The sequence below is a fragment of the Arachis hypogaea genome, chromosome 13 (genome assembly GCF_003086295.3).
Source record: "Arachis hypogaea cultivar Tifrunner chromosome 13, arahy.Tifrunner.gnm2.J5K5, whole genome shotgun sequence".
Lineage (NCBI taxonomy): Eukaryota > Viridiplantae > Streptophyta > Magnoliopsida > Fabales > Fabaceae > Arachis > Arachis hypogaea.
In genome coordinates, this window is record NC_092048.1 from 30,703,965 (window position 1) to 30,775,616 (window position 71,652).

General features: G+C 37.3%; 4 protein-coding genes and 1 long non-coding RNA gene across 7 annotated transcripts; 2 read left to right on the forward strand and 3 right to left on the reverse strand.

Moving 5' to 3' along the window:
* Nucleotides 1–5,811: 5,811 nt before the first annotated feature.
* LOC140177910 (uncharacterized) lies at nucleotides 5,812–9,591 on the forward strand. Its single transcript, XR_011869541.1, has 4 exons — nucleotides 5,812–6,553; nucleotides 6,627–6,738; nucleotides 6,830–6,976; nucleotides 9,391–9,591. It is a non-coding gene; the product is annotated as an uncharacterized lncRNA (long non-coding RNA).
* Nucleotides 9,592–12,674: 3,083 nt separating this feature from the next.
* LOC140177911 (uncharacterized) lies at nucleotides 12,675–13,841 on the forward strand. The gene is made up of 2 exons (XM_072211572.1): nucleotides 12,675–13,060; nucleotides 13,135–13,841. Exons 1-2 carry the CDS (start codon nucleotides 13,010–13,012, stop codon nucleotides 13,603–13,605), a joined length of 522 nt encoding a protein of 173 aa, XP_072067673.1. The 5' UTR covers nucleotides 12,675–13,009; the 3' UTR covers nucleotides 13,606–13,841.
* A 3,068-nt stretch (nucleotides 13,842–16,909) lies between these two features.
* On the reverse strand, nucleotides 16,910–18,733 carry LOC112733304 (uncharacterized). Its single transcript, XM_025782222.1, has 2 exons — nucleotides 18,108–18,733; nucleotides 16,910–18,002 (listed from the first exon to the last, which is right to left on the reverse strand). Exons 1-2 carry the CDS (start codon nucleotides 18,731–18,733, stop codon nucleotides 16,910–16,912), a joined length of 1,719 nt encoding a protein of 572 aa, XP_025638007.1.
* Nucleotides 18,734–20,918: 2,185 nt separating this feature from the next.
* On the reverse strand, nucleotides 20,919–26,127 carry LOC112737923 (uncharacterized). 3 transcript variants are annotated; one of them, XM_025788080.3, is made up of 5 exons: nucleotides 24,988–26,127; nucleotides 24,665–24,796; nucleotides 24,429–24,530; nucleotides 21,822–22,427; nucleotides 20,919–21,250 (listed from the first exon to the last, which is right to left on the reverse strand). In XM_025788080.3, exons 1-4 carry the CDS (start codon nucleotides 25,876–25,878, stop codon nucleotides 21,822–21,824), a joined length of 1,731 nt encoding a protein of 576 aa, XP_025643865.1. In that variant the 5' UTR covers nucleotides 25,879–26,127; the 3' UTR covers nucleotides 20,919–21,250. The 3 variants fall into 3 exon arrangements, with proteins under 3 accessions (XP_025643865.1, XP_025643864.1, XP_029147360.1); XM_025788079.3 differs by having other exon boundaries at nucleotides 20,919–21,383; XM_029291527.2 differs by lacking the exons at nucleotides 20,919–21,250; nucleotides 21,822–22,427 and adding an exon at nucleotides 22,693–23,336.
* Nucleotides 26,128–62,208: 36,081 nt separating this feature from the next.
* On the reverse strand, nucleotides 62,209–65,695 carry LOC112737924 (isoleucine N-monooxygenase 2). The gene is made up of 2 exons (XM_025788081.3): nucleotides 64,492–65,695; nucleotides 62,209–63,132 (listed from the first exon to the last, which is right to left on the reverse strand). The coding sequence occupies exons 1-2, from the start codon at nucleotides 65,419–65,421 to the stop codon at nucleotides 62,482–62,484; spliced, it is 1,581 nt and encodes a 526-aa protein (XP_025643866.1). The 5' UTR covers nucleotides 65,422–65,695; the 3' UTR covers nucleotides 62,209–62,481.
* Nucleotides 65,696–71,652: the final 5,957 nt, after the last annotated feature.

A 71,652-nucleotide genomic window follows, 5' to 3' on the forward strand; every position in this document is an offset into this window, starting at 1 on the left:
GTGACACATAAATCCTATTCTTACATGGAATATGCTTTCTGTTTTCAAATATTCTCTCCTTTAGGGTAGTTGACTTGGTAGTTTGTTCACTGTGTCTAAGCTGCATTGCCATGCCCTTAAGACATGCCCATGTGGCCATGTGGGGCACAAAGGTTCAGGTGAAGTGTAACTCCTAATCTCTCAAACCTCAAATAAATGAATAATTATCTATCCATTTCTAAAAAGATTTCTCTCAGGATCGTTAATAAACATGATAAGATAGGATTTTTTTATTTAAAAAATAAAATAAATACAAAATTACATAATTCATGGGAAGCAAATTACGGATTTGGTACAGAAAATTTGAATAAAATTGTGGATAAGAACTACGATTTTACTGAATTTTTAATTTTAGTGTTCTGATTTCAGCAGTATTTTTGGGGCAAAATACATATATAAATTAACTCGAGATAAATATTATACAAATTTACCAAAAAGAAAAATATTACAAGAATTTATCAAAAAAATATTTTTATATAAATTAATAGAGTTTCATTCGAATTAAACAATCTAAAAATAATTCAAATCAGTCAAATTTAAATTACATGTGATCCACATAAATTGAATTTGACCAACTCAAATTATGCATGCATGTAGTTTTAGGATAAATCAAATCACGTTGATTCGAATTACACATTCACATGACTAACACTAATTCGACCCAACCAAATTCGAATTAGCCCACGGTTTACTACACATGGTAATTCGAAACAGGATGTTTCGACTTACACACGGTTTAGGCAGCTCAAGGTAATTCGAATTGCACTTATTCGAATTAACAAAACTTTCCCTATAAATAAAGTTCGAATGGAGCTCATTCAAACTACAATTTCAAACCCCTGCCCCACCAAATCTCAGAAAAAACTCTTTCCTTATGACTCCAACAAAGTGTTCAACATCATATTTCGTTGATGGGATAACCCAGACCGACTATATCATTTGGATGGAGTCGCCTATATAGCTGGTGTCATTAATGAAGAGGTTAGTGCGCACTTTTTCTTTTAAAAATAGGATTTAATGTGTTACTTTTGTATTTTTACTTTTTGTTTCTTATAATGGTAGTCATTATTTACCGTTGTTAAGTTTGATAGAGTGGTTATATTAGTGGTTTATTAGTTTGTAGACGTTTGACGAATGAATTTCTAATTTGGATAGTGATTACAAATAAGTAGAAGAGTATGAGTAGTAAAGATAACGAGGGATGAAACTTATTTAGAGTAAATTTTTTTATTAACATGAATAGTAATAATTGAAGTAAATTCTTGTGTTAATGTTATACTATTTTTAAGAAAATATTTTTTTATTAGGCCCAGTTTGATGTATATATGATGTTATTTTCCATTTTAATGTGTAACATTATTTGGTAGCGTACAAGTTGTATTACTTGGATTAAGATATGCAATAGTTGATGATGCTGTATAAATATGTTCCGAGTTGAGAGACAATCTGATACGTTCTTTATGCACCTCCACCGATGTAACACGAGCATGCGACGGCAGCAGGGTATGCGCCTGGACGAGAGGATTGTTCCGTACTTGCAGATGGCTACTTTATACCATCTTGCGAGGTTGAACAAGAGTTGGTTTAGGTTGGATGAGCCGCTGGTTAGTGCATTCATGGAGCGATGGAGTCCGGAGATGCATACTTTCATATGCCATTCAGGGAGTGCACAATTACACTGCAGGACGTGACGTACCAGTTAGGGCTGCCGATCGATGGACATTATGTCAGTGGTTGCCTGACAAATTTTCAGATGTACATCGAGGGTGGTCGCCCAGCTTGGTCAACCAAACCCTCCTAAAAGTCAGTCTAAACCCGAAATGCGCCTCTGTCGCATTTAGCAGTACCTTGATACATACGGTTGCATCCGCTCTAACCATCAGCAGTATAAAGGCCGAGATCACATGATAATCAAGACTCCTGTGATCGTTTGAGATCGACGTGGCCAAACAAGTGTGAGGTCCATTGTACGGTTTTACCTCCCAAATATCTCTACGCTGGCAGAGACTGATCCTAATAAACCATGTGCACCCGTTGCCAAATTCCTTACACTTTCCAAAGTACTTGTGATAATCGGACTCCACCACTTTGTATTGTACCCTGCGTCGGATGCTATAGGTCTTCACGCTTAACAAGGCCTCTTCTTTGTCCTGAAACTGCTGACCAACTTGAAACTCTGACAGACCTCCAGTGCCCTGTGTGTCTCTGGCACCAAATCCAACAGGATCGCCAGGAATCCCTCCTGTCTCATGGCATCCAAGTCTAACGATGAAAAGTGCGGGGGGTACTGCTGAATTTCTGAGATGGACGCTCCGCTAGCCCCAGCTGGAATACTCGCTGCTATGTCATCACCGCTATCATCGGCAATGATGTCCGGCTCCACATCATTAGCGTCATCATCATCCAGCAATACATCATCGATACCATCCGGTGTCCCACCATGTAATGAAACTAGCGCCGTATCAATAATACCAACTTCTCCGTCACCACTGCGGTTGAGATCAGCTGCGAAGGACGGGGAGGCAACCACCATTGCTTGAGGTGCAATCACAGGCACGGATGAAGAGCCACCAACAGGCCTCGAACTAGAACAGGCTGCCGTTGCTGGAGTTTGGAAATTCCAATTCGAACCACCTGAAATCGGAATGTGATAGAATAACTTCTCAACCCGTTTCATGCCTTACAACCCTAGTTTATGTATTAAAGAATTCAGGAATTCAGCGAAACTCGTTGTAGGTTTCAGAAAAATATTGAGGGGATCCTTATCAGTAAACTTAATACCAGAGCGTATTTTTTTCTTAATCAACCATCTATAGTGCACCAACACTAAAAAACTCTCCTCACTAGCCATTGTGTTTCACTCTAATAGGAGGAATTCACGTTTACATCATATTTATATACGTCGGAGGATTGATAATTCGAATCAGTCAAATTCGAATTATATATATGTAAATCGAAATAGGCTCATTCGAATTACTAGGGACGTCCTTGCATGCATAATTCGAATTGGCCAAATTCGATTTATATGCATCACTACTAATTCGAATTGGCCAGATTTGAATTAGTGTTGGTTTGTCTAATTCGAATGGGGCTCATTCGAATTACATAAGAATGTGCTTTTGGGAGATCCAGGTAACGTTTTTTGTTTTTGGTTGATTTATGTAATTTTGGCATCTATTTGGTTTAATTGTGTATTTTGCCCTATTTTTTAGTAATGTAAAAATTTAATATATTATTTTTTTATGGATACCACAAATCTAAGAGTTAGATTTGTAGTTTTTAATTTTTTTAAACATAAAAATATGAGGGGTTAGATTTGATTTTTTTTATTTAAAAATTTTTAAATATATAAATCTGACTCTCAAATTTGTGTTTTAGCATTGAAAAATTTTTTAAACATGCAAATCAAACTCTCCAATTTACTTTACAATTAAAAAAATTTATTTTCGTCCACAAATTTGAGGCTCCATTTTCTTCTTGATCATAAATTGGACCCTAGGTTTTGTATTTCAAACAAATCTGAACTCCTAATTTGCAAATTTTAATTTAAAAAAAATTTATCTTCATATTCATAAAAAACACATTATTGTTTCATAATTGGATATAACACATCCTGGATATCCATAATTAAAAAATTAGCCAGATTTTATCATCTTCTAAGTTTGATACGAAACAGAAAATAAACAAAGAGACAAGGATTGAAATTGAAATAGGAAATAAAAAGATAAGTTAAAATTGAACGCAAAGAGAATTATTCTATTTTTTGATACAACAAAAAAGAGATTTATTCAACCTAACTTGTCAATACCATAATTTAAAAATTGAATCGAAGAGACTCATTCGATCTTCTATCCAATTTCATAATACAACAAAAACAGAATTTACTTAACCTCATTTGTCTATATTATGATTTCATCACGAAACTAAAAAAAAAAGGGTTTTACACCTCTAATTATTTTTAACGGCTACAATAGTTTATAAAATATTTATAATTTTTTATTATAAAAACTCCTAAATTTATAAATATAAAGTTTAATCTAATGATTAAATAAATAAAACTAAAATATATAAAATTAAATTAAACATTATAATATTAAAAAATATAAACTAATAACTACTACAAAAAGGAAAAGGTAAAAAGGGAAGAAGAATGAAAATCTAATTGAAGAACGAAAATTTGGTTAGAATGTCTATTGAAAAAAGTTAGTATTGTTTTGATTGGTATTACTCACAAAGCCATCTTGAATGCTTCTCCAGTGCTTCATCTCTCAATCGTGAGTGGTGCTTCTTCTTCTCCTCTATCTATTCCCCACCGCATACAATTGCCGAGGTTCAATGCTCATTTTTCACATTCAGGTAGGTTGTTCTTGAATAAGAAGCTCCAATTGCAGATCTGAAATTGTTGTTGTGATTTGAATTAGTCGTGGTTTTGCTGCTGAACTTGAAATTTGGAATTTGTATAATCATTGTTGATTCTGGATCAGGAATTATTGATTGTAATTTTGTTGATGACTTTTTTAATATGAATATGTTGTTGCCGACGAGTTGCTCCCCTCCCATTCATTATTAGCGTCTGTTGCTCGCCGTTTTAGATTCGGGTTCCGTTCTACTTCGTTTTGCTTTTGTTTCTGCTTCAGTCTATTTTTGCTTCATTTTGCTTCTACTTTATTCTGCTTCTACTTTTACTTTTGAATTGGTTTTACTTATGTTCTCTGGTTATGTCAAAAAAAAAATTTATTTGTGCTAAAAAATTATGATTATAAGTTTTGATTGTGTTTTACTTGTAATTAACTGATTATGTTATGACAAAAATTCTGCTTTGGTCATGCTAGTTCTAAATTTGTGTTGATTATGGCAAAAATTCTGTTATGGTAGAAAGAGAGCTTGTTGGCAGAAGGAGGTTGGTTACAAAGGAGGAGGGTAAAGAGATGGTGGACGAGGTGGGGAGAGTGGTGGAGAGTGGTGAGGGTAAAAATTATAAGTGTAGGGTATTGGTAAATAAGTAAATTCACTAATATTTTTTAGATGTTTAATGTCCATAGGGACTTAATTAAAAAAAATTAAATGGTATAGGGACCCAATTGAAAAGAAAAAAGTATAAAGACCTAAGTGAAAATTTAGTCAAACTATAAAAACATGCATGTAGAGTAATTAAACCTAAAATATTATTAGTTAGATTCAACGTATGTAAGAATTAGGCAAGTTTGTTATAATATTAAGACCCGTTTGATAAATATCCATATCTATCAAAGACATAGACATGAGTATATGTAAGACCCAGAATCTTTGAAAAGTCTTTTATGATCAAGTCTCAAATCATATAGTTATTTATAGCCTTAATTTCAGAGATTATTTTATTAAGGACAATTAAGGCAAGTTTGATTTATTGAACTTGAGATAAGTTATGATTATTATCCAATTTTATAACTATTAGATTATTTTCTATATTTAAAGTATAAGGTTGATAGTTATGAAAATAATAAGGATTTTATATGATTTGGATTAGATAAGTAATATTTTAAATATTATTACTGCTATTTTGGAAAATGAAGAAATTAAGTATATTATTTCTAATTTTTAAATTTGGGCATTTTATTGAAAATAAAGTGTGAAATTGAGGAGCAAATAGTATTTCTATACATTAATTTTGTTGGATTAAAATTTGTTCCTAATTACTATGTTACCTCTACTTTTATTTGAAATTACAAAATTACCATTGAACCCAATTTTACCCTAACCCTAAAAACCCTACCCGGTTCCCCTGACCCGGTTCCCCTGACCCGGTTTCCTCACAACTGCTGCAGCCCCTCCCTTCTAACAGCAGCCACCCTTGTTTCCCCTTCCTAACAAAATATACGGCACAAAGAAAGAAACAGAAAGAAAGAGGAATCTGAGTCGGGAAAGGGTAGAAGAGAGGGAGAGGGGGACTAAGCTGCGGCGAAGAGGGGAAGGAGGAGCGCCGCCGCGGTCCCGCCGAGCTTCTGCCAACACCGCACGAAGCAGAGAGAGAGAGAGATGGAGAAGAGGGCCGCAGAGGGAGGAAGAGCCGCCGATTGTAGTCGCCGTTGGGTCCTTGTTCCTCGCCGTCGAAGGAGCTGCTCCCAGTCACGGTGGTCGCTGATGTTCGCGCCGCTGTCATCGGAGAAACCCGAGGAGAAGAGATGAACGCGACGGGGAAGAGTGAGTGAGCCGCGCCGGCGTTGTTGGAGCGTCACCGCCGTCGTCTCTGTTGTGACTGGTGTCGCGTCGGAGGACCACCATCGCGGGGGAAAGGGAGGGAGCTCGCGGTAAAGAGAGAGGGGCGCTGTCTTGCGTGCCGCCGTCGCACCTGGATACCGCCGCTGCTACTGCGAGCTCGCCGTCGCCGGAGCTGGATGGTTGTTGTCCCTGCCAGCAGCGAAGAAGCGAGGTGAAACCCCCTCCATGTCTGCTGTCTCGGTCCGCTGAGAAAGAGTTATCGCCGCCGCGCCTGGTCGCCGGAAAACCCCGCTGCCGTCGTCGGAAAACTCTGCCGGTAAGGGTTTTGAATTCGGTCTTCATTTGTTTAAGATTCTGGAAGCTTTAACGTCTCTGTATATGGGTTCCAGGCACCATTGCCGGAGTCCGGTCGCCGCTGCAACTTGAGGTGGCTGCCGGGATGCTGCCGAACCGGTTCGGAGACCGCTGCTGTTTCGGTTCAGTCGTTCCTTCTTCGGTTCGGTAAGCGTTTCGATTTGAAAGCCCTTTTGTTACTGTTCTGTAATCTCACGCTGAGGTTTGTGACGTTAATTGCTATACGATTGAGTTTCAGTTGTTATATGTTGCGATTAGAGTTGTTGAGACTGTTGCGAAAGTGGCGTGGAGCCGAGGTTTTGGCTGACGGGATTTTGATTGTTGATCTCGGGTCAAGGCGGAAAGGATTCTGTGACGCGTTTGGGCTATGGTTTTGCGTTTCGAGGTAGGGGCGCTTTCCAAAAACTACAGTTTATTGTTGGAATTATTACATATGGGTACTGATGTGAGATATGGTGTAATTAGTGATTGTATCTGCCTTATGTATTATTTGATTGACTCGAACGATTATGGATGTTGGCTTGGCTGAATTGTTGTGTGGCTTGTGAAATGTAATGTTTGGAGTTGATTCTTTAAATATTTGAAATGAGTTTAATCCGTTGAGGATTGGTTTGAATTGAGTCAATTATTTGATGATGTGAAAGATAGAATACTCTTGAAATCCAGCCTGGGTTACTTTAATTAATTTGGTTTTGATAAATGATTTGTTAGTGAACCGATTCTTTAAAGATTTGGAAATGAGTTAAATTGGTTGATATTGAGTTGATTTTGAAATGATTTTCTTGAGATATGCCACTGAGGCAACTGTTGGATTTAGCTTGCTGTTGAATTGATTTCTGGTTTGAGCTGTTGAAAAGGAATGAGAAAACGGTTTAGTTGGGACCCGAACCGGGTGGCAAAAGTCCAAGTTTTAGGGGAGGTGCTGTCGAAATTTCTATAAAATCTAAGTCTTGTTTGAAAGGTTATTTAAAAGATTTGGATTTGAGAAATTGTATTATTTGATTTATTAAGAGGATAATTATGCTTTCCAGCTTAATTTATTTGATGAACCTTATACGTTGAGTTCGGTTTATTTAGAACTGAACTATGTTTACCGTTTGAATCACTGAAGGAAAGAATGATGCTATAATATCGATTTCAATATAAAAAGGAGTTTTTTTAGTGATTTTAAAGGAACCTAGATTTTTGATTGAGTAATCAAGTTTGAGGCATTTTAAAAGAGTTGGAAAAATGGGTTCCAAAAAGAAATCTGAAAGCGGTTTGATTCAAATAAACTGGTTCCGTTTCAAATGAGTTGATTTTTGGACCGGGTTGGAACTTGTGATTTCGTATGGTTCAGTTTCATAATAAATTCAGTTTTATTTACTTGAACCGAGAATCTATGATTTTAAGAGTTTCAATGAATTTTAAAGAATTGATGTAAGATGACCTTCCCTAAAGACTTGGGACTCTGCCGAAAAACTTTTGTTATAAAATCCCATCGTTGGATGGATGATTTTGAATACTGTGAAACAAATCCTTAACTTGCCATGGTTTTGGAAGTTTTGGAAAGAGAATGCCGAGAGTGGCTTTGTTTTAAAAAGGGAACTCACTTTGAGTAAATTCGGCTTATGAGCCTGAGATGATTTGAGAAATGAGATTTCTAAAGCCAGGGCTGAAAAGAGTTGAAACTCGATTTCAAAGTGAAATGAATTGAGAAAATGATTTTTGGCTTAAATGCCGACTTTATGAATTTAATGATGTTGAATGGTGGAAGTGCTGTTTTGTTGTGAGCCGGAATGGCTGTGTATGATTATACATATTGGTTGGTTCTGGATTGAACCGTGAGCCAGAATGGCTGTGTATGATATGAGTATTGGCTGGTTCTGGACTGAACCGTGAGCCGGATGGCTGAGATGGATGTTGATCCATGGATGAGATTGAATGCATGTTTATGCTGAATCATTGATAAATGTAAATGTTGCACTTTCACTATCTGAGATACGAGTTTCCCTGGGTAGTAGCAGTGGCTAGCCACCACGTGCTCCAGGTTGAGACTTGATACTCTGTTGACCCTATGTCGTAAGTGTGGCCGGGCACTGTGAAAGTCCCGGATGAGCTCGCCCCCGTAAATATTCACCAGTGAGGGTGATGGATATGGATCATGATTATGATCAAGTTTATGATGAGTATAACTCGAGTTGGGGATGCACGACAGAGGGACAGTCCAATGGTTAGCTACCAGGACTTGTCGGGTTGGCTCTATAACCGACAGATGATATCATCAGCCACTAGGGACAGGCATGCATCATATGCATTTGTGTGACATTGGTTGGGTGTGCATATTATACTTGGTTTGCCTATGTGATTAATTGCTAACTGCTCTACTTGTAATAACTGTTTGTTTGTGCTTGCATCCTTCTATTTGTGTTTGCTACTGGGACTCTGTTGGACTGTGGTGATTGGTTGCTGGTTGGATTGTTTGGGCCTAGGGCCGTGGTTGGAATGAGGTGAACCGATGGTTGATTTCACTTTTGTGTTTCTGGTTTGGAATAAATTATGAAAGACTATTTTGGTTCCGCATAGATAAACCGTTTTGAAAGGCTTTTGAGTTTTGAAAATTGAACCGTTCTTCTTTCCGAAAAGATTTTCGACTTTACTTTCATTGTAAACTGTTGTTTTTGAAAAGAGGCATGGGACTGTTATTAATCACTGGTGCGGTTATCTTCATGTATCCTATTACAGTAATTCCCAAAAACCCTCTACTGAGAACCCTTTCGAGGATGATGTTCTCACCCCCCTACATTTTTCCCCTTTCAGGATATGGGCGCAGAAGTTACGAAGAGCTTATTTAATTGTTGTTGTGATGCTCTGTATTGTTTTAGTTATGGTTTATTGTACCCTCGCCTTTATCTTGATATAATCTGTAAGAGGGATAGGAATTGTATTGTATTATGTTATTAATATTATTTATATATCTTTATGTATATATATGGATGTACTCTTTATGAGTTTTTGTAAGATGTATGGTATCTTGGATGTACGTTATCGAACGAAAGTATTTTTGGGAGCGGTATTGTGGTTTAAAGTTTCAAACAGGCTCATATTTTAGTATTAAATAAGATAAGTGTCGTCGTAATGTCCGACATATCAGAGTCGCGCAGCCGGAAGCGTGAGTTTTGGTAGTTAGGGTGTTACAGTATACACATTCAATGTTTGTTTTGTGAGACATAAAAAAAAGAGATACAATTACAAACAAAGATGCATAAAATACGTATATTTTGTGTCTTTCTAAAATGATAAGACACGAATTTTTAATCTAAGACACAATTTAAAATTTAATTTTAGACGAATTTATCTTTAGTATTTTTTTTAAATTCTAAATTTATCCTCATTCATTCATTTAGTCTTTTCCTCTCTTCTTCTCACACACTACCTCAACCTTTTTCTTTTTCTCCTCTTTCATCCTTCACTGCAACCACTTCTCCTCCATATCTTCTCTTCTTTTTCTTCTAATCTGACTGCAAAACTTCTCCTCCCTTGAATATGACTATGAAACTACTACTACTACTTCTTCCTCGAATCTACTTGCGAAACTTGTGTTTCTCATCTTCGCCATTGCGGATTGTTGCTGCTACGGGTCTCACTACGTCACTGTCATGGATTTCACTGCATCACTGCAGTCATTTTTTAAATTTATTTTAACTCTTTCTGTTAGTCCATTTTTTTGTTTTTTGTTTTATTTTTTTTGCTAGATATGAACTTTCTCATCACCTTTTTCTTTGCTTCTATCATTTTTCTCAACTTTCATTTCATCTCTCTCATCTTCAATTTTTTTTTTAATTTCAGATCAATTTTTTATTTTTAAAATAATTGTTAAAATTCTTCATTATGTTTCAATTTTTAATTTGAATTATTGAACTAGTAATTAAATTTTGTTGACAATATTGATTTGGATTGAGATTGAAAAATGAGTGTTGGTGGTGGAAATAAGTGATAATCATGGTGATAGTGGTGATTATACTTAGAATAAAATAGACATTTAAATTAAATACTTATGTTCAGTATATTATTACCAAACATGAAAAAAATATATGTGTGTACTTATATCTATGTTTACTTGTGTATTTGTGTTTGTTTTTGTGTCTAGAAGACACCAACCACACACAACTTTAGAGATTTTTCACGAATATAACTTCAACTACCCGATTTAATTTAATTGATTCCATACCCGATAAGTAATCAGGTTTATCCGTCCTTAATTACTCTGGGTATCAATTTTACGGTTGTTAAATTATATGCTTATTCCTTGACAGCACCTACACTAAAAGGCTAGGTATTTCGATGGTGATACCAAGAATCTAAATTGAGGTTAATTAGTGCAACTTATTGCATCACAGCATCAAGAACAAAAATAGAATTTTGCTAAAATTACAAGTGTTCCGTCCTGAGTGAACCGAGGTAAGTGGTCGTCCTTGAGAATTGTTCGCTCTCGGTGGACTTACACGTCGGCCAGTGATGACTCAGTGAATATTCCTCGGATGCCTCTTGAACACGGCGGCGGGAGCACCTGCAAAAAGCACTCCGACGCTCAAGTAAGAATATGGGTTTTTTTCAGAGAGTAAGAGTAATAATTAAGAGTCAGAAGATGTGACCTCTAGGGATTATGATTTTAGTTGTTTTATAGGCGATAGGTGTGAGTTAGTTGCGATGTATATGGTCGGCGTTGTTGTTAGTATCTTTCGGTTGTGAGGAGTCATGGCCCATTCTTCTTAGTGGATTCTGTTATCATAGATCATGGTTTGGAAGATAAGGCTGGCTCAGTCAGAAGTTACCGTTGCCGAGATTTTAGGTCGGTTTTGGTACTGGATGATGTACACGTCATAGCCCCCAAGCTCGGCTGGTGTTGCGTTAGGAACAGTGGCGGAGCTTTTGAATATTTTTTGGTCTTCTTCCATTTGTGCGCGGTAAACGTTTGGTGGGCTTGTTTTTGGTTTGAGGGGTTTTTATTGTAGTTGGTTTTTGTGTTTAGTAAACTGTGTCGCTTTTATTGCGCGTTGATGCCGTTTTGGTTCCCCACGTTTGTAGTGGGTATGGATTTAAGTTGCCCACTAAAATAGTGGGCTTGCAATAATCACATCTTTTGGAACTTACGCCTTGCTGTTTCGTCTTCCTTCCCATTTTATCTTGCTATGTCTTCGAAAGGTTAGTGTTTTCTATCTTCTACTGTTACTGTTTCTGTGAGTTCATGGCGGGGGAAAAATTGAAAGAGAAGCTAAAGGCTGTTGAGGTCAGGGAAGATGATCCTTACCACTGGGTTAATGAGGACGTTAGGACCCGGTCGTCTTCCTTCACTAGTGTTGACTCCCTTTCTGAGTTGAGAGGATTGGATTTCGTAAGGAGGGGTTCTGTGATCACTGTTGAACTTCTCCCGTGCTCTAGTGATGATAGGGTTTATAAGAGAAGGGGGGATTGGTTGTATTTTTATATGTATACTCCATGCATGATTGAACTCGGTGTGAGATTTCCGTTTTCTCCCTTTGAATGTGATGTTCTTACCCAACTGAACTGCGCTCCTTCGCAATTACACCCTAACTCCTGGGCGTTTCTTCGCGCTTTTCAGGTTTTAATGGATTATCTATCTTTTCCTTGTTCTTTGACGTTGTTTTTCTCACTTTTTCAAGCAAAAGGTACTCGAAAGGGTTTGTGGGTTTGTTTTAGCAGCTTTCCTGGTCGTTCTGTATTTCTTCTTTACAAATCCTCTTTTAAAAACTTCAAATCTCTTTTTGTCAAAGTCCGGTCGGTTGAGTCCGAGTATCCGTTTTATTTGGACGACGAGCTTAGTGAAAAATTTCCCCTTTATTGGTGCTCTGAGCCGAGTCAGATTCTTGAGGCCTCTGAGCGGAGCGAAGAAGAGGAGTTTTTGTTGGATTTTTTGGTTGAGAGTGTTGCTGCTGAGGAATGTATGTCTATTGCTGATATTCTGTGTTTTTATGATTCTGGTGATGTTGAGGGTTTGAAACTGTATATAGGTAATATTTTTTTTGCTTTTCATTTATATTACTGTTTGTTTGGTTTCACTGACGTTGGTGATCATTCTGTAGGTGGGCGAGTACCTCTCCTGGACCCTTTAAAGTTACAGTCCTTTTTAAACAAGAAAAAGGATAAAACCGTTGGTCCCGCTGAGCATAAGGAAAGTGGCGGGCAAGCTTTTTCTTCTGCTGGTCGTCCAGCGTCTTCGTTCAAGAGAAAGAGGGATGACATATCTTTGGAGGTTATTTCTGAGGCTGACCAGGAAGTCGTCCGTGGTGGTGATCCTGTCTTTGATCGACAGAAAAAACTTCATGGCTTTATTGCGGAGTCAAACTCTCATTCTCTCTAGAGTGAACAGTTTAACTTTGCTGAGCTTTCTGACCGGGCTTCTCAATATCCAGGGGACATGCTTATGACTCGTCGGATCGGTATGGAAGGACTTGGCAAATTTGTTCAGGTTTGTTCACATTATTGAACTCTTCTTTGATCTTTCTTTAGGGTTTTGTTCTTATTTTGGTGTGATGGTTGTAGATCATTGGTTCCCGCTTGATGTGTGTTGGTCGCACTACCGAGCTCATAGGTGCTGAACAGCAGGAGGTTGTAGATAAGGCTGCCGCTGTTGAGAGGTCGTATAAGACTAAGATTGATGAATTGGAGAAGTCGATAAAAGAGAGGGATGATGTTATTGTTAGTGCTGTTGCGAAGGCAAAGGAGTCGGAAGAGGAGGTAACTCGGCTGAGAGATCAGATTCGACTACTGCAATCTGAGGTGATGGAAAATGATGTTGCCAAAGGTGGTCTCACAGCTCGTATTCATGAGTTGGAAGAGAATGGTATGGAGATGTTCTCTTATGGATTCGAACGAGCTGTGAGCCAGATTTCTTTGTTGGCTCCCGAGTTTGATATTGGTCGGCTTGATATGACGAAGATAGTAGCAAATGGGAAGTTAGCTGTGGACGGGACGGTGGAGGAGCATGATGAGAATATTCCCCCTCCCTCTTAGTTCGGCTTTTGTTTTTGCTTCTTGTTTTGTAAGTTGTCGTATGTAATTGTGGACGAAAGGTTTTTTATTTTGAACTTGTTTGTTGAGTCCGACCATGTTTAGGTCGGTTTATGTCGTTATTTTTTGTTTTTGGGATCTTGCTCTATGTGATTATAATATGATAGTTGGCATGGGACTACCCATGATCGAATATGTCTTTTTGAATATTAATGAAATATGAAATGTTTGATTAAATTTGAATATTGATGATGAAATGTATTGTGCGTCAGGCCTCGTTAAAATCCTTCTTAGGAAAAAACCCTATATTGGGAAAAAAGGCTCTAAGGGGAAAAAGAGTACCCTCATCCGCAATTTGTACAATTTAAGATCAGTACATCTTCAAAGAGGAGATATTCCAAGTTCCAGATATTGGTTTGCCTTGTAATGTTTGTAATTGGTAAGCCCCCATGCCGAGCACCTTGATTATTTGGAATGGGCCTTCCCAGTTAGCGGCGAGCTTTCCATGAGTTGGGGGGCGTCTGGCCTCTTCTGTTCGTCTGAGCACCAGGTCACCTTCTGAGAATGTCCTCGGAGATACCTTCTTGTTGTGCTTCTTTTCAGCTATTTGTTTTATAGCTCTTTGTTTGATTGCTGCTAACTCTTTGGTTTCTTCGGTTAGATCAAGCTCGGCGTTTCTTGCCTGCAAGTTGTGTTGCTCGTCGTAAAGCTCGGTTCTCAGTGTGGGGATGCCGACCTCAATAGGGATTAGTGCCTTGGAACCATAGACTAGTTTAAAAGGTGTTTCGCCCGTGGTGGTCTGTATTGTTGTGTTGTAGCCCCATAGTATTTCTGGGATTAGTTCCGCCCATTCTCCCTTTGCATTATTTAGCTTTTTCTTTATTGCCTGCAATATAACTCGGTTAGCAGCTTCGGCCTGCCCATTGGTTTGTGGGTGTTCGACCGAGCTAAAATGATGCTTTATGTTAAAATTTTTTAGAAACGAACCGAGCTTATTGTCTGTAAATTGCCTACCATTATCAAATATGATCTCCCTAGGTATTCCAAATCGGCATATAATGTTTTTTCACATAAATGATCGTACCTTTTCGGCCATTATCCTTGCTAATGGTTGTGCCTCTATCCATTTTGAGAAATAATCTATTGCTACTAGAAAAAATTTTACCTGGCCTGGCGCTATTGGGAATGGGCCGAGGATATCGATCCTCCATCTATAGAATGGCCAGCTTACCTCCATGCTATGTAGGAGCTCGGCTGGCCTTGTGGATATAGCTGCGTGTTTCTAACAGTTGTCGCATGCTTTGACTTTTGCTATGCAATCTCTTTTTATAGTTGGCCGGTAATACCCAGTTCGAATGATCTTGGCTGCGAGGGCTCACCCTCCGATGTGATTTCCACAGACTCCCTCGTGAACCTCGTTCATTACCTCTTTTGCTTCGTCTTTGCCTAGGCATTTTAGAAGGGGTTGTGAGAATCCTCGTCTATATAGTTTTCCTTCTATGCTTGTGTAAAGGCTTGCCTTTCGTTTGAAGTGTTGAGGTCTTAGCTCGTCTTTGGGTATGGCGCCTGTAATGATGTATTCAAGGAAAGGTGTTCTCCAATCATGGAGGTGGTTAATATTCATTACATGTAATAAGTCAGTGCTTGGTTTTTTTAGCGAAAGTTGTGTTAATGTGGATGCTTGTGTGTCTGCCTTAGTGGCTGCGAGCTTGGATAGTACATCTGCTCTCACATTTTTTCCTCTATTGACATGCAATATACTAAATGAATTGAATTTTGAAATTAGATCCTTTGCTAAGAGCCAGTATTGCTCAAGCAACGGATCTTTTACCTGGAACTCTCCTCGGATTTGTTGGACCACGAGGAGAGAGTCGCAGTGTGCTGTCAGGCTTTGTGCTTGGAAGCTCAGGGCGAGTTTGAGTCCTGCAATGAGGGCTTCATACTCGGCCTGGTTGTTGCTTGCTGGAAAGTGGAATTGGAGGGCCTGCTCGGCTATTACTTTGTCTCCTTCTTTGAGGATTATTCCTGCTCCGCTTCCTTCTTGGCTCGACGCTCCATCAACGTGCAGTTCCCAAGACTTGTCTTGTTCATCAGTTGTCATTTCTGAGATAAAGTCGGCCAATACTTGTGCTTTTAGGGCCGACCTGGGTTGGAACTGAATGTCAAATTCTGAAAGTTCGATGGACCATTTGGTGAGGCGTCCGGCCAGCTCTGGTTTTGTCAGTATTTGTCTTAATGGTTGGTTTGTCCTCACTATAATTGTGTGGCTCTGGAAGTAGTGTCTTAATCTTCTTGCTGTGATTATTAGCGCCAAGGCGAGTTGTTCTATCTTCGGATATCGTTGCTCTGTCGGTTGCATGACTCTACTGACGAAGTATACTGGCCGTTGTATTTTCCCTGTTTCGATCACAAGGACCGAACTTATAGAATAATTTGAAACAGATAAATATAAATGTAAAGGTTTACCGGTTTCCGGCCTTTGCAGGACGGGTGGTGCTGATAGGATGGCTTTGAGCTCGGAGAAAGCTTTCTCGCCCTCCTCTGTCCAGTGGAATTTCTTGTTTCTCGATATTGTCTGGAAAAGGTGGTATGATCGGTTTGATGCTGCGGGTAGAAACCGAGATAACGCGGCTATCCTTCCTGCTAGTTGTTGCACCTCTTTTATTGTTTTAGGGCTTGCCATATTTAGTATTGCCGAGCACTTTTCGGGGTTTGACTCGATTCCTCTTGACGTAAGCATGAACCTGAGGAACTTCCCTCCTTTTACCCCAAAGGCGCACTTTTCTGGATTAAGTCTCATATTGTAGGTTCGGATCTGTTTGAATATCTCGCTGAGGTCGTCACAGTGTGATATTTCCTTTATCGTCTTGGCAACCATGTCATCTACATAGATTTCCATGTTGCGTCCTATTTGGTTATGGAAGACTTTGTCCATTAAGCGTTGATAGGTTGCACCTGCATTCTTTAAGCCGAATGACATTACTCGATAACAAAAGTTTCCATGTTCAGTTATAAACGCTGTCTTGCTTTGGTCTTCTGGATGCATGAGTATTTGATTATACCCGGAGTATGCATCCATGAAGCTTAAGCTTTTGAACCATGATGCATTGTCTACAAGCTTATCTATGCATGGTAAAGGGTAGGCATCTTTAGGGCATGCTTTGTTTAAGTCTGTAAAATCGACGCACATGCGCCATTTACCTGAGTTCTTTCTTACCATTACCATGTTTGAGAGCCATGTGGTGAAGCGGATTTCTCTGATGAAGTTGGCTTGTAAGAGCTTACTCGTTTCTTCTAGGGCTGCTTTTTATTTCTCTGCTCCTAGGTTCCTTTTCTTCTGAGCTATAGGTCGGCTTGCTGGGTTGGTGGCGAGTTTGTGACAAATGACGTCTAGACTTATTCCTGGCATGTCCGCTGGGGTCCAGGCGAACAGGTCAGAGTTGGCTCGTAGTAACTTTATGAGATCCGACCTTTCTTGTTCTTGTAGCGCTTGACCGATGTATGTTACCTGTTCTGGTTTTGATGTCAGTTGGATTTTCTGAAGCTCGTCTGTCGGTTGAGGTCTTTCTTGTGTGTCTCCCCGGGGGTCAAGCTCGGTTAGGGATAGGACTTCCTCCCTAGTTTGTACTGCTTTTACCTCGTGTTGTTTCTGTCTCGTGTCCGACCTTTTTAGGCTAGAGTTGTAGCATTGCCGAGCTTGTTGTCGGTCTGAGTTGATTGTTGCTATTCTGCCGTCCTGTGCCTGAAACTTAACACATAGATGAAAAGTTGATATCACTGCTCTGAACATGTTCAGAGCAGGTCTCCCGAGAATAATATTGTAGGGACTAATGCAGTCAACTATCAGGTATTGTATATCAAGGGTTCTGGATAATGGATTTTCACCTATTGTCGTTTTTAGCCATATATACCCTTTTATCGGTACCCTTTCTCCGGAGAACCCCACTAGTTCTCCGGATGAGGGTTGTATTAGTTTTTCAGATAAGTTCATTTTTAAAAAGGTAGAATAAAAGAGAACGTCTGCACTGCTACCTGGGTCTAAAAGGACCTTTCTTACCAATAGATCGCCTGTCTGGATGGAGATTACCACTGGATCGTCTAGGTGTGGGGCGGTCGAGCATATGTCTGTTTTGTTGAAAGTGATTTCTAGATCTGGCGTATCCTGATTGTTTAGTGGTGCTGTTCCTTTGATGGCCAGCATAGCTCGGTAACTACGTTTCCTTGCCGACGTTGTTTCGCCGCCTCCGGCGAATCCTCCAGATATGCAGTTTATAATTGCTTTGGGTTGGTTACTATTTGACCATTTGTTGGTTTCTTTGTTGACTGAGGTCGGTTGTCGTTCCTCCTTGTCTCTATCACCTTCTTTATGTTTCCTTCCTTCAATGTACTTGTCTAGTAGGCTTTACCGAGCAAGTCTCTCCAAGAGGTCTTTGGCTATTATGCATTCGTCGGTCGTGTGTCCGTATTTCTGGTGGAAAGCACAGTGTTTGCTTTTGTCTACGAACCTCTGGTCTTGATAGCTACCTGCTCTTGCTGGAGGTTTTATGATTTTGGCATTGAGTATTTCTTTGATTATCTTTTCCCTTCTCGTGTTGAATCTGGTGTAATTGTCGAATTTCGGAGTAGGTTTGAATGGTTTGCCTAGATCTTTGTTGTGAGTTGACCTTGATATTCGGTCCTCTTCTCTCCTGGGTCTTCTTTCCGTTTTATTGGCCTCACGCAGTTCTTTGATTTCCATTTGTCCGGCCGTCCTCTCCCTGAACTCCTCCAATGTCCTCGGTTTGGTGATCGCGATTGTCTCTTTAAACTTTCCAAGTCGGAGGCCGGCCTTAAGTGCATGTAGGTGGACAGCAGGATCTAGGTCGGGTATCTCCATTGTCGCCTCTGCAAATCTGGTCAGATAGTCCTTCAAACTCTCCTGAGGACCTTGGCGAATTGTGCCAAGGTAATCCGATCCGTGGACGTATATTCGTGCTGCAGCAAAATAGTCGATGAAAGACTTTGCCAATTCTTCGAAAGAAGAAATCGAACCTGCAGGTAATTTCGAAAACCAAAGTAAAGCGGCTCCGTCAAGGTAAGTCGGGAAAGCTCTGCAAAGTACAGGTTCATTGTTAGGGCCGTTAAAAAACATCATAGACTGAAATTTCTTAATGTGAGCCCGGGGTCACCAATCCCCTTATAGGGCTCAAGTGAGGAGGGTAGTGTGAAGTGTTTTGGCATTTGGAAATTCGTGATCTCCTCAGAAAATGGATTATCCAAAGTTAGTCTCTCCTTCGGGGGGTTGGCGATTAATAGGTCAGCCACGCCTTGGGATGAGCTTTTGGGATTGCCTTCATCCCGTTTGTTGGCGTTATTTTGTGCTAACAGCTCGGCCAGTCTCTTGACCTCTGCTTGAAGTTCAGCCATCTGGGCCATAAGTTCGGCCTGTGTGAGCTGGTGGACTCCGTTGTCGGCCATGTCTGGAGATCGTGTGATCTGAAAAAGAAAACTCAAGAGGTAGAAATATAAAGGAAAAAGGTGAGGTTAGTTTTACGGGGCCCCACGGTGGGCGCAAATGTTCCGTCCTGAGTGAACCGAGGTAAGTGGTCGTCCTTGAGAATTGTTCGCTCTCGGCGGACTTACACGTCGGCCAGTGATGACTTAGTGAATATTCCTCGGATGCCTCTTGAACACGGCGGCGGGAGCACCTGCAAAAAGCACTCCGACGCTCAAGTAAGAATATGGGTTTTTTTCAGAGAGTAAGAGTAATAATTAAGAGTCAGAAGATGTGACCACTAGGGATTATGGTTTTAGTTGTTTTATAGGCGATAGGTGTGAGTTAGTTGCGATGTATATGGTCGGCTTTGTTGTTAGTATCTTTCGGTTGTGAGGAGTCATGGCCCATTTTTCTTAGTGGATTCTGTTATCATAGATCATGGTTTGGAAGATAAAGCTGGCTCAGTCAGAAGTTACCGTTGCCGAGATTTTAGGTCGGTTTTGGTACTGGATGATGTACACGTCAACAAGGATGATTAAAACGAAGAACAGAAACCATCATGTTGCTTCACTACTAACTTAGCATTCCCTACATTTACCGAACATCAAAATGTGACAATACTTTACAAGCTATCAATATGCCTATCTGTGTTTTAGCTATTCCTTTTTTACATTAACCCATTCCTTTTCATTTATATTGATACACGTATCCTCCAAGGAACTTCAGCAATTTTAACATGCTATTATTCAGGATTTTTACTTTACATGTACTTCATTCACTAGCAAAAGAATAAATAACTACTAGGAAACTATAAACATGATGCCACCATGGTTTTGAAAATCGGACTGAATTGGTCGGTCAAACCAGTCCAACCAAAAACCAAAAATCTTTTCGGTTCAATCCAACAAGAGAAACTGCTATTTTAAAAATTGTTAAACCTGCCAAAAACCAATCGGTCGGATCAAACTAAGACCCAACCAGTTTATATGAAACGACATCATTTTGGGTTTGTTACGAAGTTACACACCGAAATGCCCAACACCCTTCTCCATTTCTCCTCTGCACAAAATTCCTTCAAAACTCAAGAAATCCTAGCCATCTAACCTCCACCACCGCCGCAGCTGTTATTCTCACTACCACTGTTCGTCGCGCTCAGGATCTTCCGTCGTCATCTGGTCATCATGCTCCAACCCTTCACCTCATTTACCAATTGCAGCTCCTTCCTCAAGCTTGACGTGCTCCAACCCCTCATCCTACTCAGTCACCCTTCGTCCGCCGTCCGTCGTCGTGCTCATTGCCCGGTTGCCGTCTTCTGTCGCGCTCAACCGCTTTCCCTCGTATTTTGCTCAGATCTCCTGATTGCCTGGTTCTTCCTTTTTTTTTTTTTGGTTCAGAAACCACTTTGATTATTAATTATTGATTAACTCATTGTTGTTGTGGCCACTGTTTGTTCTTTTTAACTTTTTGTTCAAAAACCAATTTGAATGATCATTGATTAGCTCTGCCGCTGCTACGCTCATTCTTCATTTTTTTTTTTGGTTCAGAAACCACTTTGAATGATTATTGATCAACTCTGCTCATTGTTGTTGTGCTTGTTCTTTGTTTTTTTAATTTTTGTTTAAAAACCACTTTGAATGATTATTGATTATCTCTGCTCACTGCGGCTGTGTTCATCTTTCTCTGGTCACTGCTAATACTCTGTTTTCTTCACTACTGTGCTGTTTGTGCTGTGCTGTTGGAAAACCTTGTTAAAATTATGTTGTGATGTGCTTTTTTTGTGTTATCCATTTTTTATTCACTAATCATTAGGAACCTATTTTAGCTATTATGAAAATTGTAATGCTGTTTCAATCACCAGATATGCAATAACAAAAGGAAACTACAAATCCTGTTATCTTTGATTCAATCTGATGCACCTGAGTCTGGCATTATGTTTGTTGGCGAACAGGTATATCGAGAATCCTCCTCCTCACTCTTTCTCAGTTGGTTTATGTAATCTGTAAGTTGTGCACTATGCATGCAGTCTGAGAAGTCCAAAAAGGCTTGAAATGCTCCATCAACATACCTTGTCATTGACTTTTTGAAAACATCATATGAAGGGCCTTTAGATATTGTCCTGCTCGAGGATGACATGAATTTCCACTCGAGCGCAGTTTCATTGTTGGTAAGTTCCTTCCATTCAGTAGCATAAGAATAAGTATCGAGTTCAACAAAGGATGTACAAGTGTTTGATTCAGGAGGTAAGAAAAAGGAGGTGGATATTTGCTTGTAGCAACAGATATAGCTGCTAGAGGAGTTGACCTTCCTGAAAGTTATAAATTATTAATATATTTTATGAATTGTAATTTTAAGTATGGATGACATTTTGAGGTTTAAATTAAACTATAATTATGTTTAGTGGATTTATTTATATTTTATTTTATAAAACGGTTATTCCGGTTAAATCACGGTTGAACCGGTTGGACCAGTTTCAATAACTAAAATAGTTTGATGACCGGTCCAGTTTTCAAAACCTTGGATGCCACTGTTCAAGTTGGCAAAATTTGCCGCATTGCTGAATTTACAGACATACACTGTCAAAAAGACTATTTCCCCCCTTGTAGTGAAACTATTTCACAATAAACATTGACTAATTTCCTGAAGAATATTTAAATTATCAATACGTTTAATTACTCTATTACTCTCTATGAAGTTACCTTAACTCTGGTCCACATTATAAACTCAAAATAGAGCATATACTCACCTAAAGCTTTGTTGAACCTTCTAAGGAAGAACTGAGGGGTTGGTCCTTTAACACGATAGTTGGCAATCGATCGATGTCCCAACCAAGAACTTTACAGATGACCTGTGAATAAGCTCTGTGAGCTTGCTTCCTTTTTGTCCTTTTTACCGAAGTAGAATGCTGAAGTAAAGCGATGCAATCCTTAAACTTCTTCCACACCTTCTTTCCTATGGCTCCACAAACTAAGCAATAAAAGTCTCCTTTGCTATTGTTGTTTTCATAATATATCCTCAAGTCACTGTCTTCTGTAAACAAACTCAGAAAGAACTTGAAGTCCTCATGTTTTTCGGGAGAATGATCTGACACATCATCTTCATCCTCTTCATTGCTGTCGTCATCATCAGAGTCAGAATCAGCATTAGCAACTAGGTATTTTTTATAAGCTTTTAATGCCTTCTGCTGCAATTGCTGCACTGCCACATTGGCTTGCTCTTCTGCTGAAAGAGAGCTAATGCAATGAGATGAGTTGGTTTTGAAGAGAGGCCAAACTAATGCAGTTGAGGATGAATCGCTATTGGAATTTTTAAAAACCCATCCAGCATTAGAATCAGAATACTCAAGAGATGCCTGCAGGTTATATTTTGAGATAAGAAAAAAAAGCTTTATTATTTATTTAATACTTAAGTGAATTACTAGGAAGCGTAAACTCCCTAAATGATGCGATAATGCTTAAAAAAAAAGAGCCCTGTCAAACCACAATAAAACACATTTGTATGAGGTCTGCAGAAAATGGCACTATCACATTCCTAACCAATAACTAACTAGGTTCCTGATTTATGCCTCTACAAAACATTAAAATAAAAGAAGAAAAGAGAATTAAGACAACACTCACTGTTTCCTTCAAAGCTTCAAAATAACTTGTTTGAGCAATCCTTTAGAACTCTATGATATAATCTTGTTCTACTTGCTAATCTTTGAAGTTTCATTTTTATTTGTCTTATTCTTCGTAGTACTTTAGTTAGGTGGAAAAAGAGGCATGTTTAGATCCTTACCCAGTGGATTCACCAACTTTATCCCCGTGGAATCATAGAAAAGGAGAAGGGGACAGCCTGAATGAGAATGGTGGAGTAATAGAGATGATGAACAGAGACAATGACTAAAAAAGTGGTCAGTGGGGAGAAGCAAACAAACACCAAAAGATGAGGAGGCTAAGGCACAGAAATGGGAAACTGTGTTGCTACACCTTAATTTTGATATCTAAGGATAATAGATATGCACTAAAATAATTAGTGAGAAAAATGTGACATTGCCAAATAACACTTGGTGAAAGGAGCACCTGAGAAATGCCAGGCAACCAAAGGATAAATTTGATCATAATACATAGCAAGAATTAATTGTTTTAACTTTTTAGTAGACTATGATAAGAAACATATAGAATCAAGTAAACATAATTAGAAGGAAATAACATGCAACCTGGACCTTGAGTAAAATAGTCTCCCGCAAGCCTATATAACCTTGGCCACATGTATGAGGAACCTGATATTCAGGAATAAGAGTTGAAGTGGAAAAGAGTTAAACCAAATGAAGGAAAGGCACTCGTGACACCCCCCCGCGCCCCCTCTTCTCTCTCTCTCTCTCTCCCCTTTTTTCTCTACCCCTTCCTCTTTTAAAGATGAAAAAAGTTTGACAAAGTTCACCAATTGACCAACCAAAGTTTGAAAAACTTGCCATATTTTAGTGAAGTTTGTCACTCTTTTTCTGATCATTGTTTTCTTTTATTATTTTGGCAGTGGCGGGTGGGGTTGTTGTTGGTGGTGGTGGAGTGGGGAGCAGTAGTGCTTTCTTTTAGTCGGAACTAGAATTTTTCAACTACCAAAATGGTGGTTCAGTATACTCTATAAATTGATCTAAGAGCTTGCAAGAATGAGTTACAAGAAGAAAATAACAATAAACAGGAAAAATAAGTATCGCAGTTCAAGAGATCATTTCTCTCCCTCTGTAGCACTACGACGTTGCCGCAACTACCCAAATTCCAAATGATTTCATATTTTGGGATACGTCCCTTGATTTTCTTCCATTTCCTTATATAACTCCCTCCTCCTACCAATAACAGAATAGAAATCTATATCCATCCTGTTACTAACTTGCTACTTAAACAAACGTTTGTCACACAACCCTTCACCCATGTGTTGCATTTCACTCTTCACATAAACCGTACTTACAACTAAGCCTCTAACCATAATTAACTAGGCACTAATAACCACAAAAGTTTACATCTTCGGATATCTATGTTATGCTACAAGAAAACAGCTTTATCATTGTGTTTGTGGGTGCTTTGTTTTCCATCATAATCCACTTTCTCCTTTGGGTTACCAGCACCTTAAAATTTTGTTGTTTTTAGTATCAAAATACTAGTTTGTTTTGATCTTCTACACTCTGCCAACATTAGATATTGGGATCCACATATTGCCATATAAAGAAAACTTAGTCTTAAAACACCTTAGTCAGCTGAAAAACATCAAAGCAACAAACCTTTCCATGCATAAAGAATGAGCCAGTTCAATTTATGCTATTAAAGAAACACACTGGACAAGTTAAAAATGATAACAAGTATGGTGGAGGTCTCACCTTAGTCATTGCTCCACCCTCTCCACTTTCAAATCTAATGTCCAAAATCTTTTCGTCAAGATTCTCGTCCTTATTATCAAGATCTTTTTCAATCATAGAACACTGCACACAAGACAATTAAAGGACAGTTTATAACCACATGAAAATATGCAAAACCACTTTTCTAAGTTCTAATATAATTTGCCACCAGTTTCTTCCCCAAGCTAAATAAATAATGAAAGGTCTAAACAACTAACCCCAACAATACTCTGTTCAACTCCGTTCACACACTCCTCATCCGGTTGATCATTAGTCTCCATAGACACAACCTTACCATTTTGCTTGCAGGTACCACCTTCTCCATCATCAGCATTTTCCTTAACCTCATCCTGCATTGTTTCAAACTCCACCAAATCAAAACAAAGACTAGGAGAAAACAAAAATCAAATCAGCGGAGCATACTACAACCATTGAATGCAAAGCCATAGTTACATGGAACGCAATATGTAATATGTGGAATATATGCATGACGTCCCGATATGCTTACGCTATCTAATTGGTGAATTCATGTAACTATTACCTCTGAGTTGGATGGCATGATCTTCAAATTGGACCCAAGAGGCTCTCCCTTCATTGCAATCACCGGAAGCTGATCAATGTCCCAACCCAATACCTTGCAAACCGCCTGCCCAAAAGCCCTATGAGCCAGTTTCTTGACCGTCCTCAAGACAGACTTGGCATGCTGAAGAAGGCCAACACAGTCCTTATACTTCTTCCCAGAATTCTTCTTCCCAACCGCGTCGCAAACCAAGCAGCAAAACTCGCCGTTCTCGAAACGCCTTTGGTAATAGCTCCTCAATTCATCATCCTCCTTGAAGATCCTCAAAAAGAACCCCTCATATTCTTCCAACTCAGCATCGTCGTCGTCGTCATCGTCATCATCACAATCATCGTCATCACCATTCAAGATGAAGCCCCTTAAAGCTTGGGACGCCTTGTTCTGAGCTCGCAAAGCCCCAAGCCTCTCCTTCTCCTCGGGAGACACCGCAGGGGCCTCTAACCGGGGCTTCTTGGGTGCGGGCCAGCCCGTCGATGGCGGGTCAGACGGAGCCGGACATGGCCACTCCAAACCCGGACTCCGTGGTCGGTCCCTCGCCTTATTCTTCTTGTTCTTGTTCTTCTTTTTCTGGTTGTTTGAGGTGGGTGGGAGTGATCCGGTGTGCGCAGGTGCAAGAGGTATGGGTGGGGGATGTTGACGATGAGGGTTAAGGTGCCAGGGGGACACATTGAAATAGGGATTAAGGGGTTTAGAAATGTGATTTTCTGACGCAAAGGGAATGGTGTTGTTGTAGAGTTGTGTTGGAGTTAGAATAGGGTTTGGCGGTGGTGGAGCTTGGGGAGGACCTTGGTGCCACAGAGAATGGAGGTAGATGACTTCATCTATCAGTCTTCGTTCGTCATAGGGATTCATGTTTGCGCCTCCTGCTGTCTGCACTCTACACAGACAGTGCACACACAAGTGCTAAATTGCGAATATAACAAAGGTAACAAAAATCAACGTTTTATTTTTGAAATTCGGCAAACAACGGTGTTCTTTCAAACGGTGGAATGTTGGGTGTTTAGTATGAAACGATTTAATTTGGGGGAGAGTGATCAGACTCTAATTTTTGAAAGGGGTACAAAGCAGATTTCAAAAAACGAACCTTTCAATTTCTAGCACTATGTTTGGATATAGCAAAGAAAATAATAGGGAAGAAAAGAAAAAATAGAAAAAAATAAAGTTATTTGTTTATTATTTGAATAAAAAAAATAGATAAAAAAAATAATTTTTTTTGTTTAAATAATAAAAATAAAAAATAAAAAATTATAATAATATAAAATTATATTAATAATTTTATAATAAAATAAAATATAAATATTTTTATTTATTTATATTTTATAAATATTATAATTTTATATATTTAATTTAAATTATTTATCTAATATATATATAATGTTTAAATATGAATTTTTATTATAATAATATATTAAAAATATTAAAATTAAATTTATATTGATAATTATTAATAATAATAGAACTATGAATAATATTGTAAATATATAAAAGATAATATTTTTTTGTTTTCTTATTTGTAATGGAGAGAAAAAATTTTTAATAGTACTCACACCAAATATTTTTTTTATTTTTTTTAGTATCCAAACAAAAAAAAATAAAATTTTTATTTATTTTTTTATTATTTTTTTTATTTTCTCTTAAACCAAACATAATATAAGTATTTTGACTACTTTTGTATTTAAATTTTTTATTTCTAAAGGATTGTACATTGTTGAAGTTTAGGAAAGAAGAGGGGTGAGAAATTGAGGTGGACCTGACGTTAAAACAGAAGAATGAGGTTAATTTAAAAATTTTGTTAAAACAATAAAAAAAATTAAGATTTTGATATTTTTGTTATATAAAATTTATTTTTTATAAATATAATATTAATTTTTTTATTTAATAGATATTTTTTTGTCAGTAAAATCTATTGGTACAAATAATTATTTTTCTATTTAAAAAAAATTAAAAAACTTGTGTCATGAGGACTAAACCTTCCTATTGATCTCCAAATTTGACGGTGCATTAAATTAATTTTCAAAGCGTGCAACATCTTGATGGTGTCTATTATCACAAAGAACAAAGTGAATTCTATCTATAAAAAATTAAAATTTAATTTTGATGTTCTGCTAATATAAAGTAATTGAAAAAATTACGAAAAGTACCTATGAAGTTTACGAACGTTGACAAAAGTACCCATAAATTAAGGAAATTAACGCTGTGCCCATGAAAGATGGGTTCCATATGACAAAAGTATCCAAATCGTAATTTTTTGTTGATTTTTTAATAAAATTTCTAAACTACCCTACACTCAACCTCAACTCACTTTTTCAACCTTTCATAACTCAATTTGCACCAACTCTTGCCATGGAGTCCAAAACTACTCATACAACAAACCAGACCGAAATCAATGGTAGTGGTGGTGGTGATAGAGGATCGGACCTCAATCGATTAACTCATAAGTTTATAATCCATACCCAAACCAAATTAATCAAACACAAAAAAATCTCAAAACATAAAATTTTTTAAATTCATTCATCCAATTTCAATTCACTTTAGCAAAACTAGAAATAGAAAAAGCCATCAACCATAAAAAATCAACAAATTCATTTATCCAATTTAAAATTTATTTCAGCAAAAATCAGAAGTAGAAGTAGTCATCAACTGGATCTTCTGTAAATCAATCTCAGCCTTCATAAAAAATAGAAACAGATTTAAAAAAAACAGAACAGTATCATTTTAGTAGTAACTAAATCAATTTCTGAAAAGAAGAAAAATAAAATAAAAATATTTTAAAAAAAGAAATACATTTTTCTTCGCCGACCGACTGTAACATCGTCAATGGTAGAACCTCCATCCACAGTGCCGCCTCCCTTTCTTCTTTGATTTCTCTTTACCGAACCCGCTTTCTGCATGCAAGAGTACCACGAGCCCTCTCTCTTCTTAGGTGTGCGACGACGGTGTTCTCCTCGGCTGGATCAGACGCGCCACGACGACGTTCTCCTCGGCTACAACAGGCGCGCCACGGCAGCATTCTCCTCAGGTTGGGTCACAGGTGTGCGATGAAGGTGTTGTAGTCACCTTAATAGTGAGAGGGAGAAGCAGTGAGAGGGGAAGAGATTGGCGGTAATGGAGTAGGTGGGTGGCGGACGGCAATGAGGAGGTAGGAGGAGAGTTTCTGTGACTGTGAGGGTTTTTGAGAGATAAGTGAGGAGAGAGGAAAAAGAGAAGAGAGGAAGTGACGGTAGAATGAGGTTTGGGTGTGGTAGTTTAGGAATTTTATTAAAAAATCAACAAAAAATTAGAATTTGGATACTTTTGTCATACGGAACCCATATTTCATGGGTACATCGTTAATTTTCTTAGTTTATGGGTACTTTTGTCAGCGTTCATAAACTTCATGGGTACTTTTGGCAGTTTTTCCAAAGTAATTTTATGTTAATATCTAATAACATAATATTATATTAATAAAAATAATTATTTTTATATTGATTATATAAATAATCATCTAAAAATATAAATATAATTATATAATTGTATAAAATATTTTAAATTATTAATGTATTAAAAATAAACTCTTATCAATTTTTATTTTCAAATGTCATGATACAATGTATACTTTTGACTTGTAATTTGTTAACATCTAATCAAATCTAGCTACATAGAATAGCTACATAGAATATTAAGTTAGTCTATTAGTCACTAAAGTTCAATTTAGATAAATAGCTTAATTAAGCTGTTTTTGAAAAAATAGTTTAAATAATAAATGATTATATTAAAAATAATTTATAGAAGTACTTGTTTTATAGAAATGTGATAAAAAGTAATAATATTATGAGAGAAGTCATTTTTTTTAAATTTCTCTATAAATTCCTAAATAGTTTTTTAGAAAGCTGCAATTTGATTTTAAAAATTACAACAGGCGTTAGTATTACTACTTTTCATAAGTCAAAAGTTCAAAAAAGTTACTTTTAAAACTTTCCAAACGGGCCCTAAGTGTTTTATTGTAACCAACGAATAAGTAATAAATTGACGAGTAATTATCCAAATTAGTCTCTAAAAATTTTAAAAATGGATATTTTAGTATAAAAAAAAATTTAATAAACACATTAATCTCCAATATTTATCTCCATCAGTCCTTAGTCCATACATGCGAGAAGGATAAAACAATCCTTGAGCAGTAGTGAAACACTGTCATTTTGATATCCTCTCCTAAAGACCTAAACGAAGCATTGCAATTATAGTTCAAACTTCAAAGATATGTATGGGCATACTAGGATCTGACTCAATGGTGCACCAAGACATGACTGAGAATCTATAAACTGCAAAAAAAGCAAGAAAAAAAAGATGACAAGAGACACCCTAAAGAGTAATTCTCCACATATAAGTGATTTTCAATACAAGTCATACAAGTCATTTATATTCACGCTGTTTTATGTTTTTTTTGTGCCTCTTTTTCTTCTTCTTCTTTCTCCGTGCTTCCTCTTCCTCTTCCTCTTCTTTTTTCTCTGTGTCTCTTTTTCTTCTTTTTCGTAATTTTTCTCTCTCGTTATCATCGTCATCAACACCATCTCTTCCTTCCTCTTTTTTTTATTGAAATTTCTTCTCCTCTTTTCGTTTTCTCTTTCTCCTTCATCAAAATCACCAGAAAAAACGAAGAAACATTATTCAAGGTACTGTTACTGTTCTTCTAGATTTTTTTTCTAAATTGTCTCTGTCATGTGCCTAATCCTTAACCAGCAAAACATTAAAAGATTTCAAGAAGAAATATACTATCTCCTTCTATATTGGGTGTATTTCTTAAATCTTTTGGGTGTATTTCTGTAATTGTTTAGTTTATTTCTGTAACTGTTTGGGTGTATTTCTGTAATCCTTTAGATGTATTTCTGTAATCGTTTGGGTGTATTTTTGTAATCGTTCAGGTGTATTTCTGAAGTTCCACCATCTTCAAAACAATTTCAAAGTTTGATTTCAGAAACCATGAAAATAAAAAAAAAACAGAAGGAGATCGAAAGCAAAGAGAGAACGATTTTCCATACAAATCATTCAAGTCATTTATATTCACGCCGTTTTCACGTTTTTTTGTGTGCCTCTTTTTCTTTCTCTGTGTCTCTTTTTCTTCTTTTTCGTAAAAAAGGAAACGAAGATAAAACACGCGAAAATGATTCAGTAACGCGCATGTTAGGCTCAACTTGTAAGACTTGTAAACAAAAATGACTTGTATGTGTAGCACTCCTTCTAAATAAATTTCTAAAATAATTGAAAATATAGCAAAGTATCCAATCAAATACTTTAAAATACAAAAGAAAAATTTTTTTCCTGTTATATACAAAGAATCTTCCTCATAATTTCTTTTGAAGCAAATGGGTCCACGCAATTGGAATTAAATTAGATGAAACATCCAATAAATACTATCAAAATTGAACCTTTATTTATTTTTTTCGCCAAAAAAACGTAGAAGGAATTGAATAAAGAGAAGTAAAGGTAGAAAGAGAAAAATCATAGAAGGGTATGAAATTAGCACCTGAGTTGTGTCTTGCAACTTCGCTTTGTTAGTTTTGTGTGAGAGTTTGGAGGTTGAAGAAGATTCACTCAACTAAAGCATAGTGAATTAATGTGAATGTGTGATAGTAGGATTAGTAGTTATTTCCTTCAATTCTCATCAATGACTAAACAACCGCTATGTCAACACACTGGAGTGCAGAACCACGGAAAGTAGCGGAGGAAGGGGAAGCGTGGTCGATAGAAAAAGAATGCGCGTCGAAAAAGGATCCATCGAGGGCCATAGAGGTGGTGGCCGAGAGGGACTACGATGAAGTTGGTTGCAGGGTATGGGTGGAAGAGGACACCATGCATGGTTCTGTGGGTTGAAGAGAAAGGGGGAAGCGATGGATGAGTCATGCGGGAAGATGCAGAGGAGGTGGTTGCGGAGGCGGTAGAGGAGAGTGGAGAAGAAGGGCTTCGAGGAGAGGATGCAATTCTACGAGGGTTGAAGAAACGCGACTTTTACTCTCCTTCGTCAAGGTTGCATTTTGCTCCATACCCCAAAACAGCATCATGTTGCTGACAGAGATGGGTTTCAATTTGTCCATGAGGGACACATGTACATGTTACCGGACACGTTGGATACTAAACGTATCCCTTCAGAAATTTTCAACAGTCTCAAAGAATGAATTCTCTCAATTTTTTTTAATAATTGAGAGAGTAAAATGTGATCTTTTATCATTAATTTTAAAAATAAAATTAAAAATAAATATAAAAGAGAATAATAAAAAATTAGAGATCATATTTTATATTCTCAATTTTTTTTAACAATTAAAAAATTTTTTTTCTAAAAAATCATGTAAAGAACTTATTTGTCAGCCGAAAAAAACCTTGAGAATGTTTGGTAAATAACCTCCTCGCAAAATATTTTTGAGTCAATATTGAATCCCACAATGACGGTTGACGAAGATGGCTATACAATTCATATCTTCTTTAAAAATATCTCATTATTAATGCAATCAGAAGATTTGAACTATCCTATTTCTCCAAATCAAAACACACCGTCTTATTTCAATTTTTGCTATCTAGCAACATTGTTACCTACTGATAAAAAAAATTCATCAACATAAACAAAAATATATATTAAGGTGCATCATAATAAAAAATAGAAAAAGTCTAGAGGCTAACAACTTTTGTATTTTCTGACCAGCACTTAACCATCAAAACAAAAGTAAGTGATCTCCTACCATTAGATGTAATCTCACACCATTAAAAACACTATTGATGGCTAATTGATGGTTACAAAACACTAAAACTGCTGATCCCTTAGCATTCCTCTAAAAAATATTCCTTAGCATAGATAAAACTCTTTCGACAATGTAAGTATTATAGTATAGCCAGAAAACTTTTCCACAAAAACACTAGAATAACAAATTTCTAAAATCTAAGGTCACCAGAAAAATAAGGATAAAAATCAGGAGATGCAAATGAATGAAATCATTATATAGCCCATATTCCACAAACAACTTTAAAAACTAGACACTTTTGGTGAGAAGTGAATGTTAAATAAATAAAAGATAAATAAATTAACCACAAAAATTACAAAGACATTTCCATTCCACATGCAATTTTGAAATACAAGCCTTAAAAATTAAATAAAATATCATTATTGTATATAAATAAGTGCATTTGAGTTTCGTATGATATTATTAACAAGTAATGTTATTATAAAACTGCAAAATGGAAAAATTTGATGGAAGGAAAACTAATAGCTCGACAAAGTATTTGCTTTCATCTAATGACATTTCATATAGAAGAAAAACAAACAAAAGATTTAATTGATAGAGTTAACCGATTAAGGTAATTATTTGTGTCTAATACCACAATTTAAAATATGGGGCTCATCCATGGGACTTACTCTTACATTTAAGTTTTAAGATCTAACCCTTCAATTTTTTATTTTCATCTTCTTTTCAAGCCCAACAATTAGAATGTATAGCAAGTAAATTAAAGGTTCAAATATATTTTTCAAAAAAAAAAAATTTATTTACAAATTGGGATTAATCAATCCCTAACCAATAAATACAACATTGCGTCGTGTTAGTTCCTTATCAATTTGGGAGTAACAAGAAAGCACTTAACGACTAACACACTAACTTAATATTATAGGCAGATTCAGTTACGTGTTAATAGGGTACAAGATTATTGGCTAATAACAAATCTTTAAATAGAGCTCAAATCTATGTCTTTAATATGTTGGATTGAGAAATATTATAGACAACAAAAAAAAACGACGAATGAACCATATTGTCTCATGGTGTTCAGGGGAATGAATCGAAATGACCTTTCTTATGATCAAAGACCGCTTGTCCTTCGTGATATTAGATAGAAACCAAGTTGGATATTTACTCTTTTTAATTGTAATATAATGGTTCCTGATTTAATGATGGTACCTCCATTACTTAGGTTAGTCTCTGAAACACGACACTTTTACTGAGGTAGATGTTGCAGTGGTTACAAAACTAATTTGATATATAATTTCTTTTATAACCATATCATAATTCTTCAGTTCTTTCTAGATTTTCACAAATATCTCATAACCTCCGACTTTCTTCTCTTAATTCTTCATTTTTCGTTGCATTCGTACTGAAAGTTCCAAAAGAAATTTTATCACAAAATTTTAAATCAATAAACAAGATCTTAACCTAATCAACTTAACAAATGCAACTAGTTCAACATTTGTTGTGTTGTTATGATTATCTCAAACGTAATTCTTTAACCAAATTTAAAATTTATCGAAGGAACCATAAGGATTTGTGTTATATGGAATAACCTCAAATGTAAAATCATTGTCGAATTAAACCTCATGGAGTACCTAACAATAATATGAAAAAATTTCAAGTTAAATACTTACTTGACAAAGTCTGAAATTTAAAATTTGATCACAGTTAAGCAAAACATGCAAATATACATCAATATGTTACTTCTCATCCAACAAATAATCAGTCTATGTCCTTATTGTAATATGTTCCTAAACAAAAACTGAGAAATTGGGTAAAAGTGAGGAGGATTCTCTCTCATTGTTATGTGATGCATAGGCATTTTTAGTAGTTTTTAAGTTTCTTTTTGAATAGTTTTTTTTAAGTTTAATTCAAAGTTCTTATATTTTTAGTAAAGTTTTTATGACTAATCATATGTTTAGAGTTGTTTTAGAATGATTGTGTTTTCAGTCTTTGTTTTAAAAGTAATTAGAATAAAAAAATTAAACAAAAAAACACAAGTGCACTCCTAGGACAAGGAACACAAAGCTGACACTTGACTTAGGGATTTCAAGCCCAGCTGCAGCTGAAGCATGCCCAAGAAACCTCCAAGCCCGGCTTCCAACGTGAAATCTCACTCCCAGGGGTCCAAATCACCCCCAAGCCTGGCGCCCAACCTCCAAGCCTAGATCCTTCAACAAAGTCTTTAAGGGTAGCGCCCAACTTGAGGAATCCAAGTCCAGCGCCTCCCAAATTTCCAACATGGGCGCCCAGCAACAAGTCTCAAAGCCCAGCTTCAATACTCCAAGCCCGACTTCAATTCCCAGAGCCAGGCTTCAAGTGATTTTTCACTTCGAGTGGCCCAAAAGTGCATTCAAGCTCGGCACAATCACCCAAGTCCAGCGCCAAGTCTAGTGTCTTATAGATTCAACCGAAGATTCAAGATTTATTGAATGATTAATTAGCATTAACTTCTTCTAGAAAGATAAGATTAGGTTATTAGGATTTAGTTTTATATTAGATTTGAATTATTGTTTTTATCTATCTTATCCTTCAAAAGATAAGATTAGATTTAGTTTTTGAATTTGAATTCTAGGTTAGAGTTAGGATATAAATAAGTGAACGTATGGTTCACAGGGGAATCATCATCAAGGATCCCTGGATCCTGACCATCATTCGTGCATCTCTCATCTCATTAGTTTAGATTATTTTCTTGATCATGAGTAACTAATCCTCTTTTATGGATTAATAATGCAAGTATTTTCTTTATTTTAATTCATGCTCTTCTACTTTTTCAAGATTGAGTCTCGTTTTTTATCTTTAATGGTTAGAAGTATTAGAAAGTATTATAATTCTATCTTGGATTATGTAATTACTTTAAAAAATTTAATATCGGAATTAGCTTGAAACTCTTTCTTATATGATTTTTAACTTGGCTAGGAATAGTATTTTGAAAGTTATGCGGTTTTAAATAAAAAACGTGCTTAACCTCTTCCATTAATTAGTTGACCAAGAAATTGGCAATTAATTAAGTTAAGAAAAATTGAATTGCCAAGAAATTGGAATTTGGTTATAAATGATTTGCCATGAAAATAATTTTTACATGAGTTAAAGTAAGAAAATATAAGCATGACCTTTTCTAAAAGTTAAACATCTTCGAAACCTTTAACATCTCATTCACTTATTACTTTTCGAAATGCAAAAACATTCTCTTATTCACAAACAAATACTCTTCTTCACTGTTCTTTGCTACTTCAAGATTCATAATCCTCTTACCAAGGTTTGATCGATCTAATTAGAGGTTCAATTAGACGTTACTTGGTTCAATCCGTTAATCCTCGTGGGAACGATATTCATTCACCGTGGTATTACTTAGAGCGATTTGGTGCACTTGCTAATTTTCGAACGTATCAGTTTTGGCTCATCAAATTTTTGGCACCATTACCGGGGATTAATTGAGATTGCAACACACATCTGGTTGAATCACTAAATTAGATCTTGTTTTATTTTTATTTTATTTCCTTTTCTATTATGCTGTTTAATTCTTCTTTGCTTCTTTATTTTCCCTCTTTATTCCACACGATACGTTTGATTTCTTTTGTTTTTGTGCATGCAAGGGAAAAAAGATTGTATTTTCTTTGATCCTGAAATAGAGAAGACACTTGCAATCAAGGGCTAGGAGAGAAGAGGTAGAGAGCATGACAGAGGAGAACAACAATGTGAGAAGGACCATTGGTGATTACACCACGCCTACAACTGATAGCTGCGGAAGTAGCATAGTGAGGCCTACGGTTCAAGCAAATAACTTTGAACTAAAGCCCTCACTAATCCAATTGGTACAGCAAGACCAATTCGGTGGTAGCTTGCAAGAGGATCCCAATATCCAGATAGCAAGTTTTCTGTAGATATGTGATACAGTGAAGAGTAATGGAGTTAGTCGCAAAACCATCCAGCTAAGGCTCTTTCCATTCTCTTTGAGAGATAGAGCCCCACAATGGCTCCAAACTCAACCTTTGGACAACATTACCTCTTGGGAGGATTTAGTTAGCAAATTCCTAACTAAATACTTCACACTTTAAAAGTTGGCCCGGTTGAGAAATGACATAAATTCTTTTTTCCAAAAGAAGGGTGAATCACTCTATGAAGTTTGAAAAATGTACAAAAAGATGCTTAGAAAATGCCCACACCACGCTTTCCCCGAATGGCTTCAAATCTAAATTTTTTATGATGGAGTCTCTCAAGTCTCAAAAATGATGATCGACTCATCGGTAGGGAGTTATTTCCATAGAAAGACTCCTGAAGAAGCATTAGAATTGATAGAAACAGTGGCAGCTAATAATTTCATGTATTCATCCGAAAAGTCCACTAAAAAGGGTGTGATGGCATTAGACATTATGAATGCAATTCTAGCACAAAATAGAATCATGTCCCAATTGTACTCGTATGATTAGTTATGAATACTATCTAATTATTTTTTAAATTTTTTTTACTATGAGTACGAACATTTGACGAATATTTGATAATTATAAATACTCCCTCGCTGTTCGCCAAATGACTAGGCAAACTGCATGCGAACTTTTGGTTCGCCGAGTAATTAAGTGAACTGTGGTAAATCCAAAAAAAAAAGATACTGATAATTATAGTCAAAATGATTTTTTTTAAAAATAATGAATTTTTTTTCATTTATTCCAGAAAGAAAATCCTTATTAGATATATTTAATCTTAACTATTTAAATTAATCCGATGGCTATTAAAGCATTCTCACATTCTCGTATAAATCTCATTCTCATAAGATATATTTCATATATATAATGACTTTTATTGGATGAAAATTAATAAATCGATGTGAGTTTTTCGTTGTGTGGCGAGGTCTTTTGTTGGCTTGAAAGAATGGCTATCGGGATGTAATTTATAAAACGAATCGCTTGGGGCAAGGCTTTTCTCTCAGTTCAAATGAGAATCCTCATGTGTGTAGTGTTTATCATAATCTGGTTTTTAAGATTTACGAATTTTTTTACTTTTGGAATTGGAAGACAAATGTGGTGTTGGTGCAGCGAATAACAAGTCGTGCAAGGATGATATGACAAAATATGCCGTTAGCATCAAGATCCCGTATCTAGAATGGTTAAATCTTAAGAAAATCTTGGATAAACTACCATTTCTACCCATGAAAGTTTAGAACGCTGACAAATCTACCCACAAAAAAATGAAATTGACTTTATACCCATAAAAGATGGACTTTTGCAAACAAAACTCTAACTTCTAAATTTACTCCACGCCACTACCCCAATCCCAAATCCTACAATCACCCTCTTCCCCAACTACCAACATCTTTGCCGGCATCACCATTACCACAGCTATCATCACCACGCTTCCTCCTCCCTCCACCTCTTCGACCCCGACCTCAATCGTAGGCTCCACTTTTCCCTCACCTTCCTCCCTTTTCAAAACTCTAATCCTGTCGCCTCTTCCCCTTCTGTTTCATCCTTCAAATTTAGCACAAATATCCATTTCATAAATTTCAAATTCCATGAACTACTAACTCAAAACACACTACAGTTTTTCTCCTCCTCCAAAGCTTCGAAAGATCAAAATTTGATTATGGTTTTAGTGTTAAATCAAAAATGGATAACGAAAAACAAGAGAAGAGATGAAGAGTTTGATGAGTACCATTACAAAATCAGGCGTTGAACCGATAGGTGATGGTCCTCACCAAACTTGCGACCCTCTATTTCTTCGGCGACAACAACCACCACTAGATGAAATTCTCCTCCGACCTTCCCATGAAGCCATGGAGTCAAATCCTCATCGTAGACCATATCCTCACACTTTGCAATGTCGGCTTGCCATGGCTGATGGAGGTCCCGCGACGGTGTTAATGGTTGGTGGGTTGAAGTCGTCGTTCTCGCTGAACGCGTCATGCTCGATGATCTTGATTCTGCGGCTTAATTTGATGACGATGGAGTCGGAGGAGTCAGAGAAGATGGCGCCAAAGATATTCTGGTACTTAAGAGAGTCCAGCAAGTTCAAGGTTTTTGAAAGCGAAGACAAGGTTTGCTTCTCGGTGGAGCGGACTGAGAAGAAATTGACGTTTTTTGGACCAGTTCGGGAGCAGTGGAGGAGGTGGTGGTGGTAGTGGTGATGATAATGGTGGTAGTGATAGTGGTAGGGTTTCAGATTGGAGAAGTGGTGTAGAATAAAATTAAAAGTTAGAGTTAGGTTATATTAGAGGGTAGTTTGAGAATTTTATTTAATTTTGTTGGGTTCGGATAGTTTTATCTGCAAAAGTTTATCTTTCATGAGTATAAATTCAATTTTTTTTTGATAAATTTATCAGTATTCTGAACTTTCATAAATAGAAAGGGACACTCTACTATACAGATTAAAGTTGTATAGAGAGAGAATATAAATTCTTTTTATAGTTGTTTTTTATTATTTTATTATTGTTTAAACTGTGGGTCCTAATTTTTTCAATCTCTCTTTTATCCCATGAAAGAAAAGATATGTAAACTTACATCTTTACCATATAATTCACCAATAGAAATAGTAATTTATCTTTAAAGAGCCCTTCTTTATAATATTACACTTAATCCTTAAACTTAGTTTCTGTATTTTATTTTTTGTTTTCTTTCTTGTTAAATAATAAAAAAAAGAAGTCATGAAACTAAATAAGTGCATAAATTTAATACAAATGTCCGTGATACTCATCCGTTGTTATTCTTATACACAACTATAAAATGGAACTCGATTAAAATATTTTATTGAGTCCGCTAGGGAGATAATGAAATATGTATACAATGGCTACAATGGGCTGTTTATAAGGCCCAATTTAATTTAAAAGAGGAAATTAATCCATCAATAACCCTAATTAATTTATGACTGTTTATTTAACCACACCATAAAATTTTCTCTATTTACATTTTTCCCCAAAATCCAATTACAGTAGGTTGTAGACGACTCAATCCTTATCCAAAACCCTTGCAATTCCTGGAGAGACCTTTGACCAAGGAAGACCCGTTAGCGCCTCAAACCCCAACTGCGGAAGGCGAACAGGAGAATGAAAGCGCCCTCACCGTGGCAGTCAAGGACGTCGCCTGTTTGCTCGTAAACACCCCGCTGTGACTGCCACGATCTGCCCCCTGTCGTGACCGACACCGTTTCCGTCCGTGCTCCGCCTCGTATCAGAACTGAGGGAAGAGGAGCGCTCACGCTGGAAAGGAGCAGCATCACAGTTCTACTCGGGTGGGCGACGTTACCGCTGACCAGCTGAACATCTGATCGGAGGAACCCAGCCGCGTGCTCGTCAACGGGTCACCGGAAAGCACATCGAACATCATCACCAGGAGAATCCCAACCATCCAAGGTAAGTATGTGGCGATGTTCATTTTTCTTAGGGTAAGCGCTGTTGCCTGTTGTATTATAGATGGATTTTGTTGATGATATGAGTGATCAAGCAAGGTGAAAAAGCATCTGGTGCGATGGTAGCGTCCCGGAGATTGTGGAGTATGTAGTTAATTTACGTTGTTGCAATGCATGATGATTTAACTTTAGCGTGGGAAAAGGATGAAAAAGTTTGTTGGTTTTGATTTCATATCAGTTTAAATTAAAGTTTATTCTTTTTTTTGTCTGTTTCTGTGTGGACCATGTGCATCTAATGTGACGTTTGATTGGTTGACCATTGTTGAAACTTGGTTGATATTTGTCGGATGGTTACTTTAGTAGGATATTGGATGGTTAGTCTTGCAAATTTGGCATAGTTTGGACAATTTCCGATACTGACTGTGTTTATCTTGTGACTTTAACCGAATAATTACCTGAAGCATTAAAACAAACTCACTATCCCAGGTTAAAGCTTTCTACAAACTCACTATCCCAGGTTCAAGCTTTCAACAACACAAGCGTGCTAACCTGGTAGGAGGTGAATCCCTTTTGTTTATTTTGCTAACCTGCCTAAATGAATGAATCTGATTGGAAAAGATGGTGTAGTGTAAAAGACATTTTCATAGATTTCCAGTCATGTATGATGTATCATCACATCAGCAATGTTAACATTTTTTCATACCCACTGTACATGGTCATCCATATGAAATCAATATTATGTGTTTGTAACTTTGTATTTGATTAAATTATTAAATAAAGGTCATATGAATTTGTATACCTATGCAGGTTTTAAATCCAAGCAGGCCAGTGATTTTTATTGATACTGTTTTGTAGGTATCATTTTTTCTTTTTCATCCTTTATTATGAAATTCACAGTATTTATAGATCTATATTTCTTTTCTTTAGACATGTTACCCGCCTTTGGGGGTAAGAGATCAGAAGCTTGTCAGTAGTCCAGTTGAAGCTCATATAATTGCCGAGGTATGCCATTTTCCCTATGATACTGTCAATAATTCTCACAAAATTTCTTAGATAACAACTATGTTTATCTTGGGTGCATTTTATACTTTGTAAACGGTCTTGTTTATTATGTCATTCATTTTTTATTAATGTACACGCTTAATTTATATATTTGTTTTTGCATGCTTCTTGACTATTAAGTAAACAATTCAATTCTATATGCCTAAATCTGATTACATATGAAGTGAATAGCTATTTTGTGAATCAATTATTTGCATGTCCTCTTGTGAAGGAAGTAAATAATATCTGGAGCTCCCTAGCTGATGAATTGTTTGAAAGTACTTTTCCTTGATGATTGGTATGCTTGTAATTGATGGCTATGCTCTTCGTCTTCTTTTGTTAGTGATATTTGTAAACAATTTGAGTAGTCGCTGTAATAGAGTATTGGATGGTTGGTGTGTTTGATAGACATTCCCCATGGTTATTTGGATAAGTAGTTAAGTGTGTGGATGGACAGTTATATTTTGTATTTGCTGATAAATGTGTTCATGAATTAGTTTTTCATCTTAATTTTAGATGGTAACTAACAGGAAGTTTTGAGGTTTGATCTTAATTATAGATGGACAGTTATAATCCTTGATGCCAATTTTTTCATATCTGCCTCGATGCATCGGTGCTGTATTCTCGTGCCATATAGCTCCAATAAATTAGGTTACATCAATTGGCATGTAATATTATGATATCATTCATGTAATTTGGCTACAGGTCACCTGCCGCTTCTGTAAGAGTTAACGACTTAGGTTTCAGGGGGCTATTGAGTGAGTAAATTACCACGCTGCTCGAACAAATTAATCTATATACCGGTTGAACTCAAACTTAGATGGGTAAAAAGGTATCACATAGATTACATGAATAAATGAACATATGGGAGTTTTTATTTTTTTTTGGTCGATATTCTGATCGTTTTTGGTTTTGCTCAACAGAAACTAGTAGAGATGCGATGCTCACCTTGCTACATTAATAACTTATTTACGCACTTGGAACGACATAATGAGCAAGCTAAGTTAGCTGAGATTGAGGCCATTGGATTCGGTTACCTGCGCCGGGTACTACAATGGCATGTGAAACAGAGCATCATGCTCCAACTAGCGGAGGCTTATGACGTTGAGAGAAACACGCTCATGGTGAACGCAGGGGACATTCGCATTAGCGCCGAACTTATTGGCAATGTATTCGGCATACCTTCTCGAGGTTAGTGTAACTTATGTATGGTGTAAAAATTTCTCTCCCTGATAATGCTTTTTCCATTGTTGACACTTACTGATTGTGGTAAACTGATCCGTTCCACGCAGGGGACCCAATCCCAGTGTTGTAGAAAAACAATCCATCGCATATGGCAATTAAGAGAGAGTTTCAAAAGAAAACAACAACCCAACTCCGGGACTATGTATTTGCTTGTCAAATAGAGACCGAGGAACAGAGGATGACCTTTAGAAGATACTTTATCATGGTTGTTTTGAAGATGTTTCTTAATCCCACAAGCCAGTAGACCATTTCTCCGTGGCACCTCCCTTCGATATTGGATGTCTCGAACCCTAGTAGGTTTCATTGGCCGTATCACATATTAAAGTGGCTGCGAGATACGATAAGAAAATTCTAAGACGAGAATAGGGAAACATGCGGCGGGTGCATGTTCGTATTGCTGGTAATGGCAATAAATTACTTAAATTTAAAACCAATGTACGGCTGTAGGTGTAATTCCTAAAATTTAAGTTATTTCTGTATAGGTTTTGTACTTTCAGCACTTAAAGCATGGTCCGTTGCATTCATGTCGAGTACCCGAACCCTGGATTGTTGAATGGACCATAAATGAACTTGATAAGAAGGCCGACCAAGTTATCTCACAGGTTCAATCTCTAATAATGCATTTTTTATATTCTAGTTTAACACAAATGCAAATGGCGATTCACGTTGATTTTAATATCCCTTTTTTTCCCAATGATTAACACATAGGGTTGCATAGTCAGCAATGCAAGGAACAAGAGAAAATAGAAGAAACATTTTTCGAGTAAAGCAGTTAACGAGAGAGTAAGTTGTAATTGTAAAGTTATTTCATTATGTGGCTGTATGGATTGTTTTGATATATGGAGTTTATAAATGAACAGTTGGAAGAGCTGAATCCAATGACCGTGAATGATATTTACATATTTTTATGTTGAAAGCTTGTTTGAATACAATTGTTGTGTCGTATTTTTAATTAAACAGAAGGATATAAGATGCTCAAATTAGGTTCTGATCTAAACTGGATAGATAACTTATGATTAATTTATTTGGATGGCTTGTTTATGATTAATTTTTTTGGATGGATGAATTGCTTTATAGGGTTGCCTAGTTGATTGATTGTCAAATAGCTTTCAGTTATAATTGGTTTGGTTTTAATTGAAGATGTTCACTGTAGTAGGGTATTGGATGTTCATTATATTATGGCTTTAGATAGTTAGTTTTGATGAACGATTGTGAGTTTGTTCTGTTTCCCTAGAGCCTTAACGTTGACATTAGTTTTTTCCATCTATTTGTTGTCCCATGTTGAACACACAGGGTAGCCTAGTCAACAATTCAATGAAAGAGAAAAAACATAAGAAGCAGTCTTCGAGTAAAGCAGTTAAAGAGAAAAGAGGGTGTAAAAGGCCCCGCAAGGACACTAACTAATCTCCGTCTACCCAAGACAAGACTACATCTCAGCCAAGCTATAAGGAGGCAGAAAAGGTGATCTACTTTCTTTATGATAGCTCATGCGCTAATTTGAATTGGATGTTCACTTTATTGGGTTTTTGGTTGTTTTACACCACAGGAATCCAAGACTGGTTCAAGGAGAAAGGTGCTTGTCCACAGGAGCCGATCTAGACGCCGCACCAAAAAAGCAATTCCAAGAGAAAATGACCGAGGAAGCAATGCTGCGCCTTTTGTATTCCCAGATTCTAATGATGATGACAATGTGTCGCTTGCTAGAAGGATACGGTTATTCCAACAACACCCTCCGGCACATGATGTAAGACAAGCAGATCCGGTGTTCAAGGAGAATCATGAAAGTACTCAAGTAGAAAAAACTCACCTAAAAAATGGATCTCCACACACACCGCCAGCAGCATTTTTGCAACTCAGTGACTATGATTTTGACCGGTTAGTGGTTTCTTGATTACCTTACTGTATGTTTTTCTTCGTTATTTTTTCATACCCATGCCATGTAATTAGCCGTCTAGCTAGGCATGACTTATTGTTTTAGCTAACATCATGTCGCATTCGTTTGCAGTGAATTTGACATCTCGATCGTTTAGTGTCCTGAATTTGAGCAAGTACTCAACAATGTTGAACAAGGGGCGCGAAACAAAAGCCATAATCATGCAACCCCTGCAAACGGTATTACCAAACAAATCAACCTACCACACACTGAGTCCAGGTAAACCGTGCTTTTCACTCGGTTTAACTCAGCTTAAAAAGACTCCAACCCCATTCCCAATACATTCAATTCATCCAAGGCTAAGAGAAATAAAGTTGGGGGAGACTACGGAAAAACAAATCAGAACATGGATAGTTAACTCGTCCTTGAATGAAAATCAAGATTTAGCTTCCTATGAAGGGCGGGACTACATGGTATTACAAAGGAAGGATTTCTGGACCTTGAAACCCCACAGTTGGGTCAACAGCTGCGTAAGTATATGAACTTAATCATGCGTTTTAATTCCAAATCCTTATATCGGTGTTTAGATTACACTTGTTGAATAAATTGTGTAGGTAATTCAATGGATGTGCTATTCTTTCAACGACACTGAATCATCTAGATTCAAGCGAGAATTCTATTGCGTGTGTCCAGGCATATTGGTAATTACATGCTTCTTATTATAATGTGGAAAAAGCTTTTTTCTTGGGATTCTTACTATGTGTGGGTTTGCAGGAATCAGTGATACGAAATGCTAGTCTGGAATCATTTATGGATGGTGTGACACCAATTTATGATGGTCTTAGTCCAAGCTTTGGTGATGATACAAGGTTCTTTGACAAAGTAGTAGCAGCAAAGAGAAAATGGGTGAGTTGATTTTTTGTATTTAAATATTTATGTCCATCCTGAACCCGGTATTGGAAATAGGTTGTCACATGATTTGAGAATGTTTAGGTTCTTAAATGGTCGAGGGAGATCAATAGGTTTTGTTTTGTTCTCTTTTTTTTATTTTCTCACATGAAAAATGTCATTCATATGTACTGTTTGTTGCAGTGGTTAATTTCTTATCATTGGAGGGGCCATTGGTGGGTATATGCATTTGAGGTAATTGCGAAGCGCATACTTATACTCGACAGTCTGCATTCTGCACCAGAAGATGATAAACGAGACAAGCTCGATGCATATGTGGTAAGTTAGCATACTTCTTTTATTCAATATACAGCCGTATTATCTCCTTCGACAGTATTTTGCTCGACTATGTTTGTTCCATGTTTTTCAAGAGAGACTATGTGAGGATATGGCAAGTATTTCTATTCCTGCATTCGTTCGGACTACGCACGGCCCAGCTCGGTCATACGCCCGGGTTCTAAAGCAACCAAACAAGTGAGATGACTTTATAACCCAAATTTGAGGCTTTTTTAGTTTCCTTTTAATAATGTGGCGTACCATGTAAAAAGATTTTTGTCAACCTAATTGCAATAGTATTTTATTTTCCTGTAGCTTTGACTGTGGCATGTGTGTTATTAAGTTCATGGAAAGTTGGACCGAAGATCGTGAACTTTACGAATGGGATGAGGTTTGTTAAATAACATTTGCGCAAATGTCATGATTGATGTTGTAAAAATATCACTATAACAGTGCTTAATACTAAATCGACTGATAAATCTAGTCACAGGATTCACTCGGATCAGACAGGATGGAGTTGATGCTAGACATTATTTGTAGCCCGCACAATGCATTGGTCCACCAGCTTATTTCGTCATTGGAAGACAAGGTTAAACCTATTCGGTGCAATGCACCACGAAACAAGAAGAAGGAAGTTAGTTCACCATACACTGCACCTAGCATGAGGTCGTTGATTGAACGTGCGGAAGGATTACCGAAGGGGGCAATGCGCAAAGGGAGGAAGAGGTTGCTAACTTAGGTTTATCTACATAGAATTGAAATACCATATTATAATTATGTTACTCGATGTTGATATGCTCAGGGATTTATTTATGCCACATTAGAATGACATGATTCCAGGAGGATTTTTTTTGGGTTCTACATTAAAAGGATTTATTTGTTATGTTACCTTATAAGGACTGAACATCCGGTCACATACAGAATTGAACATCCAATCAAAATTAAGACAGTGTAAGTCAGTCAAAATTAAGACATAATAACCAATCGTTGGACACACAAATATCAATGGATAACCATCCATATGTAGAGACAAAATGAACATCCGATCACATACAGAATTGAACATCCACTTAATTTGATTAAAAAACCGTGAAGCCAATGTATAGGACAAATGGCTACGTATCAAAAAGGTATACAGTAAAGTAGGTACAAGTCAAGTACAATTTGGTTAACCTATCTCGTAAATTATAGAATAACCATGAACTATACTCATTGTGCATTAAGTCTAAGCAAAATTAAAAGAGAAAAGTCATTCGTTCTCACATGGAAATAGGGTTCTTGGAATAAATAACATCTAGACTTAAAAGAGAAAAATGAACATCCGATCACATACAGAATTGAGATTTATTTATGCCACATTAGAATGACATTATTCTAGGAGGATTTTTTTTTGTTCTACATTAAAAGGATTTATTTGTTATGTTATCTTATAAGGATTTATTGGTTATGTTAGCTTAAAAGGATTTATGCCACATTAGTATGACATAATTCCAGGAAGAATATTTTTTATGAGTAACCATCCATGCTTAGAGAGGAACTGAACATCCGGTCACATACAGAATTGAACATCCAATCAAAATTAAGACATTGTAAATCAGTCAAAATTAAGACATAATAACCAATCGTTGGACACACAAATATCAACGGATAACCATCCATGTGTGGAGACAAAATGAACATCCGATCACATACAGAATTGAACATCTACTTAATTTGATTAAAAAACCGTGAAGCCAATGTATAGGACAAACGGCTACGTATCGAAAAGTTATACAGTAAAGCAGGTACAAATCAAGTACAATTTGGTTAAACTATCTCGTAAATTACAGAATAACCATGAACTATAGTCATTGTGCATTAAGACTAAGCAAAATTATAAGAGCAAGGTCGTTCGTTCTCACATGGAAAAAGGGTTCTTCGAATAAATAACATATAGACTTCTGCAACAGCTGCCTACAAACCTTAAAACTAAGATGAACCCTTAAAACACATATAAACAGATAAACACTATCACAACCTTATTCAACTAATCCTACTTTTTATTGAAGGAGTTTAACAAAGACATGAAACCACCGGCTTGTTCGGGAACATTTCGGCCAACAACTGAACCATGGTTTACATCTTGCGAAGCGTGCGAATAAACCACCTGCACCAAAAAAAAGAAAAAGGCAAACAGTTATGATGTAGAATAGTACTATACCAAATAAATATATAAAGTTGAGATTTAACCCAAACTTTTACCGGGGATGAATTCTTGTGTTTCCTCCGCGTTGAATTCTTGAAGGACTTCTCAAGGGCAGTGCCGAGCCTCTTACCCTTTGGCCTACCCTTTGTGGTGACCTTCGATGGGGCTTGGATGTCATCAACACCGACAATGTTCGAACTCTGTGAGCCATTGCTGGTGTCGGGCTCAAACACGCTCTCGGACCTCTTCTTGGCACGGTGCGCATCCAACTTGGCCCTTGTTTCTTCCAAAGCAGCATGCAGCAATGCTGTTTTGTCATCGTCACTAACAAACTCTTGAGCAATATTATAGAAGTGTGCTCACAGTCCCCTGAATGCAACATGACTCTCATCCGACCGACTGACATCATGGCTACTTTTGACATACGTATGCTTGCGCTTTATTATCTTGCTCCATCGGGGAAGAACATAACAGGTAGGAACTTTGTACACGTTATACGAATGAAAAACTTCAAGACAATGACAGCACAACACACCTGAACTCTCGAAAAGATTGCACTCACAACGAACTTGCTGTGTGGAAGGGTCATACTGAACGTCGTACGGAATGCATAGAATAGTATCGTTGACTAGTATCTCCTCTTCCACCTTCACGTAGACCAATGGACCATGTTCATCTACTACAGAAACTCTGCAATTAGCCTTCTTCACAAACTCAGTTTGAACATCCCTAAACATGCTTGTTGTGTACTATTGCTAAAACTGTTTTTCCATAGGCGATGTCGTTGCACAAGGGATAACCCCCTCGAGTCTGCAGCATCATCCTTCAATTCTCTATGCTCCTTGACCCCAAGAACATTGTCATATTCGTTAACAAATTGAACCAAGCTAGTCTTACTGTGTAAATATCCACCGTAGAATGCGTGCATGCTCTCACTTCTTTGTGTACTCCTCATGGCAGCCCAAAATTCACCCTTGAAGTATATCGGGACCCACATGCGTCGGTCATCATACAGATCTACAAAAAAAAAGAATCCCAATTTAAGCATAGAAACCTTACACCAGAAATATTACTACAACTGAGAAATGACCATCCCAATCACTGGTATACTAAACATCCTAATGTATACTATACTGAACATCCATATAATTGTCATCCACAGTTACTGATATACTAAAAATCAAGAATCCAAACAATTCTCAATTAAAGCATGTGAAGTGATCGTACAGTAACAGACCTGACAGCCATGTGTTGTTATGTAAGTTGTAGTCATCTATAAAATCAACCCAATTATCTTCAAATGACTCCTCAGTCCGAGAGTTCCACACAATGTCATTTAGGTCATCATACAAAGCTTTGTACCGGCGGTAACCACCAAACTTGAACGGTAACTTCTTCGTAATATGCCAGATGCACTATCGGTAGTGTGTGTCGGGTAAAGTAATTTTAATCGCACGAAAAATGGACTGACATTGGTCGGTTATGATACGTTGTGGAGTAGTTCCCATGCACTTCACCCATTGGCTAAAGACTCACTCATAACTTGGGATTTCCTCATTCCCAAGCAAAGCACAACCGAGGAGGATTGACTTGTCATGGTGGTTGACCCCAACGAACGAGACAAATGGTAATCCATGCCTACTGTACTGGATGTCTCCGGTACGATTTGAGAGATAGATCGGAAACTTGTGGGTCGAGGCGGATGCCGGATTATCTGACTGGAGCGATAGGGGGTGGTACCTGCAAAGACACTCCGACGCTCAAGTCAGAATGGATCTAAGAGGTAGAAGGTGTGAGGAATGAATGAATACCTGGAGGGACATGGGTCCTCTATTTATAGGTGATGGTGAATATCTTATCTTATCTTGTTTGGCTAAGATAAGGGAGACATTTGAATTCGAAAGTTGGTTAGGAGTTCTTATTGGGCCGGTTTCGGGCCCTTTGAATGGTGGAGTGGGTTTTGGATCTAAGCGACCGGGTCCGGGGTTATTCTGGGTGTAGGATCCGTAGGTTGAATCCGTAACAGTTGCTCCCGCAGTGGGAGGACGATCGAGGTCGGTCTCTGTCGCTGAGAGGAATGGTTTTGGTTGCTTAGTCGTTCCATCGGGTCGTTTGATAGATGTTGTGTTGTCGGCGTCCCGGTAGCAGTTTTTTTGTGGTTTTTGGGCTTGGTTCGTCTTCCGTGCCGTTTGTTTGGTGCGAACCTTCCATTTCCTTGCGCCCATTTAATTTTTTCGAGGCGTGCTTTTTGGTTTCCCGAAGGGGCATTTATTGTAAGGGAAAATTTCTCATTTTTGCCCTTCTGCGCTACCTTTATTCTTCGGGGTATTTTCGTCTTTTTCTTTTGGGTTTAAAAACCATTTTTGGTTCCCCTTTTCCTTTTCCTTGTTGTTTTTCCTGGCTCTTAAGCTTTCGAGAGTAGTTTTCCCTCTATTCTGGTGTTGTTTTGTGTTTCTAGTTGTGTTCTTGCTTCTCTGTTTCCAGCATTCCTCAGGCTTTTGCTTTGCATTATCAGGTTAGCCTTATCTTTCCTTTGCTTATTTTGCAGTTATGGTATTCTTGTCTGCTTTTTCATTTCTGTGCTTTTAGTGTGGACTGGGGTTGTCTTTTTGTGTATGGTATTTCTGTTCTTTTGGGTGGTGGGTTTCGTAGGGGGGATGAGCACCGCTGTGTGGTTGGTAGTGGGTAGTGGCCTTTGCTTCAGTTTTCCCTCGCCGTTTTCTGCCGTGTTGGTTTAGGCTGATGGTGGTGCTCATCAATGTTTTAGGTATGGCGCGTCGAAGGACCGAGGGTGTGAGGGCTCCGGTGATACCAGCGGGGGGCGTCCCTGCCCTTTACTCCTGGGTAACCAGCGATGTGTGGGGGACACCGTCGCGGATGAGAGAGGTGGACCTCCAGCGGCTTCGTGATGAGGGGGCTATTTGCGGGGGCGGTGACGCCGAATCTCATTATGAGTTTTCCGTTCTAGGGGTTGACGAGAGGGTTTGTTATACCAATTTGGATTCGCAGACCGTTTCGGATTGGTTATGGGTGTACGAGGCAATGTTCACCCGTCTTGGCGTGCAGTTGCCCTTTTCCCCTTTCGTTCAGGAGTTGTTAAGTCGATGTTCCGTGGCGCCGTCCCAGCTGCATCCGAATATTTGGGCGGCGATTCGGACTTTCGAACTCGTGTGCGAGTTCCTGGAGCTTCCGGTGTCTGTGAATGTGTTCCTTTTCCTCTTCTTGTGCACCCTTCCTACTAAGGAGGGGAAGCACAAGAAGGGGTATATGTCTTTTAGGGCTCAGCCTCATCGTCGGGTCTTCGGTTTGTATGAAGATTCGTTTCATGGGTTTAAGAGTGGGTATCTCAAAGTCCGTCCTGCAAGTGGGCATCATCCGTTCTAGCTGACGTTGGAGGGTGAGCGACGGTTCCCCACGTACTGGAATTTTAGGGCGGGGCCATCTGTTCTTACTCGGGTGACGCAGGAGTTCTTGACTACGGAGGATCGGGATGTCGCCCTTGTTTTGTGGCAGTTGTTTGGGGAGCGTCCTCTTAACCCCAGGGACGTGATGAGTGACCCGGTCGCTTGTCGGACCTATGTTGGTGTGTGAGCCCCCCCTTTTTTTTGTTCCGAGTTGGGTGCTTATGCGTTTTCCTTCTTTTGATCTTTTTCGTAGTTGAGATGGCTAGGGGTTTGACGAATTTTGCAAGATTGAAAGCTCAGTTGTCTCAGGGGACTCCTTCTGGCGGTACCCCTCTACTCCGTCCTCACGACCTACTGATGACACGAGAAATGTTTCTGAGGATCTCACGTTGACTGGAGGTGGCACCGAAGGGTCAGGTCAGGGTGAGGGGGCTGAGGATGATGTGGTTGTGGTGTTGCCGGAGGGTGCTTCTCGGAAGCGAAAGCGGTCGGGGGATGATGATAGTGAGAATATGGTGGAGGGGGGAGGGCGCGGTCCCGTCGGTGATGGATCGTCGTTTTGATGCTTTGGCCTTCATCGATGAGTACCTTATGCCCAGCACGGAGGATTTTTTCCGTGAGTGTGATGTGACCTTTCAGGCTAAGTCCCTTTACCGTTCCCTTCTTCATTCTGCTGTGATCGTTCGGAAGGCCGAGCCTGTGATGGCTCAGGTGGGCTTTCTGGACAAAAAATTTCATCAGTCTCAGGCCGAGGTGGCGAGGTTGAAGGGATTGCTTGCGGATGCCGAGTCGGCGAGGGAGCAGGCAGTGAAGTCATCCGAAGAGTCGGGTGCTGAGATCCTTCGTCTTTCCGAAGTTGAAACTTCTCTTTTGTCTCAACTTGGGGAAGAGCGGAGGAAGGCTTCGAATGCCGAGTCCCGGGCAGCCGTGGTTTTGGCCGATGTCGGTACGCTGAAGGATGAGGTGGCTGGTTTGAAGGCGGAAGTCGTAGTGTTAAAAGAGGAAAAGGCTGTGTTGCTTGCCGATGTGAAGGAACCTGTTGCTGCTACCGAGAAGACGATGAAAGCTCAGGCTTTGGTGTTGGCGCCTGGAGCAGACGTGTCTATGATGGGGGCTTTTAAGATTGTCCATGATGGCGAAATTGTCAACCTCAAGTAGTTTGTGATTTATGACTTCTTGTTTTTGATTGTATGTTTTTATGTTTTTGGCCGTGTGGCCGTGTAACCGTGAATTTGTGGTTTTGATTTGAACTTCATTTTATGTCGTTAGGGCCGTTCGGGCCTTTTTTGTATATTCCGTTTTAAGCCATTTTGTTTTTTGGTTTTTTATTTGTTCCCTTTGTTTGGGGTGAGCGGACCGTCGTGAGGTCGATTTCTTGTGGATATCCGTGTCTCGGGCCCGGGGGGTGATTGGTCCCCCAATTGTGGCCGTGTTTTTGTTCCGTACTTAGGAAAAAAAAAGTAAGAAAGGATAGCTTAATGGAATTTTATTGATGGTTGGGCCTCGTTAAAACCCTTCGTTTATGGCGGGAAAGAGTACCCAAGATTGATACTTAAGGAAAAAAGTTACTGTAAATAGCGAAAGTAAAATGTAACAAAGAGAGGAAACAAATAGAGAGGAAAAACAAAATAAGGGATGACCTAGGGGGGTCAGTCTAAGTGTAGTATCGTCGTAGGTTGGCGGCATTCCATGTCCTTAGGACTTCGTCGCCGTTAAGTCGTTTGAGCATGTATGCTCCTTTTCTGATTGCAGCCTTGATTCTGTATGGGCCTTCCCAATTAGGGGTGAGCTTTCCTTCCCCTTGGGATGGAGTTCCGATGTCGTTTCGTCGTAGGACGAGATCGTCGGGTACGAATTCTCATCAGATGACGTCGTGGTTGTACCTTAGGCTGACTCTTTGTTTTAGGGCTAGCTCTCTGATATGGGCTATGCTTCTTACTTCGTCGGTGAGGTCTCGTTCTGCTTCCTTATCGTTACCCCCGATCGTTCTCCTCGGGCTTGGGTCTCCTATTTCCACTGGGATGACAGCCTCTACGCCGTATATTAATCGGAAAGGGGTTTCTCCGGTGGCTGTTTGGGGGGGGGGGTTGTTCGGTACGACCATAAGACTGATCCGAGTTCGTCGGCCCATAGTCCTTTGGCTTCGTCGAGCCGTTTCTTGAGTCCTTTGACGATTATTTTGTTTGTGGATTCCACCTGCTCGTATGTTTGGGGTGTTCTACCGAATTGAAACAGTGGGATATACGTAGTCCTTCTAGGAATTCTCTGAATTTCCTATCAGTGAATTGGGTTCCGTTGTCTGAGATGACGATCTCGGGGATCCCGAATCAGGTAATGATCTGTCGTTAGAGGAATTTTCGGCATTGGGTCGCCGTGATGGAGTCCAGGGGCTCGGCTTCGATCTACTTAGTGAAATAATCTATGGAGACGATGAGATATTGGAGTTGTCCGGGTGCCGTCGGGAAAGGTCCGACGAGGTCGATCCTCCAGGTGCCGAATGGCCGTTCTGCCGATATGATGCTGAGCTGGTGCAGGGTGGCTTGGTGGATATTGGCGTGCCTTTTGCATTTATCGCAGTTTTTTACTAACTGCATGGAGTCTCGGATAACCGTGGGGCCAGAAATATCCAGCTCGGATGACTTTCTGGGATAGGGTTTTACCCCCGATGTGGTGGCCGCAGCAACCTTCATGAATTTCGCAGAGTATGTACTCCATGTCCCCGGGTTCGACGCATTTGAACAGGGGTTGCGAGAATCTGTATTTGTATAGATGTCCTGCGATGACTGTGTAACTGGCGGCTTCTCTTTTTGTCCGTTTTTCCTCCTTGGGGTCTTCTGGTAGTGTTCCGTTGAAGAGGTATTGTAGGATAGGGTAGTTCCATGATCCTCGGCTAGAGAGTGTCAGATAGGCGTTAGTCGTGGTCGATATAGACGGTGACTTAACGACTTCCTGAATTAGCGACTTGTTGCCGTGTCTTGGTTTGGTTCTGGCTAGTTTAGAGAGGAGGTCCGCCCTGGCGTTTCGTTCTCTAGGAACGTACTGTATGGTTACGCGATTGAATCCTTCTTTCAGTTCGTTTACCTTGGCAAGGTATTGTTGGAGTAGGGGATCTCGCGTTTGGTAGTCTCTGTTAATCTGGGAACTGACTACCTGTGAATCAGTATTTACTTCCAGGACTTTGGTTCCGACTTCCTTAGCAAGGGCTAGGCCTGCCAGGAGGGCCTCATATTCTGCTTAATTATTTGAAATTGGAAACTCGTATCGTACTGACTGTTTGATTACGACCCCGTTTTGACTTTTGAGTATGACTCTGGCGCCTCCGGAGGTGATGTTTCCCGGGGTCATCTCGGCGATAAAATCGGCCATGGCTTGTGCTTTGATTGCATTTCGAGGTTCGAACTTGATTTGGAATTGGGACAGCTCGATGGACCACGCTAGCATTCTTCCTGCTAGGTCGGGTTTTTGTAGTACATGTTTGACCGCTTGGTCAGTCCAGACTATCACGGGATGGGCCTGAAAATATTGTCGCAAGCGCCGGGAAGCCGTGAGGAGCGCGAAAGCTAACTTTTCTAGGTGTGAGTAGCGAGTTTCTGTGTCTTGTAGGACTTTGCTTATGAAGTATATGGATTTTTGTTCTTTTTTCTCGTTTTTGCGGATGAGTGCTGCTGCGAGTGCTTCTTTCGTTATGGAGAGGTATAGGTAGAGGGTCTCCCCTGTTTGGGGTTTGGCGAGAACTGGAGGTTCCGCTAGGTCTCTTTTGGAATGTTGGAATGCTTCTTTGCATTTTTCTTCCCATTTGAAGGGGGCTCCTTTCTTCATCAGTTTAAAGAAGGGGATTGCTTTTTGTGCCGATGCTCTGAGGAAGCGGGATAGCGCAGTGAGCCGGCCGGTGAGCTTTTGGATGTCGTTAAGGTTTTTTGGGCTTGTCATGTCGAGGACGGCGCGACATTTCTCTGGGTTAGCTTTGACTTCGCGTTGCGTAATCATAAAGCCGAGGAACTTTCCTCCCTCCATTCCGAAGGCGCATTTTGTTGGGTTGAGTCGCATTCGATGCTTTCGTAGGGTGTTCATTATGAGCCTGAAGTCGCTGATGAGTTACTTGCCGGATTCGGTCTTCGCGAGCATGTCGTCTATATAGACTTCTAATTTGGTTCCAGACAGATTCTGGAATATCTTGTTGACAAGTATTTGGTAGGTGGCTCCGGCGTTCTTCAGGCCGAAGGGCATGACTGTGTAGCAGTACGTCCCGTCGGGGGTGATGAATGCTTTTTTTTCCTCATCGGGTTGGTGCAAAGGTATTTGATTATAGTCGGAGTATGCGTCCATAAAGTTGAGGTATCGATGGCCGGATGCGGCGTCTACCAATCCGTCGATGTTTGGTAGGGGAAAGGCGTCTTTTAGACAGGCTTTGTTGAGGTCCGTGTAATCGACGCACATTCGCCACTTCCTGTTGGACTTCTTTACTAGTACGACGTTTGCCAACCACGTCGTGTAGGGTAGTTCCCTGATGAAGTTTGCTTCAAGTAGGGCTTTTAGTTGTCTTTTGACCTCGGCTGCTCGGTCTGGGGACATTTTTCATCTCCTTTGTGCCCCGGGTTTGGCTTTGGAATTTACGGCTAGTCGGTGGAACGTTAGGTCAGGGTCTATTCCGGGCATGTCGGCTGGTGTGAAAGTGAACAAGTCTCTGTTTTGTTTCAGGAATTGGGAAAGATCCTCTTTTAGGTCGTACGGGAGGTTCCTGTTGATGAAAGTGTATTCGTCTTTGGTTTGCCCTACTTGTAGTTTTTCCATGTCGCCTTCTGGTTCTGGCCTAGGCTGGCCATCTTGTCGGGCGTCCAGGTCGGCTAAAAATATCCCAGCTGCGTCGCGAGACTTCTTTCGTAAAGCCAGGCTGGTGTTGTCACATTCTGCTGCGACTTCCCGATCTCCGTGGATAGTACCGATGGAGCCGTCTTCCGTTATGAATTTCATTAGGAGGTATTTGGTAAAGATGATGGCAGAGAAGTCATTGATTATTTTTCTTCCGAGGATGACGTCGTAGGCAGTGGAGTCTTTTAGGACCACAAATTCGGATAGAATTGTCTTCCTTTGGTTGCCTGTTCCTATGGTGAAGGGGAGGGTGATGGAACCGTTCGGTTTGAGGAAGTTATCTCCGAGTCCCGTGACGCCGTTGCGGTTTGTTTGGAGATTGTCGTTGCAGAGCCCGAGCTTGTCGAAGGCTCCTCGGAAGAGGATGTTGGAGTCTGCGCCGGTGTCCACCAGTATTCTTCGAACTAGTCCTGTTCCAATTCATGCCGAGATGACGAAAGGTGCGTCTTCGGCCGAGGTGCCGTGCTGGCAGTCCTCAGGTAGGATAGTTACTGTTTTGTCAGCGGTGGTAGTTGGGGCTTGGTCTCTGATGGCCAGGACTTTGAGGTCCTTTTTTAGTGTTGATTTTGACTTGCCTGATACGTCTTTGCCTGTGATAACGTTTACTATTATGGTCGGGTCGTCTTCCGGACTTTCCCTGGGGGGTTGTTTTTGCGTTCTCGAGTTGCGTCCTTCTCTTTCTGGCGACCTGTCTCTTTCTGCGCGTTTTGATTCTCTGATGATTTTGACAAACTCTAGAAGCTTGTCATCTCTTATGGCTTGTTCGAGGGCGTCTTTAAGGTTGAAACAGTCTTGTGTCCTGTGCCCGTAACCTCGGTGGTAATCGCAATAAAGGGTTTTGTTGCCGCCCGTTCTTTCTTTGAGTTGTCGTGCTTTTGAGATAATACCTCGATCTGCTATCTGGTGGTATATCTCGGTAATTGGGGCCGTCAGGGGTGTGTAATTGGAGAATTTGCCAATTCTGGTCGGTTTATGTTTGTTTGTTTGGGCTGGTCCCTCTGGTTTTCTCTGGATGTTGGGTTATGCTGGGATGTCGGGTTGCCGTGTTGGATGTTGTCGTTTGTTGGCAACGACGACCTGGCTGACCTCCTCGTCGTTTATGTAGTCTCTGACGACGTTCTGGATCTCGTGCATGGTCCACACTGGTTTGGTGGTAAGGTGCTTGCAAAAATCTTCGTTCATGAGCCCGTTGGTTAAACAGAGGCTTGCGACGGAATCCGTGAGTCCGTCTACCGTCAGGCATTCATCGTTGAAGCGGTCGAGGTATTTTCGTGTGGATTTGTCATGTTTCTGTGTGACCCCTAGTAAGCTGATGGGGTGTTTAGCTTTGGTGATTCTGGTTGTAAATTGGGCCATGAACTTTCGCGAAATGTCATGGAAACTGGTTATGGATCCGTTAGGGAGGGCATTGAACCATTTGATTACCAGTCTGGCTAGGGTTACCAGGAAAGCTCTGCATCAGACTGCGTCGGCTGCACCTTCTAGGTTCATCCTGGCCTCAAAGGCCGTTAGGTGTTCCTGGGGGTCTTTGGTTCCGTCATACTTCATGTCCGTGGGTTTATCAAATCCTTTAGGGAGTTTTGCTTTTAAGATCCTCTCCGTGAAGGGAGTGGCTCCCATTATCGTGTGGTCGTTTCTCGTGCACTTGGTTTCTCGGTGTCGTCGGTCTTCGTCCTGTAAAGACACTCCGACGCTCAAGTCAAAATGGATCTAAGAGGTAGAAGGTGTGAGGAATGAATGAATACCTAGAGGGACCTGGGTCCTCTATTTATAGGTGATGGTGAATATCTTATCTTATCTTGTTTGGCTAAGATAAGGGAGACATTTGAATTCGAAAGTTGGTTAGGAGTTCTTACTGGGCCGGTTTCGGGCCCTTTGAATGGTGGTGTGGGTTTTGGATCTAAGCAACCGGGTCCAGGGTTATTCTGGGTGTAGGATCCGTAGGTTGGATCCGTAACACCTACCAAAAAAACCAACCAGACATAAGAAATGCCAAACATGATTAGATATAGTTTAAACAAATAACCCGCCCAACACTAATTGAACTACTTCATACCTGTTTGTACTGTACGTGCTATCAACTGACACGACGTCTCCGTAGTATTCATACGACGCCCTACATCTTGCATCCACCCATAATGCACTCTTAAATTTACACTCCTCGTCCAACTTCACCGCGTAAAAGAAGTTCGAATTTGTGTCCTTCATTCTCATAAAGTAGCTCATCATCTCCCTGACATCCGCATTCATGTTGCTGGTTCAGAGCCTTGCTGTTATATAGTTTCTTAAATCCTTCTCTGAGTATCCTAAGTTAGAGGGGCCTCCACCCTCATTTGCCAAAGCAAGGAATGTCTTATTTGGTCGAATCCTAGCCTCGTTGTTATCCTCGATCACGCACTTTGCATGCATGGTCAGCTGCCTATACTCATGGTAGTGCACTGTCTTTCTCACTGAACAGGGATGTGAGTGCGTCAAGTCAACCTTGAACAAAACCTAGTCTTGCTTGTCTTTATCAAACTTGAGATATATCCTTGCCTTGCACCCAGCAGCTGAAATCGTATTCTTCCGCGTTGGTGCTTTGACACGAGACTCACGGTACCCGTCGCTATTACAGTGTATATCTTGGTTAAGGGGAGCTTTTGTGATCTTGTCATATGTTGTCGTCCGTATCTTAGTTGCAAATCCTACTTTCTTTGCATAGGTAACATAAAAGTCATGAGCCATCTGTAACTGCGCAAACCGCATTCCAACTCTTGGTATCTCATCTTCTTGAAGGGAACCATGATCTGGTAACTACATTTTAGATTAATTAAAAAAAATTAATTAACATTACTTATCAAATGAAACATGAGAACTATTACTACACGCAATAAAAGGAGAGTTTAAAACCTCGTCACCAAGCTCCATCTCTAGACTTCTAATTTCAGTAACATCCGACAATTGCATAGCCTATAATTCCGAAAGAAACAAAGTATATGAAAGGAAAAAATTATTAAATATCATGAAAATAAAACCTAAAAAACAAGCACTAAAAACACAACAGCAGCTAGAAATCATGCTAATCATCATCCCCATTTTAGCTTAAGAACAACTATATGGAAATAACAAGGACGGTAGTACAATTACTTATACCACTTTAGCTATTATTTAAGGGCCTGCATCACTCTTTATTGGCTTCTTTTTTCACTCCATGAACAAAAACCTTTTCATGTAGATTTCCATTCATAAACTCTTTTGTCCACATGCAGGAAGAACATAAGCACACCATTCATTATAAACAAATCAAATAACTTCATAATTGATTAATCTATGCAAATTTACGATACACATAAACATATAATCCCATAAGCATGAAAAATAATAAAATAATATGCAAGAAGCATATGAGCACGCATATGAGCATGTAGGTATACCACATAATATGCAAGAAGGATATGAGCATATAACTAAAATATGCAGTGAGCATATAAGCATACCATTAAATTATTAAAACACTAATATAAGCATTCCATGGTTAGCATATTGTAAATACAATTAATATTCAATTCAATTCAGTAAAGGATTTCAGCCACTGCATCAACCTATGGTTATCTATTCTAAATAATTGAATGCCCATCATGTAGGGATAATATACGCACACCATAGATTATAATGCATTCATATAAACATACCAATAAATTAAATTATGCTATCTCATCATTCATATAAGCACATAACTCCATAATAGGATGGTTAGCATATTAAAGATGACATTTAACATGAAGACAGCATATATTCATATACAAAAACACCCATGAAATATACTTCCTGGATATAATCATAAAAGCATGAAATGATTAATTGATTTTAGCAAATCCTCAATGCATATAATCAAACCATTCATTATAAAACAATCACAAAATCAGTTGCATCTGAACTCATCGATTACAATTGCATATTTCATTAAATATACAAATAAAGAAATTTACATTGTGACTAAAAATAAAACTTTTTCGCAAAATAAACTTCCATGGCAGAATTTGAGGATCCTAATTTCTCACCTTGTTCAACTTGGGACCATGGCCTGCGACATCACCCGATAAGTTTTCTTGTTCGTTTGATAAATTTTCTGCAACGTTGATCGGAACACAGACTAGCGGTTCAACTATATCAACCTCCATTAATGAATTTCGGCTAGGCAGTGTGCATAAAGGAGGACCATCACTTGAAACACGTTCGTCTTGAGATTCTGCCATTCGGAATGGGTCAAAACAGGCTGCGATTTGTGCGGACGAGAGGGCAGTGCTGCGTGGTTAATTGTTATTGGCGGTGGACTGTTCGATCGTAGAAGAAGGTGGAAATAGACCACTGGGATGCAGTGCTGGGCAGTGGACTACGCTGGGTGGTGGAAAGAGACGTAGAGGGGAGTCACTTGATCATGGAGGAGATGACGCGGTGAGATAATTGAGGATAATCCTAAATTATTTCCAATTTCAAATTTGAAATAATACAAAATTATTTGAAATAATACAAAATTAATTAATAACCCATAATTTATTATTAATTTCAATTAACCCCCATTGTATGCATTGTACAATAAGACTATTGTCTCCTCATACTTTCCCTATTTTATTAGTTCGTCCTTAAAGTTTGATATGATTTCATCTCTTATTATGTAGTCTAGTTTGAATAATAATTGGTTTCACTTTTATCACATTATTAAATGACTCAAACTTTATAATTATTAATTGGAGTAATCCTATTTATTAATATATATAAAAAAGAATAAATTTTTATAGTAGTCTCTGAAATTTATGCAATTATTCAAATGTGGTTTTTAAAATCTTAATTTCATTATTGTAGTCCTCATACAGAGTTTTGGACACCATAATGATTTTTGGACATTCTTCCGAGGATGAGTCAACTCTCGCAGCACTAACAACCAATTTGGTCCCTTCTTATATTTAACCCTAACTTCTCAAATCTTCAAAAAGTAACTTTCTTCTTCTTCCTCTGTTCTCTTCTATTCTTGTGACTTCGGCTTCCTCATCAATCCAAGTCCCTGCGGGTTGACACTCGAGTCTCTCTAGCAATCAATTCCCAAACCAACCCACAAAAACCCAGATATCCAACACTCGCTGCGATTCAAGAACTCCATGGTTGTGCCTACAAGGCTCATTCCAGTGGCGAACCGTCTTTGTTAATATGTTGAGAGGGTTGTCAATGAAATCCATCTTAAAAAGCTTCTACTGCTGCGCACCTCCTAGCTTCTAGCTCACTTGAATTCCATGCTTCTAGCTCGCTCGAATTCCATGGAGAAGTCATTGCAATGCTGCAAGAAGGAGATATTAGAGCTGCGCTCCCTTTCGCCTTTTTCAATAATTCTCTGCTCAAGCTCCTAGTTAGCTCTCCTCCGTCGAAGAAGAAGAAAGTCAGTCATTGTGTATGTAATGCCTCCACTCTTCTTTGGTTTTAGTTTGAAACACGCCTCTGTTGTAAGTTAACTCCAAATCCTGAAGCTTCTTGGCACAACTAAATCGGACTCCTCCTAAAATCCTATTATGAGTCAGCGTTGCTTTTCCACCTCTGTTACATGTTTTGACGAACGGAACTCTTGCGCGGTCTAGAATTTTCACAATTAAGTTCTCATTGCAAGTATAGCTTCTAGACTGACAAGAAATCCTTTTGTACAAAAGTTTTGGTTGTCACAAGTAACAAACCCCTAATAAAATTGATAACCGAAGTATTTAAACCTCGGGTCGTCTCTCAAGGAATTGTAGGGAAGTATGATTTATTATTGGTTATGGAAATGTATCTTTTTGGATTTTTGAAATAGGGAACAAGGGAATAAATTGGCAAGAAAGTAAATTAATTATCATGAAAACCATTGCAAGGTATGAGAACTGGAAATTCCATCCTAGTTATCCTTATCAATTGTGATGAGAATTGTTTGTTGCTCCCACTTAGTTAACCCTTACTAAATAAATGAAAGTCAAGTGGACTAATCAATGGGATTCCTTAAGTCCTAGTCAACTCCTAAGGAAAGACTAGCTTTAGAGGGATCCAAATCAATAAGCAAATTTCAATTATCAATCAACAAGGAATTTGATAACTCAAGTGTCACCAATTACTCAACCAAGCTAAGAAAGTAAAAAGCTAAATTAAAATCATAAATCTGAAATACCTCAAATTGCATTAAATAAAAATTCAAATCTAACATGAAGAGTTCATAAGCCAATTTGGCAACATAAGTAATTACCAAGAAAAATAGATAAACCAAAGTACTAGAATAAATAAAAGTAGAAGAGAAATTATATTAAATGAACATTGAACCTGGAATGCAGAAGAAATCCTAAATCCTAAAACCTAAGAGAGAGGAGAGAGCCTCTCTCTCTAGAAAACTACATCTAAAACCTAAAATTGTGAATTATGAATGTTGTCTTGAGTCTCTGCATGTTCCCTAGCTCTAGTTTGTATTTCTGGGCCGGAAACTGGGTCAAAACTCGGCCCGAAATCGCCCCCAACGTTTTCTGTTATTTCTGCAGGTCACGCATGTCACGCGTACGCGTCAGTCACGCGTACGCGTCGCTGGTCGTCTTGGCGTGTCACGCGTGCACGTCATCCATGCGCACGCGTCTTCTAGCAAAACTCCACTCCACGCGTACGCGTCAGGCACGCGCACGCGTCGCTCCAAATTTCTCCATGTCGCGGGCACGTGTGAGCCATGCGTGCGCGTCGATTCTCGCTGGTTATCTCTTTAGTTTCTTGTGTTTCTTCTATTTTTGCAAGCTTCCTCTCCATTCTCTAAGCCATTCCTGCCCTATAAAGCCTGAAACACTTAACACACGGATCACAGCATCGAATGGTATAAAGGAGAATTAAAATACACAAATTAAAGACTCTAGGAAGCAAGTTTTCAATTATGGAACAGAACTAGGAAGGAATTGTAAAATCATGCATATCATATGAATAAGTGGGAAAGAACTTGGTGAAACCACTCAATTGAACACAAGATAAACCATAAAATAGTGGTTTCAATTCTCTTATTCATGGTCTGCTTCTCAATCTCAGGAATCCAGGATCTCTTTCCTCACAATGTTCTTGATGATTTGTGGTATACATCTAATTAGTGATTATCAGTTTAATATGAATTAACTCAAGATATGTTCTCAAATTTTGTTTATTATGTTTTATTTGTGTGGATAAAAGAAGAAGAAGAAGACAAATGAGAAGAAACGGAAGAAGAAGAAGAAAGTAACTTGCAGAAGAATTGAGAAGTTAGGGTTAAACAAAGAAAAAGGAATTAAATTGAATACAAATTACAATCTTGCCAGTTAAGCTAGTTGTTGCATCCTCTATTATGATAAAGTGATGCCACATTAGTACTACGACAGCTGATTCTTGTCAAAAAGATGCTAAAGGACCACTATAGTGCTAGGAGATTTATCTAGGAGACTACAATTATAAAATTAAAATTTCAAGAACTAGTCACATTGGATAATCGCATGAATTTCAGGACCATTATAGAAATTTATTCTACAAACAAAAATAAATCATTCAAATATATTTCTTGTAATTCTTTGGATGATAAACTTCCGCTGGTAATCTTGGCTTTCCGAATGCAACTAGTGGCTTAGCTTTTGAGGTGTCCCTTTCAAGTTCAGAGAGATCAATGATTGGTTCATTGGGAGGTGCAATCCATGTGAATCCATGAACCAACCTTGCAAAGAGCATAACAGTTACATAAGTACCAAGTGTGATGGCAGGGCAACTTCGTCTTCCAGCGCCAAATGTGAACAACTCCAAGCTTGGCTCAGTCAAAGTCAAATCACATCCATCTCTCTTCAGATGCCTTTCAGGTTTGAATTTTAATGGTTCTTCCCAAACTCTTGGATTTTGGCCAACACCTTGCCTCCTAATAAGAACATGACTACCTTTTGGGATGAAGTAATTGGCGACGATTGTGTCTTCTGTTGAGACATGAGGAACATTGAAGTCTACAATTGGGTGAAGACGAAAACCTTCTCTTAAACATGCCTTCACATAGTTGAGTTTTGGAATATCTGATTCTTGCACTAACCTTTGGTTTCCTACTACCCTGTCTAATTCTTGAGTAGCCTTTTGAAGTATTTTTGGTTGATTTATCATTTCAGAAAATACCCATTCAACATTATTAAATGGATTGTCCATTGTTCCAACTGTAAGTTCCTGCAAAAGACAAAATTCTTGAAACAATATTTTTGAACAATGTGTAAACAATATGAATTAATAGGGTTAAAAGAGTAAATTTAATTAGTAGCATTAAATTAGGGTGTAGTATATTTTTATTTGATTGGTGGTTGTTTATGTTGTTCAAGATAGTCATTGTTTACCTAGCACTTTTCTTATCATATTTATCTTTGTCAAAAAAAAAAAAACTAAAAGAGAAATCTTTTAATATAAGCTTTGAATGCTAAGTAATACGAAGAAGAGTATTAAATTGCAAGTCTAAATTAATTAATGTAATTTTCACATTAAGACGATAAATTTAATTAAAAATCTTCTTTAAAAGATTTTGACAGTTTCACAAAATTTAAAGTCTAAAATGAACCAATAGTTACATTCTTTTTTTTTTTTTTTAACTTTTAATATATGAATAAGATAATAAAATTTTTACCTTTTTTAATATATTTAGTAAATTAAAATATAAATAATTATATTTTTTATAATTTTTTGAAAAATATGTTTTTATAGTACTATTAAAGTATTAATTAATTAGTCTCTTTGTAGCATATGCTAGTAACATCCTAATAATATTATAATAATGAGTAAAAGTAAGAAATATTCTCGAAAAATTTAAGTGCCAATAAAATTATGAAGAATATTAAGATGCCAGCAATTTTTATGATTTATAGTCATCAAATAGCCATTAATGATTATTTTAATGATATGAGATTGGTATGAAATTTCATCCAATGACTCATTTTTCTTTGTTAGTTACATGTTGGCCAGAATTTGAAAAAATTGTTGACCCTAAATTTTTCCTAAAATTATATCTGAGAGATCAGAATAAAAATGTCCTAATAAAAGAGTTAAAATTTGGGTAAAAATAAAAATAAAAACATATATATTTTTTATAAATAACAGTTAATTTTTGTCTTTAATAAATAATTTATGTATTTGATTTAAAATTTTGTAAAAACATTCAGACTATTTAAAAAATAAATAAAAAAGGAACAAAATTTGATTTTTACACAATTTTTTCAATTCTATAAAATTTTTTGACCATTCACAAAAGAATAGATAAAAGTTTTAATTACTAAATTTTAAGGATAAAAATGTCTTATTTTTTTAATCATATTTATAAAAAAAAAATATAATCCTATTTTTAATTTTTTTAAGAATATATATTTAATATTTAATTATTTTTATCAATTTTTAGAATTTTTAGGTGTATTTTTGTTGTCTTAGTTTTTCAAAAATAATTTTTTCGGTGCTTATATTTTTAAAAGAAAATTTTTTTGATGTAATCTATAATAATAAATGGAATATAAAAAGCATTATGATAATAAAAGTAACGTTAATTACCATAATTTGACTTTTTATTTCCTCCACGGTCAAAAGTGGATTTTTATTGGCATCTTTCAATGAGATGAAAATATCAAGCCAATCCTCTTGATGAGTCCTTGTCCCATTCTTCCATTGATGAATCCTTTCGTCAATTATGGGATCATGGTACTTCCTTATGGTGTTAGTAGCTTCCTTTAATATTTTTTTATGACCTTCAAAATCAAGCCACCACAAGCAAGGAAGATAATCAGAAATAGGAAATGCAAAAAGGTGCCTTACCACAACGAAGAGTGCTACAACATGCTCCAATTCCTCGGGACCAGGTCCCCCATCTTCTCTACCTTTACCAAAGTACCTCTTATTGAATAACATCCTCCTACTCAAGTTTCCACCAAAGTGTTGCCCAACATGCCTCAAATCCACTAGGCCACCCCCATTCTTGGTTTGGTTATACACATAGCGGACAAGGTTGTCGGCTTCTTCAGCCCTTTTGTCATGCATCCATTGATGCCTTTGGGGCGAAAGCAATTCCTCCACAAAGATTCTCTTCATTTTCTTCCACTGTTCTCCACAGGGTGTTACCGATGTGGTTAAGTACCCAGATGAGACATATTTACTCGACCAATTCAACGGCCTTGATGCGAAAATCGCATCTTGTTTCATTAAAAATTCACGTGCAATGGACGGACTTGACACTGGGATGACATGAATGTTACCTACACGGATGCATGCAATTTCAGTGTCGAGATCATTCATGATGTTTTGTATCCATCTGAACGTGGGCTTGTTTGCAAGCATTTCAGGGAGGTTACCAACTATAGGCCATGGTTTGGGACCTGGTGGGAGACTAGGCTTTGATTTGTTTGATGAATCAGTGTGTTTGAGGAGTTTGATGAAGAGAGGTATAATGAAAAAGAGTATGAGCAAGAAGGTAGGAGCAGATTCCATGGTTTAAAGACACTCTAACTATGTAACAACTATAATTGAATGATGTGTATTCTCTCATGCACTTCGGTCTTCGATTGATGAGTTGGGTGCATGCAACAATTATATACAGGAGTTCGCTGTGCACGTACCCTAGGTTCGCAGATAAGGTTACTGTTAACTTGTGATATTCTTTTAGCGGACGCGTGTTTTATTTACAGCAAGGAAAAATATAGATAAATCACGAGAATACTAAATAACGTGAAAAATGAATATATTAGATGTTTAATTTAATAAATATGCAGATGATTATGTTTATTATTTTTAATTAGATAATTTTTTTTTATTTGATTTACTTATATTCAGTTAATAATAATTGGATGTTCAATTTATTAGGTGTGCAAATGATTATTCTAATATTAAAGTTTAGGAGGTAATTTGAGAGTGAAATAATTTTTTTATTTTATTAGATCAATTTTAAAATTCATTGTTCATATTATTTACAAAAGTCATTGTCTATTTAATAAAATCTAAGAAGGAAGAGGAAATTTCATTCGGTAGAGGAGATATAAAATGCTTAACAAAGCCAAATTCTGAAGATGATTTTTTTAAGTAATAAATATGAGGAGTATAACGAATTAGTCTTAATTTAAAAAATATAAAAAAGTGAAGAGGATATAAAATAAAAAATTTATTAATTTATTATCTTAAGATTTTTTCCGGTGATCAAGAATTTTCTACGGTGCTTCAACCCAAAAGACTTTTTGTATCTTCCATTCATGTACAATTTGGACTGGTAAGTGCAAGTTTGTTAATTTACCAGCTACTTTATTCTATTTTTAAATTTAGGATTTTTTTAATTAAATATTTTAAATATTTTATGTACAAATATAGAGAATTTGGATATAATTTATATTTTTGTGTTTTATTTTTAATATGTGATTTAATTTATTTTTAATATGTATTTATATTTCAATATATATTTTATACTCGTGATGGATTTTGATAACTGATTTTAGTGACTGATTTTGGTATACGAATAACATTTTTAAAATGAAATATGAGTATTTATAAATATAAAAATATAATATTTATAAGTATAAAAATATAATTTTTTAAAATAATAAAAAATACTAATAATTTAATTTAAATCAATTTAAAAAATAAAAATAGATATATTTTATTACTATTTAAATCGACTTTAATTAATTTATATCTCAACTAAAATTTAAATTTTGAATTAATAACTTTTTCGCTATTATTAATGCTTATTTGTACTGAATTTATCAAATTAGATTGATACTTTTTTTTACTACTATTAACATCCTCATTATTCGTGAACGGATTTAAATCACTAATTTCAGATGAATGGAAAAGATTTGTTCATGAATGGTAACAAATTAAACAAAAATTGATAAATAAATACTATTTAAATCGTAACAAATTATATATACTCATTTTACGAAAACAAATCCAATTTGATCTTAAAAAAATTTTTAACACATTAAAATTAGTGGATAGTTAAAATTTGAATTAGTTTAGTGTGAATTCAATTTTAAAATAATAATCTACTACCCCAAACTGTTGACACATAAAATTAAGAGTGAAATTAATAATCATTTTTAAATTCAATAATTTCCTGCTCTCAATGTATATACTTTTAAATTTAGTATTACAAAGTCTCTTTTTCCTATAACTAATTCACCTTTAGAAAGCTAACATCTCAATTAATACTAAAAAAGAGTACATAAAAAATATTCTAAACTTTAAATATTTTGTTATTCAAAAATTTATAATTAAATTATATATCATTCAAATTTTACGTTTTATGTCCATTTATCCTATTAGGAACGTCAGAAAAAATAAAAGATTTGTGGGTTAAAATAATTCATAAGTAGTAGTAAGAAAAAATTACAGATAAATCGATCTAATTCGATTTGAATAATAATAAATTATATCAATTTTTACTTTAAAATCAATCAAAATTATACCATAAATAATTTTTATTTTAGAATTAAATTTTTTATACCTATAAATACTCATATCTCATTTATAATAGTAAATTAAAATTTTTACACATATCTCATTTGCATCCGAGATATAACTTTAAAAAATTAACTTATCTTTTATATGGTGTAAACGAAATATTTGTATACTTTTTTGTGTACAGTAAAAATAAAATAAATAATATGATACAAATTGATAAATATCTTCTAAATTACATATTTTAGTAAATAAAATAATTTATTTATTTAAAAAATTCCTAAATTCAACAAATCCAAAATTACTAATTAGTGAAATAGCATCACTAATGAAGGTTCCAAAACAAGAATTAATTCTCCTTCCTTGTTTGAGAGCATTCCTTGATGTTGTCACTCTCTAAAATTGTAAGAATTCAATTTTTTCTATAAAATAGAATGTGATACGTGCTTCAAATGTTCGTGATATAAAGAGTTCAAGTATTATTTAGAAAATATTAGTTTATATATATTTTTAAAATGTTTTAATTTAATTTGATATATTTTGATTTTGTTTATTTAATTATTAGATTGGGCCTTATGTTCATGGGTTTTAGGATTTTCTTTGTTTTAACCTAATAGTAGGTTATAAATACTTCCTTAGCTATTGTAATTATAGCAGAGAATTATTTAGAGATTTCAAAATCCCCTTTTTGGTTTCGTGATGAAACCATGGTGTGGACAATTGAGGTTGAGGAGTCCCTCTCTTGTTGCATCGGAGAATTGAGTAGAAGGTTGAGGAATTCCTTCGATTCAATTCCCAAACTATAACGTTGACGAGTTAGGTTGAGAAGTTCCTTTCTTTTGCGTCAAAAAATTGGGTAGAAAGTAGGGTGATTCTCTTTGTATTCAATTTCAATCTATCTTTTTTTATTTTTATTTCAATTTTAAAGTATCTTTTTTATTCAGTTTGAATCTTTATCTTTTTGTTTATCTTTTATTTCTTTATCAGAATGACTTTTTAGAATTTTTATGATGAGAATTCACAAAATTCAAGAATCATGGTTCAATTTGTTTGAACAAGGGGGTTAGTTTTTAATAAAATATTATTTTTCATATAGAATGAAAAAGTACTTTCTAAGGATGATATTTAAATACTATGTTCAAATTCAACTGGTTTTACGAATATTCTTTTATTTATTTATCTTCACCAAAATATGTTATAAATATTTTAGAGTTGAAATAATGTATGAGAATGGTATTACTCATACCGGTAATAATTATCTGCTTTGTCTGATATAATAAAAATAAATGATCAAATAATTATTATTTTTTATAATTATCCTTTAAAAATTAATCTCAACCACATATTTCATTGCTCATATATTTATTCCACTTTCATAATTTATTATCCACTATAAATTAATTCACCATGTGGTGAATTAACTTGAGATAAGCAAAAGTATATCATCCAAGTAATATCATATTTGAGAAATTCTCCACATAAATATAAGCATTTTTTTATACAAGTCTTTACAAGTGCATTTTTTTCTTCTCCTTGTGTACGTTCTTTTTTCTCTTCCTCTTCTTCTTCTTCTTTTCTTTCATTTCTTGCTTTCTCTTTCTCCTTCTTCAACTATTACTGCACGTTTTCACTGCACCTTCTTCTTCTTCTTGCTGCACGTTCTTCTTCCTCTTCCTCTTCTTCTTCTTCTTATTTTCTTTTGTTTCTTGCCTTCTCTTTCTCCTTCTTCAACCGTTACTGCACGTTTTCACTGCATCTTCTTCTTTTTCTTGCTGCACGTTCTTCTTCCTCTTCTTCTTCTTCTTCTTCTTTTCTTTCGTTTCTTGCCTTCTCTTTCTCCTTCTTCATTTACGTACTTTTCTCTCTGTTTTCTTTCTTCGTTATTCTCGATTTCCATTGTTTTTTGACATCAAGCTCTGAAATCATTTTAGAAGAAGAAGAAGAAGCAGAAGATGAGGAGGAGAAAGAGAAAGAGTTTTGAATTATGCATAAGGTGTACTTCAACGAATTTTGGGTGTATTTCTTAAATCCTTTGGGTGTAGTTTTTGTAATCCTTTGTGTGTATTTCTGTAATCCTTTGGGTGTATTTCTATAATCGTTTGGGTGTATTTCTGTAATCCTTTGGGTGTATTTCTGTAATCGTTTGAGTGTATTTCTGTAATCGTTTGGGTGTATTCTGAAGTTCCATTATCTTCAAATTTGGCAAGAAACTCGTTTTCATGGAGGAAGAAGAAAAATAGTCGTTTATAATGCATGGTGAGTAGCGCGCTTTGAAAACAGAAAGTGGTTGAATAACATGCGTTAACTCTTGCATGTGGGAGTGTAATGCGTATTTTTTGTTAGGCTTGTGCCAACTTGTAAGACTTGTAAGCCAAAAAAACTTGTATGTGTAGCAGGCCTCATCATATTTAACTCTAAATTTCCACTCCCCCTCTCAAACTCCAGCCCTCTTTCTTTCCTTTGAATCCATCACATGCCAAAATTCATTGACTTGGACAGAGCATAAGAGTCTCGTGGATGATGATTAAGGAAAAATAGTTGATAGAAAAATTTGAGGAACTCAAATTGGGATTAAAAAGGCCCTCGCAAGGGGTTTGCTTGGACCAAATACATCTATCAACCAATTTCAAGTCTGTTATTCAACAAGCACAAGTACAGGGATCGGAGATGTCAAAACTTCTGGCATGTGTCAACAAAGAGAAATAAGGAGAGCTACAACAAGATAGCAAAGGTTTATGAAAATTGATGTCTTGGCATCTGTAGTAGTTTTTTGTATTTTTTTAGTAGTTTTTCTTATATTTTATTAAATATTTCACAGCTAATCTATGTCATTCTTTTAGTCTACTCATTTTGCTAACTAATTAACCAAGGAATTAGAGATTAGATATGATAAAGACAAATTAAATTGCCAAGGGATTGTGATTTAATTACAAAAGATTTGTCGTGAAAATATCTTTGCATGAATTAAGGGGATAAACATGAACGTTTCCTTTCTTGCGAATTAAACATCTCTGAAACCTTAAAAGCTTTGCATAACATACTATTTCTTTTTCAAAGTTCAACTCATCCTCTTATAAAAGTTTTGTGAATATAATTAAGGTTTCAACTAAACACTGTGTTGCTCAATCCTTTAATTCTCGTGGAACGATACCACAGTACTGGGTTTGGCAAGTGCACCAAATCACTTCAAGTAATACCACGGTGAGTGCGTATCATTCCCACGAGTATTAATTGAAGTGATTTGGTGCACTTGCTAAACCCAACACCGTGAAATCATTCTCACGAGGATTAAAGGGTTCAACAAAATAGGTTGGGTGCTTAGCGTTGGGGCCTTGGGAATTAGAAAATTCTTGGGCATTGGGCACCTATTCTTTCTCTCTTGCTTGGGCGTTGGACACTGATGCATCTGCATCTTTGGTGTTTTTCATTTTTTATTTCAATTGATTTACTAAGAATTTCTGTTGAATAAGAAATAATTTTAAGGTTAGAATGAATATTACTTTGATTAGCTGAATTTCATTGATTGTAGCAAACTTTGGAAGGAAAACAGAAAGAAACAGAGAAGAAAAAAAAGATAGGAGGTGACAAGAAGAATGCTCTCTGAGATGAACAGAAGCCTCTCTGGAAACATAGAGAGGGATGTGCAATGTGGGAAGGACCACGTACTACGTTGGGACCAATTTATCTATCATGCATATGCATGCAAGCATGCTTACGCATAACTTTACCTTTTTGGCCATCATTCGTACGCACGACCCATGGTTCACGTGGGACGTGAAAAGCACCACCACTACAAGAAAATGGAACATTTGTAACAAAAAATTTGTATCAAATTTAAAATTGTTACAAAAAATTAATATTTTGTAATAATAATTTTTTATTGTTACAAAAGAATAATATTTTATAACAATCTGTTTTATTTTGTTACAAAGTATGTTAGTTTTTGTAACGATATAGTGTTTTGTTACAAAATATTGTAATATTTTGTAACAAAAAAAAACAAGTTGCAAAAATTCAAAATATTTTGTAACAATTTTTTTTTTGTTTCAAAAACTCCAATTGTTTCGTAACCAAACAACTTTTTGTTTCAAAAACTTCAGTTGTTTTGTAACAAAAAATTAATTTGTCACAAAATTAAGTATTGTTTGTAACAAGTTAATTATTTGTCACAAATTATAAGCATATTTTATAACAATTTTTTTTTCAAAATGTTAAGCACTTTAAGAGTAAGAAAAATTGTGTATATATTTTTTTCAAAATAATTTTATTTTA

Bases quoted from the DNA above. Each gene is read 5' to 3' on its own strand.
- LOC140177911 (XM_072211572.1), top strand. From the start codon at position 13,010: ATGCTTATGACTCGTCGGATCGGTATGGAAGGACTTGGCAAATTTGTT. The intron at 13,061-13,134 runs GTTTGTTCACAT...TGATGGTTGTAG, and splicing joins GACTTGGCAAATTTGTTCAG to ATCATTGGTTCCCGCTTGAT.
- LOC112733304 (XM_025782222.1), bottom strand. From the start codon at position 18,733: ATGTTTTTTAACGGCCCTAACAATGAACCTGTACTTTGCAGAGCTTTC. The intron at 18,003-18,107 runs GTTCGTAGACAA...TGCTCGGTAAAG, and splicing joins GGTAGCTATCAAGACCAGAG to CCTACTAGACAAGTACATTG.
- LOC112737923 (XM_025788080.3), bottom strand. From the start codon at position 25,878: ATGAATCCCTATGACGAACGAAGACTGATAGATGAAGTCATCTACCTC. The intron at 24,531-24,664 runs GTTAGTTGTTTA...TCTTGTGTGCAG, and splicing joins TTGAACAGAGTATTGTTGGG to TGTTCTATGATTGAAAAAGA. The intron at 22,428-24,428 runs GTGAGACCTCCA...TATAACCTGCAG, and splicing joins AGGGTGGAGCAATGACTAAG to GCATCTCTTGAGTATTCTGA.
- LOC112737924 (XM_025788081.3), bottom strand. From the start codon at position 65,421: ATGGAATCTGCTCCTACCTTCTTGCTCATACTCTTTTTCATTATACCT. The intron at 63,133-64,491 runs GTAATTAACGTT...TGTCTTTTGCAG, and splicing joins AAATAAAAAGTCAAATTATG to GAACTTACAGTTGGAACAAT.